The sequence below is a fragment of the Trachymyrmex cornetzi genome, unplaced genomic scaffold (assembly GCF_001594075.2).
Source record: "Trachymyrmex cornetzi isolate Tcor2-1 unplaced genomic scaffold, Tcor1.1 scaffold188, whole genome shotgun sequence".
Taxonomy (NCBI): Eukaryota; Metazoa; Arthropoda; class Insecta; order Hymenoptera; family Formicidae; genus Trachymyrmex; species Trachymyrmex cornetzi.
Genome location: NW_017296505.1, coordinates 195,174 through 259,723, shown reverse-complemented (window position 1 = coordinate 259,723; position 64,550 = coordinate 195,174). Strand labels below are relative to the sequence as shown.

The 64,550-nt window shown below is 29.2% G+C and overlaps 1 protein-coding gene across 8 annotated transcripts; it reads right to left on the bottom strand.

Annotated features, from left to right (window-relative positions):
* Positions 1-6,556: 6,556 nt before the first annotated feature.
* On the bottom strand, positions 6,557-42,061 carry MESK2 (misexpression suppressor of KSR 2). Of its 8 annotated transcripts, none has more exons than XM_018504909.1 (10): positions 41,718-42,060; positions 34,724-35,104; positions 31,042-31,095; positions 15,935-16,134; positions 15,652-15,772; positions 13,807-14,095; positions 11,415-11,684; positions 10,877-10,961; positions 8,351-8,395; positions 6,557-7,171 (listed from the first exon to the last, which is right to left on the bottom strand). In XM_018504909.1, the coding sequence occupies exons 2-10, from the start codon at positions 34,936-34,938 to the stop codon at positions 7,026-7,028; spliced, it is 1,425 nt and encodes a 474-aa protein (XP_018360411.1). In that variant the 5' UTR covers positions 34,939-35,104; positions 41,718-42,060; the 3' UTR covers positions 6,557-7,025. The 8 variants fall into 8 exon arrangements, 7 of the variants coding, with proteins under 7 accessions (XP_018360411.1, XP_018360413.1, XP_018360414.1 ...); XR_001940013.1 differs by having other exon boundaries at positions 7,093-7,171; positions 8,273-8,395; positions 41,718-42,061; XM_018504911.1 differs by lacking the exon at positions 8,351-8,395.
* Positions 42,062-64,550: the final 22,489 nt, after the last annotated feature.

Below are 64,550 nucleotides of genomic sequence, written 5' to 3'. Positions count from 1 at the left end.
GATTGTTAAAAAAATTTTAATTCAATTAATCTAATTCTAATAGTGTTCCAAATACGACAAATTGTAGAAAAGTAGATTATTTAACTTACATTTTTTATATTTCTGCTATGAAATATGTTGAAAAACAGCAACGCTATCACGATTTTTTTATTTACATAAATAACGAGACTCCTACTGCATTTCATGTCACAAATGTAACGCAGCAGCGTTGAAATACCTTGTAGTTTGTAAATAATCCGTAAGAAAGTGTGTGAATAAAATAACTGATTTTTTAGGCGAGGTAGTGCGATCTAGGAGCCGGTGCGATATCGGCAACCTTACCCTACTATTCGTTCAAACTACGCGAAAGCGTACGTCATTACAATTCTCTCTCCATTTTGAAACTTTTCCCTTTTACATATTTAAATGTCCCACGATCATCATACAATTCTTTAACAGCATAGTTGAAGATTGAATTAGAATTGAAAAACAAAATAAATTTGCGAAGTAATGAGACCACAAGTACTTTTAGAATTATATAAACATTTAATTGTATTTTGAAATTTATATTACCATAATTTTTTAGTATGCAATAGAATGTAATTTATTTTTAAAACAATCATGTTCTAAATATATGATAAGTTCGCCCATTAGTTGCAAATATGTTCAAACATAACAAATATTATACGTATTTATTTTATAATATATTGAAGTTTGATCTATGAAGTTACAAATTAAGAAAAATAGCTATGTTGACACTTTGCATCGTAGGACGCGTACATAATGTATTGTTGTCATACATACATATAGTTACCTTGGTACCATTGACGCGCCGAAAACAAATAGGTCGTGGCACGATCCATTTAGTATTTCGTCGTGTCATTCTCCTTTAAAATTCGATTGCAACAAATATAAAAAGAAATCAAATCGCCTTCGAATCACTTATTATAATTATTAATTACTATACATATATTACATCATAATACATTTAATTAGGAAATATTGTAGTTTTAATTTTATACTTTAAATATTTGTTGATTGTCATCATAAATTCACTGTTTTATCATAGTGATCTATTAAAATTGTTATATTTGAGCCTTGTTTATTATGTTAATTTGCGAAATCATCGTGGATGTCAAGAAATTGAATCGTAGCATCATACTTTCTTCACATTATTTTTTTATCGCAGTACAAAGTACACATTGTGTTACATCGTTATAGTTTAGAGAAAAGAAACATTAAGAAAATAATTCTGTGTAAATAGCTTTGATTTTCTTTACTATAATTCAAAATTTATTTTCAAAGTTTTTAATTACTATTAAAAAATTATAGAAATAACTATGTGATATATGAAAAAATTATAGAAATAATTATGTGATATATTTATTTGAAATTTACTTTAAAATACGTAAAAAAAGAAATAAAAAAGAAAATATTTCAATAATATGTAAGCAGATTATCGAAATGATAAAGATCAATAATGGATGAAAAATCAGTAAATTATTGCACATATGAATGCAATCTGTGCGATATAATAACTTGAATCACTTAGGCCCGTTTTCACAATATATGGTTACCTAAAGATTAAAGGTTACCAACAGATTCATCAATGAAATTCATTCATGAATTTCTTGGTTACCTTTAATCTTTAGGTATTCATATATTGTGAAATCGAGCCTTAGAATACGAAAGTTACTGATTCAAATTTACTAATATCAACTAATATTTATCATTTTCTATTCTAGCTATTTATAAATCGCTATTAAAGTAGGCCACTATAATTATAAATAAATAAATAAATAAATAAATAAATAAATAAATAAATAAATAAATAAATATAAAATATATTCTATATTTTTACTTTTTATAACAAGCTAGATTACTTGCGTGTTTGTTTTACATAAAATTAAATCTATTTTGTAAAAAAATCAGTTTTACTATAATATAAACAAAACAATATGTTATGTTTTATATTATTTTACAATAATACTAAAATGTTTTACATAAAACATCTTATTTCTACAAAGTATCTACTCGTAATAGAAAATAATTTTCTGTATGATTTATTAATCTCAAAGCTTTGTAACAAAGAAAATAAACGGATTTATTGTATTGCATTATCACAGTAAAAGTAATTAAAACTTAAATCACATGTTTCCATTAAATGTATCACATTTTCTATATCTATGCTAAAGTAATCAGACAGCTGAATAAAGCGTTTCACACGTGTCTTATATCGTCTTCTTAAGATAACTAACAAACTGTCTTTGTTCAGAATTGCGTATTAACGATTAAAATAATGTTGCTTTTGCATCGCAAATATGCACGTGCAATTTGATGAAAATAGTATCCGGAGCAGTGCTGATATAGACAGATTAAAACGTCATATTATTCTGAGAGGTTATAAGTGCGGAAGAGCGAAAATGTTTTAATTAAGCTGGTTTCTTGATTTTTAACGAAGCGCCATTACCCTGAGAATTGATAACAGTAGTCTTCATAAAAATGCAGATGTCTTCATCATGCTGTTAATTTCTTTTCATTCCTTTTCGAATCATTAATTTCCCTGTAGCAATGATTCCCAAGTAGGAAGTCGCAATTAATATTTGTCTTCAATCTTTTTCCGTATATAAATATCATAGAAAATTCAAATAATTTGTTAGGTTGCCGCAATATTTTGCATCTTAAGGAGTTTGCTCACCTTAATGGAAATGTTACGATTTGCATGAAAGTTCAATATTAAATTCTTAGAAGCATAACACATTCACAGTTAAAATTTTAAGGAATTTATCTACATAGTTTGTAAGAAATCTAAAGCTAAAGGCCGTGATTTTTATGTATGTTCTTATGAGTAAGAATAAGACAGATATATAGCCATGATGACTATTTCGTTGTAACTTTGTAAATAATGCTACCATCTGAATAAAAAACTTTTCATTATAAACTTTGTATATCAATAAATAGTTGGTAAAAGCACGATTAACGTTCGCTGCACGATTTCTGTGTGACAACCAATAATAGATCAAAAAACTATTGCTGTCCTTTGTCAAAACTGTTGGATTTCATTTGTCTCATGATTTTGTCTTATTTTTTTTCTATGCATAAATAGAGTCGTTTCCCTTACCGTACGCCCATCGCAAAAGGTGAGCAAACTCCTTAATGAAAGCTGAAAAATTCATTTTTTATAACAGTCTAATCCCCAATTTCTTCACTTTTAGATAAGTTGCGGATAACCTTATCCAGGAGATATCTCCATTGTATTCGATGAGATATCTCTTGGATAAAGTTATCTAGAGGTGAAGAAATTGGGCATAAATGGTCTAAAGTAAAATATTTAAACAAATATTGCACAAATAAAGTAAACGCTTTCAAATACGTTAATTATATAATATAATCTTATCTTAAAATGTATAAAAAGTTTTGTAAGAGATTCGAATAATTTTAAAATTTGAAAAATCTATAATTTTCTGATTTAATTTTGATATGTTTTGTTATTGATATAAAATGCTATGTGTTGAAATAGACGTATTACAAGGGAGGAATTAAACGATTATTTATTTTCTTTGTATTCGTTTATTATAAATAACAAGATGCATATATATTCGGTGCGCACGTGTCATTTAACTTGTATAATATATTTATATATATATATCTATACATGTAATCAAGCTCTGGCTAAGTTTATTTCGCTTATTCCCTGTACTATATCTCGTTTATATTGAGTGAATAATATACCTCGCTGCAATCTGTTCGTGATACCGCTTGGAAAATTCGAGAACGAACTTTGCGCGTCGTGCGACAAAGGAAAATCGTGTTATCTTCTCACGAGGTAGAAGTGGGTACTGAAAATCGATTTGCTCTCGATCGCGCGTACTGAATGATTCTTTTAAACCCTTCGAAACCAGCGGCATTACCGCATCTTCTTTCAAATAACATTGATGCATTAATTAAAATGTAGATATAAATTTGACAGAATTTTTCATTGTTAAAAAATGTTTAAAAATTTACCATACTGATATGCGTCTCACGAGTAACATGAGCGAATATTTCGATTAAGATTTATCAGTCGACGAACAATTTAATGATATCTCGTATTGCTTGACCGATATGTCTAATTATAAATTCAGCAATTCGTCGATGAGTTTAACGTAATTCGTTGTCTTGAGCGTCCAGATAATTCATGCCAATAATTGCCATGTCCATAAAGAAATTCTATCTGGAAACGAAGGGATTAACGGCGGAGCATCGGTAGTCCTTAAAAGTTACATTATATGTATATTCATATAGCATTCGCGTTAGCAACGTTTAATGCGTGTGTTCCTTCAATTGTCTCATAATTTATTCCCACAATCCTAATGCTCTCCTAAGCTTTCGACTATCGTTGCCTTAATTTGCGATAATCTAAACGCGTGTGTAACTTATTTTACATATTTTTATAAACTTTCTTTTACACATGAAAAGGTTAAACCTTCTGTCCCACGAGATGTCCGCTATTTCGACTTCCTTCGTCATTCTCACATATCATTTTATCATTCTTACCTGCCGTGAAATCAGAGAAATCTGTGAATCGTTCAAATTATCAAATTTTCTTTTCAAAAGAGATCTATTTGAAGTAACGTTACATGTGAAAATTGATTTTGTTAGACTGTGTTCGGAAATTTCATCCGAGTGTTCGAACGTGTCATTTTATTCTTATTTTACGTCTAATAATCGATAAAGGTAGAATGGCACACTAGGGCACTCGATTGAAATTTCTGAAAATCCGAACGCAGCTTTATTGTTATCAAATTTTGTATTATTTATTCTTCTTTATTTGAATCATAATTGAGACCCGGAGGTAGAATAGGTTGCATATATTCGATTAATTTAGTTGCATTATGTGTGTGTATGTGTGTCCATATATTGAACTATTAAGATTAATTAAAAAAAAATATACCTTTATATGATATATAAACGTATATCTTTTTTAAATCAATCAAATAAGTTTATGAATACAACGCTTCGAGAGAAGACGCGCGAAAAATAGGGAATTTCGGGGGACTTATTTGAATCATATATGTAAAAAATTAAAGGCGATTTAACTTCGAAAATCTACACATCTTATAGCAGGCACATCTTATCATATCACGCTAGAGGCTTGAACGAGCCTCGTAAAACCACACAGAGATACTGAAACTGACGTTTGTTGTATTCCCTATTTTTTGTAACGACTAATTACGTATTTTTCTCTCGTTCTGTATTCGTACATATATGCATTCGTTCGCATGCGTTTATTTCTTCCTCATACAGGCAGTCTCTTTTGTTATTAATTAAAGAAAGGATGCAAACGGTGCGTCAGCGCAATAAACAAATTCTTATCTTGTTTAAAGGGACAGAAATTGTTGGTTATCATAGAAATATCCTTCTTCAAGGACTTGCAATGGGGATATTGAATTTCGAAGCTATCGTCTTTTGTGATGAGATTGTTGCAAAGTTGCAAATAATTTTTAAATTTTAAAAGATGTAGACTAATTCATCGAAAATATCCATACAATATTATCAACATTATAGTTATCTCATCGATTTAATACATATTTATTACCATTTTATTTTAAAATCGTAAATTAATCAATTTATGTAAAATAACGAAAAGAGATATTGTAAATATAAAAAGTAAGATTATATGTTTGCTCGAGATTTACTATCTGATTCTTTATAAATTCTTGTAAGTGAAAAACTGAAAAAATCGTAATGGCATATTTAAATAAAACTTTTGACATTGCAAAATCTAACTGAAAAATAAGATTCTATCACAATTTTCATTATGTATATAAAACAAGATTGTCTTCTATAAATAGACTGTATCAACATATAGAAAGAAGATATGTTTCTATCAGTGAAATATTTAATGATTTTAAAATATTTTCAATTGTATATACTATGGCAAATATAGAATTTATACGGAATATCAAAAACGGAATTTATTTGATATCATTTCATAAAAAGTTTTTGCAATTAGTTAAAGATTTTTATTAATTCTTTACAAAATGATTTACTTTTAGTTTTTAGGAAAGAAGATTTCTTTCACTACGATGTACTTACCATACGGTTTTAAACTCTTACGCATGATGAGAACATCGTAACAAAGACATCCTTTTGTGCCATTTTACATTTTGCTATTATACATTTTAGTCTTACGCGTGATTTATTGTAATTTTTCAATATTATCAATTGCCTATACAGCAATTAGTGTTTTTTTCTGAAATTAGCTCTCATGATCTCATATATTCTCTTCGTATATTACACGATGTCGAAGGAAATCACTCTTTCATTTTTAGTAAAACGTATTATTATTGTGTGTCACTTATTTGTGAAGTCATAATTATGACTGTTAATATATTAACATATACTTACGTACATATAAAGTTGTATATCAAACTGTTGGATATTCAAAAGTTAAGTGACAATCTTAAAATATTTACAAGATATTTGCGAAATTAAAAAATACAATCTTTTCATTAAAATAAATGTTAAATAATAACCATAAACATATTTTAGTACGAAAAGAAATTTAAAAAATTAAAGAAATTTATTTTTGCGATAAAGAATGAATTCTTAAAAGACGCTTTGCACCATTCATTGAACCGTTTAGAAAGAAAAAATTAAAATTTATTATTTATATATGTATATCCAATAACGCAGCAGTAACATATTGTTCTCTCATTTATCCTTAATACTGTTCCTAACAACATTGCATGTCGAGCAAGTAGAATATCGATAAAAGATCTGATATCTGTTAGTAGTAAATTCTATCTTTAAAGCTCTTAACTTCATAGTCATTTAGAATTAAACATTTATTTCGAACGCGTGTGGTCGATTCAGCGCAAATCGCGATTAAAGTAAATGTGGTGCCGATGAAAAAGCTTCGGAAAGGAATCAACAATTAGTGCCGCGAAGGATCGTTGCCCGACGAAACCTTTCTAAATTATTGAATCGCTTCACCGTTCGATTATGCTCGTTTGATTACGTAACGAAAATTGAGAGTGGTGGTAGAATTCGGCGGTTAACATTTAACAGACGACTGCCTCTGATATCGGATTCTCCGTGATGTGTATGGTCGCGGTAGGCCAGTCGATCTTCTTGCTGCAAACGTGATTTAGTCCTTCCAATGAAGCCAGTCTGTAATCGGCCATTTTTAACGGCGACAGCGGGGCCACTGTAAACGAAAATACCGGAAGATAGTACCTTCGATTTCGTTCCGTTAATTTTACCTCGCCCGAAGAGGCTGTAACGCGCATATTATTACAATATTCGTTTATTTGAATTTTGTTACGCAAACGTAGAAAATGACTGAACGAAGGATATAAATAAAAGAAAGCGCACATGCAAAGTAAAAAGAAACTTAAAGGTGTATTGTTGGTGGAATGTTGTGTGCGTATAGCGAGACGTTGTGGATTGACAAGGACTGTTTACTATTCTATATTGCCCAAGTGCGAGATTTTGTTATGTCTTTTAATTGTTTTTTTTTTCCGAAAAACAATTTTGCAAAAAAAATGTTCAGGGTATATATTATGGAGTAAGTCGGAATGGATTCCGACCGGAATTAGGTATTCAACTATTCCCTACATTTCTATTGTTTTTTTTTTTTTTCTAGGGAAAACGGAATAATTCCAATCGAAACTCCATTCCGACTTGTTCCACGATAGGTATCCAGACATGAGTGTGTGTTGTTGCAAAATGAGTTAATTTTTCTTTTATTTATGTAAAATGAATACTTCAATTTGGATCACCTGTATCAGAGTGTAGCGCAACAGGTCGGTTTCTGTTAATATCGCAAGATAGTACCTTGCTATTGATTACACAGAACTATGGAACAGAAGAACTCAATCGGTAAAACCAATTTATCATAAAATATTTCACCGGGCATGTGATAATACTCATTGTCTGTCATAACATTTGTTCCTCTGAAATTCTTTATATATAGTATATAGTCGCACTTTTGCCATTATAAAATTTATGAATGTTCGTGAAATAAAATAAGTATAGAGAAGGAATGTTACAGATGTAAAATAAGTATATAGAAATAAAATAACGATATATCTACACTGATATATGTAGAAAAGTTTGATACGAGTTCGATTAGAAATTTTCATCATTTCTTGTTATCATCAGCATAGACAAGATTGATACGGTATTAGGACAATTATTAGAATAATTAATTAAAGTTAATCTATTTTGAGAATCTTCGGGGTCCAGGACATATAATTCTTTGTTAGTACCTTTCATACCTCCGAAAAAAGTTTGAATTCCGACTTACATAACATATAGACGTGGCCTAATTGACCAACTGCGCGCTCGACTCTCCTTGCGGCCTTCAATTCCTAATTACAATTACCTTCGGGTGTTGTCGGCTTCACGGGCTTCCGCGGGGATCTCACCACTAAAACGTATAAAAACGAACACTCCTTAAAAATCATGAACGGAATATTGCTATAAGGCGCACTGAATTCGCAACTGCTATTTTTAAAGCATTTTTCGTGCGAAACATTGATAGGCCAATTGTTTTTAATAATTACGAGTGGAATATAGCAAAATAATAGTGCAACAATTGATTTGCTCAAAGTATTGCTGCAATACTGTGGTTGTTGTAATACAGCAAAGGTTAATTTAGGCTGCTTTCCTTTTAGGAGACATAGTCGACACAAACGTTATTGTATCTTTCTTACAATTCAATCAATAACAAAGATAAAACGAAACCTGTCAACTATGTCACTTAAAAAAGAAATCATCTTAATATGTCTATTGTCTTTTAATTCAGGTTCATAAATCGATATCGAATGAAGTGGATAACTAACTTTAATTACCAACGCGTAAATAATTCACCTAAATAATAAATTAATATACTTTCTTCTTACAATCAATTTTTAGGCATTCGAAAAATTACATCGTCGATTTTTCTAATCTCTCGTAAATTAATATGCATCATTTTAAAATAAGAATAACTATTGAGTCTGAGTTTAAATTTAAGTCATTTTTAGACAATAGACACACAAATTGAATGCTTATTAGATTTAATTCTATAATACTATATCTTATATTACAAGCATATCGTCTTCAACGCAGATCGTAGCATTTGGAATTATCGGAAAAAAGGAAACAGCAAATAAGCCGGAACTAATTATGCTACTGTTCAGCTGAAATTGTTGTAATATATACGTACCACTCGATCGATCCGAGACGCGTGGGAAATAAAGGCGCAAGTCGATGAACATGTATAATACTTTTTTTCTTATTTTGTCTCTTTTTCTTTTTCTCTAATATAGCTCAAAATATTAGTGTGATGGCAAAATTCACAGACGAATTCAATGCAATCTTTTTTTAAAGTCACTTTTTATTTATCAGTCGAGCCAGTGGCTTTTTAACGATCATAGAGGTACATGTTCGAACACGTATTTGAACCTCGGTGTAATCAGGTAGCTTTCACTATTAATTAACACAGAGGTAAAGCAGTTTATTTGTCAAGTTTGTCGTAGTACATTTAATTAGCATTGTCGTGATAATTGAAAACACACATTATTAACCCTGTTACACCCGAATTCAATTACGTTTAAGTATTTTGCGCCACTTGTACAACATGGAAATATTTGTATAATAACCACAATTGCAACAACAGTTAACGACGATGATAGAAATAACAGATTCTTTATTCTCAGCAATTTGACTGTCATTCGCAGTTGTTTGTTATATAAATTATTATAATTCCGTAATTATTGTAGTAATTAGTAAAGAGGATCAAACTAAAGAGCGAAGTTCCTGATACAGAAGTCATTATGTGAAATTATATAATCAAGTCTACATATTCTATTTTGTATCGATTTGTGAGAAAGCATAGTGTTTTGTGATTAGTTTTTGTGATTATAAAGCTAAACATAAATAAAATAATAAATCAGGTTTAATTAAAAGGAACATTATTTAATTATTAAATTATGTGTAAATATATGTTTCTAATGTTTTCATAAATATATATGTAAGCACAATAGATTTTTAGTAGAAAGGTACACTCCATGACATATGGAATATGTGCGCAAAATATTATTGAACAAAGAAAATTTGATACTTCAAAATTCTAAACCCTTAACTTATAACAGCAGCTATCTTACACAGTGTATCTCGATTTAATATATATTTACTTAGAGTAAACATACTGTTAGATATTGCAATGAATTTTTTCTAATATTTTCGAACAACTTGAGTAATCTGTAAGCATGATTTTATCGTTTAAATATAATAATAAAATAAAAAAATCATAATATATATATATATATATTATATCTGACGTAATCTACGTATAATATCTATCATTAAAAGAAGTATAGTCGGCTAAGGACATATTCATTCGAAGTATATTTATATACGTAAAGTATTTTTTGCAATAGGCCAAACTTTAATCGTAACAGGGTGTAGCAGTCGGTAAAGTGAACTTAATGCTATACATGACCGCAATCAAAATTTCTCGCTCTTTTATTTCGACATCTAGTCCTGCGAAAAATGATGTGATCACTTGCAAAGCCTTTGAAGTTATTCTTTTTCTTGCACATAATTATTTACAATCACCTGACGAACAGATTGAGCGCAATTTTTTCTTTTGCTCCTTATTAGATGCATGTTATTAATTACAAAAAAATAGATTTTCTACGTTTATTTCTAACGAAGCATCGTCATTCTGACATAATTATTTTAGATGATTGGCAGTAATTACTGACATCGTACACTTCCGCTTGCAAGCGATCACGAGATACCCTTTTATGAAATTCGACGACGCGTGCGCGTTTACTTGTTACCAGTAAAGATTAATGAAAATTGTTGATTGCGTAATATGGTGATTAATTTCTGAAACGTGGTTCACGAAACGCTCACTTACCGTATCCTTCGCCTTGAAGAAATAATCGGAATGCCTCGCTTACTTTACCCGGTTGTTCTTCCAATACCATACCGCAATCCGATATCTAGAAGAACCAACATAACTGATCACTTTTTGAAATAAGTTTATTCTGACATAGAAAGTCTCGCTTATTATTAAATTTTGAGATATACAATCATAATTCCACAATATATTATATCTGTATTTAATAAGAAAGAGGGAGACGTTTGTTTCATTGGACGGTTGATATCATTGTAATATATATTATATTAAGCACTAATTGTATAAGCAACTATATATAAACACAATTTAATGTAATTTAATTTCTTAGAAAATATATTTAGAATATATGGTTAGAATTTGGCCTTTCATTTTTAAAGAAAAATAATTATTTATTCATAATTTTATTAAATTTTCTTTTTTCTCTCTCTTTCTCTTTTCTGATTTCTAATAATACCTTGTAAGATATAAGATATTGTAAGATATTGATTATTTTAATATTACGCGCTTCATAAAACTACGTAATCAAAAAACTTACTTTCATCCAAGAACTGTTTGTCGGATCCAAACGTCCATTTAACGTTACGGTATCGTCAACATGAGGACTTAAAGCACCCGTGATGTTCATCACCGGCACACTAAGCGTCAATCCTTCCTTCTTGCGCGTTGGGTCCAGTTCCCTTGTTATGTTCAAATCCGTGCGACGAACATAACTGTCGATAAATAATGCAAGATTCGTTGGATTCACACGACGCTCAAAATAGTTCTTGTATACTTGAACCAGATCGTGATTCCGTTCTTCGGTCCCCTGCATAAAATTAAATCAATTTAATTTTAATATATATGCTACATCGCTACATATTACAGATTAATTTCAAAATTATTTCATATCTTTGAATTTATCTTGTTATTTATAAAATTATATAACCAGTAAACATTTAGTAGAAAATGGTTTTTTAATTTCAATGTAATCTTTTTCTAAAAGCAGCAGTTAATAGTATTTATTACAAATAATTATCCTTCTAATCATAATAAAAAATTCTCTACAAAAATACTAGTTTATTTCTTGAAAAGACGGATTTCTTTATATACTACTGTATTGTAATAATTATTAGTATTATTACTTCTTACTGTTGTATGAATGATTATTTATATGATTTACATCGGGCAATATAAATTTTAAATATTGCTTCTATAAAATAAATTACATCATAAATTTGTTACAATACTCAAAATGTAAAGTTTGTTACGCTAATAAGAAAAACATATGCAAGTTGCACGCGACTTTATCATCAAAAATAATCTATGCTTCTATCTTGGTTATTATATCTGTCGATCAAACAATTTCGAAGCTCAACAAACTCATCGTACGTTTACAATCTGATTTCTTCGTAACGCGTTGACAATCAAATCATCCATAAATCCTATTAAATATCAAATGGAAAGAAAAACAACGAAACTATATAAAACTAGGAAATAGCGATGACATTCTTTTAGCTTGGTTTAAAAATTATATTTTCTAGTTTTTCCAAATAACAATGTTGAAAATCTCATACTGACTCAAATATTAGCACAATGTGTATGTACATACATATTGTGTCGATTTATATATTATTTCATTAATTTTTAATCAACTTTTAATTATGTATCGTGTTATACATAATTTTTTAATCTCTTTATGTTATATCGTTCCTCAACAAAAATAAAGAAGTGATATATTAAAGATATGGTACGTATATTGTAAAAAGAATAATTTACATAACATAATATACTTAAAATAAAGCGCATTTTATTTCTGTGCATATTAATATCAATGTCATGAGTAAATTTTATTCTACATTATAATTCAATTATCTTTTTTGTCAAAAATTATGAAAAACTTTTATGAAAGATTCAAGCATGAATAAAATATCTTCTTACTACGTACGTAAGTTATGAACATTATTTTTTTTTATCGATATTTGCTGTTACTTTTATACTTGTTTCTTCAAAGGTTAGAGGTCGTCTTTGACGAACGCAATAATCTTTACGTTGTATAATAAAGCAAACTGTCAGTGTAATCCCTAGTTTCCATGGAGATGTTCTAACGAACCTTTGAAAGATTAAACTTCGTCGTCGATAATTCATCTTGCGTTCGCGCATGAGCGCTAACTCGGTTGACATTATTTTGCGCCTCATGTAAGCCCGCAGTTTATTAGCTTCACAGAGCATACCTAATCTTGTTCAGAATACGATTACCTCCCATAAAAGACGTTAGAGGACAGATAGATGGTGTTTGCATTATCAGGATAATTAAATAATTTAATTACTTTTTATTCTAAATAAAGTGATGTGCTAATAATTATATAGATTAAAGCTTACTTTATAATTTAATTCATAACATTTGCATAACTTTTGCAAAAAATTTTATTATATTAATTATCTAGAAAATAAAATAATTTTATTATTCATATGTTTAAAATTCTTCAGTCTCTTACTTTATATGCTTCATCTTTTTTATTAATATTATATGTTGTCCCCGTTACAAAACATATAATGTGACGCTGAAGAGTTAATGTGAAAAAATCTTTTATAGTGATATATGTATATGAATGTATATGTAATAGATTAAATTATAATGTAAATTTCAATACAAAATCATATCTATATCTTTATTCATGATTGCGTATCTATATGAAAATATTGCAGAAATCGTAGTTATAAATGTGAATACATTTAATGATAATAAATTAAATTTTCTCGATGACAAATTATAATTAATTTATTAAAAAATTATCTACTCCCTTTGTTAATTTTCTCTCTGTTATAACAATAGTGTAATATCTTTCCAAATCATATTTTTACGTTTTAGACACGACTATTATCTAATACACGCTGAGTCATATATCTTATTTACAAATTTAAATTTAGAACGTTGTTTGTGTATTTACCCTGCCAAAATGATGCCACATCAAATAGTCAAGAACACCCTGGGTCATACCCTGCGATCTCAGGTGGCGTACATTCAACTTTTGATAACCCCACTCGATCCATCCTGCCTGCGTGGATACGCAGTTTATCAGGCACAGTGCATTTACTTTCTCCGGATGGGCGAGTGCAAATCTTGCCAGTATATTGGCACCAGCCCCGACTCCGAAACCAATTACAGATTTTATGCCAAAGTGGCCAAGAACGAAGAGCAGCTGTTCGGCCAGCTCTTCCATGGACGGATAAGTAAAACTGAAACATATTATAAATTAATTATCATGGTTTTATGAAACAAATAAATATTATATGACTATAATATAAACGGTAAGAGAATCGACAACCGATATATTAGTATTTATCAAAGTTTATACGGTCTTTAGAAGATTTGGCACGCGAACAAAACAAATTGATAGAACTTTCGCATGCAAATCTGCATTGCAGTTTAAATTATTCTTTAACTTGATATTTAATTAAGAGAGAGAGAGAGAGAGAGAGAGAGAGAGACTCCGAAATATTTCTTTAATATAAGACTTAATGTTTAAGATTTTCATAATTAATTATAACAAAAAGACATTTTTCTATAAAAAAGTTATGTATTTTGCGAATAATGTTCGTGTTTAACTCCATTGTTAGAATACCAACGTTTTGTGAATATTGCAGTTCACTTTATCAGGATGCAAAAAGCAGCCTAAGTATAAGGATGCTCCTCGTTTTGATTAAACAAACTGCATTACTTATAAAACATTAGCATTCTAACGTTTTATAAACATTACAGTTCGCTAATGAATGTAGACACGAAGATAATCCGCGAAACGTTTAACTTTTTCATAGAAAATACCGTTCAAGTTTTAAAAGTATTAAAATAATTTTCTAATCCAACATTAAGCTATTTAAGATTTACGACCCTTCAATTGACATTACAGAATAATTATTTATTTGCTGTAGTTTAAATTTTAACCTTTATAATAAAACTTAATTTTATTTCTCTAAATGGCTCTATGATCTTATTTTACATATTAGTACGTTTAATATTTTCATTTACTTGTACAAACATAACAATGACGTTAGAAAAAAATTTTATTATTATTTGTAAAAATGTGCATGTTTTAATTTTACCGATTTTGTATCTCTAAAATAACAGATTAGACATAGAAAGAGAAGAATTATGTAACAATCGATAAGCTTGAATCCTTACAAATGCATAAGTTGCAATATTACAATAAAGTAATATATAAGCGTTCATATGCCGAAGAGTACGGTTTTTATTGAATCGCAAAATTTTGTAGATTTATAAACAAAATAAAGTGCTCTGTTTTCTGTTTTTGCACTAGACTGCACTTGAACTCGGTCTTTCGCGTTCGACAAATATCAAACGTATATCTATCTCACTTTAAATTCCAAAAGTGTACGCTAGTTCAGTCACAGAAAACAAACCCAAGCTATCATTGGAATATATTAAATAGAAATTGTGATTGAAAACTAATTAGGTCGCTGATTTATGCAAATTGACTTGATGTACTGAGAAATAAAACATGTATATATATATGTATATAACACGTATACACATACATGTACATATATATATATGTATATATATCTATATAAATAATTGAAGCTCAGAAATATCTATTTATTTAACTCATTAACTACTAATTAATTTGTTCTTTCACAACTTCGAACTTTAGTATGATAAAGAGAACTAATACTTTAACAAATCTTAACACAGTCAAAAGTGCCAATGCTTTATTTAAAAAAATTAATTATTAACTATATTTTTCTCTTATTCACTATTTATAATGTCGACTCACTCTTCGGGTAGTGTCGGTGAGCCTTCCTCTTGTCCGGGTGCGTTTACATGATATACGCAAAAGTTTTCGAGTAGAACACGCATATCGATGTAATTAAAGAACGCCTGGAAGCTCGAGATGTCTATAAAAATAATTTGTATTAGAAATCATACTATAATATATGCTCTATATCTTTTATAAGAGTAGAAATAATTAATTAAAAATTTTCATAACACGAGTAACTAATTAAATTAAAATATTATATAGTTTTACATTTAAAACGTTTTAGATATAAATTACTTACAGTTAAGGCCTAGATCGTGATAAGTAAGGATAGCTGGTTTCGCTCGATTTCCTTGCACCGCTACCAGCAAACTTCCCTTGTCGGTCTCCACCCTTTCTTCCCGTACAGAGCTGTCATCTCTGGAGAGATATCGCAGTGCCGGAAATTGCAACTGAATGTTTTTTAGCTCGATGTCATCCATGCTATCGGACGGCATCGTGCTGCGCATGAAAATATGAGTTAATTATTAACTTTGTGACCAAAAAGATGAAGAGATTTTCTATTAAATCATTAAATTGTAATAATAATTTCAATAAACGTATAAATCAATAGATTATACTATGATTCGAATTTTACAAAATATGAGAAGTGCATTTTTTTTTTAACATGTTATAAATGTATTTATGGGATGTTCGTCAGTGAAACATAGTTGTAAACAAGTAACTATTTTTCTATGACTTATAACATACAGATATTGTCTATTCAAATTATTGTTCAGAATATTTTCATTGTTCTTTATAACAGATCGCAATACACAATATTATTTATAAGTACGTTGTTGTAAAAAAAGATAACAGGAACAAAGTAAAATATATAGTATTTTTTTGGTTAATTCCTGGCGTAAGTAATTGAGTCTCTTGAAACTAATACCCGGTGCTTTTAATTTTGTGGATGAAAGGATTTACAAAAGATATATAGATATATCATTTGTTCTGATGCCAAAAATTATGCGTTGAAGTAACTGATATGTTTCTCATATTAATCTTCTTATAATAATGTTTTTCTTATAATAATGTTTATACTTAACTTATACAGAGAAAAATATTTCAAAAGATTCTTGTTATATTTATTAAAAATAGATTAATTTTTTGATATATATTTAATAATTTCGTAATAAAACGATATAAAAAAATATTAATTTTGTTTGAAATACAAGATTTACAAAAAATATATTCACAAAAAAAGATAAAAAATATATCGTGTGAAATATATAAAGTATAAAAAGTTCGTCAATTTTTCATTTCGTTTTGAATGCTCGATTGCTATTTAAATCACGTCGACTGTAATTCTTGAAAACGATGGCACAGTTATTTCGCGGAACACTATGCAGGATTCTTTTTCTCGTGCAATACTCAAAACCATTTGTTAGTCTAGATATTAAGCGACTTTTTTTATCGTATTGATCTATATGCCACGCCCAGTTGGTTAAAGTAAAGATGAAGAGATTTTACAAAAGTGCTTTTAGCCATTTTATTAATACTCATACGTCACGAATTTTTATTATTACAGATTATCATGACAATCGAATTTGTCGGATTCAAGTTAATTATTTCTGATTCGGCAGCTCGGAAAATTAGAGGAAGCATTTTATTCGGCCGGCAAGCTAATTAAAAAGTAATCTCTGTTCAAAAGATTTAAGCGCGAGTTGAAATTATCTTGCTATACATACAATTTATTTTTAAATTGGCGGTAACAGTAGGCTTTAAAATAATGACCTTTATAATACAGAATTCATAACATTAACGTCCATTAAATTATACATTACACGCTTGAATTACCATCTTGACAAATGTTTCAGTATATGATCTACAACTATTATAGTGGTTAGTAGATAATAATTATCAGCTAATCTCAACACCGTGATATGATATTGAAATTTAGTTAAAACGATTTGTTCGAAAAATTTGCTTCATCTCTTGCGTACCATATTATATATATTTTTATGATGATTTTTTTCAAATATTGCTTAATTAAGTGTAATAAAAAAAAACAATAATTGCTTAAGTTAATATCTCTCCAAAATTATTCAAGAATGAACATTTTATGGTGTTCTTATTATATTATTTTATTATTTAATAAAAGAAGTATTTTAATAATGTGAATATTTTATAATATAATTCAATAATACAATATATATATTTGTTATGATAATATATTAATAATCAAATATATATAAAATGAGGCTCGAAAGAATCTATCAGTAAAAAATAAAAAAGCCCATCACAGCCTACCATCTGTTGTTCGGATGTACAGAAAACATTTTATTCTCGTGTGAATGTAACAAAACGAATCAAATATAAACGTTTCAATCCTTCAATTTGGATCCTTATTAATATAAAATATAAATCTAAATTACATAATTAATTCAAATTCCAAACTGGTGGTTCCCGACAATTTAGCGTTCTTCTTTATCCAAATGCCAAATTAACAATGTAAAGAATAGCCAAAAGATTATCAAATATATTAACTCATACAATAATAATATAAAAATTTACATAAAATAAAAACGGAATCAAATACGTTGCGTCAAAAAGTAGAATCACATCGCTCATCAATTATCAGATTTACTATGTAGTCATTCAAATAAAAAAACGAACACACACACACAATTAGAAAATTATTAAAATAATTAATCTGAATTTTAATTTTATTAACTTACATGTAAGCGTTTCTTGCAATTAGACGTAAAGGTCTTGTGGTATCGACAGTTAGAAATGAAATGATAGTCAAAGTAATAAAGTCACGTAGTTATTGAAATAAAAATAAAAATAAAAATAAAAATAAGAACAAAGGAGAGAAAACAACGTCACGTTTCCGCAAACAAATCTAAATATAGTGGGTCTAAAGAATACATATCATTCTGTAAATTCGACCTCTGTTTCTGTTGCTTTATATGAATCATTTCCGAAATCAATCTTTTATTGAGCACCCTTTCCTCGTCTAATATCTTTACATTTTCCCAATCAAAATCATGCTGATGACTAATTCTGTGTTCTGTTATTACGGAATGCTGTGAAGTGTTCCAATTTATGTGATTTCTATGTTCATTTATGCGTGTCTTCAAACATCTACCTGTTTGGCCCACATATGATGCTTCACAATCTCGACAAATAATTTTATATACAACATCTGTATGAGGTAGCTTGGAACGAATATCTTTATGACCACTGATGAACTCTCTAAGATTATTAATCCCCCTATATGTCATTCGTATTAAGGAGTCTTTTTCAAAAAATTTTTTGATTTTTTCTGATAAAAATGGTATAAAGAGGATTGTAAAAAATCTGTGATTGATTTTATCTCCTTTATTATCCGTTATCTTATTTTTAGGTGTGTTACACTGGTCATTCCATTGTTTAAATTTTTTTGACAACTTATTTTTTATTTCTGAGAATATGAGTTTCAATGGATATCCATTGTTTAAAAGAATTTTAATTATTGATTCAAAATTCTCTTGATGGTAAATAGATTTTTACTAATATATCAATAATCAATAAAATATAAATTATATGCAACGTTGTGGCTGTCAGCTTAAAGTTCGTACGAATTTCGTTCGTAAATGTTTAGTTCGAGATAAGCAATATCCCTATATTATTCTAAACGTACAATAGCAGCAACCACTTTAATCGCCTGAAGAGTTACATTGACGTCCAATTAGTCGTGAATTCGCTTAATGCTTGAAAGACCTATTTCGGTCCCAGAGGATTCATGGCGCCAACCCAATTTCAGTAGGACGAATGTAAAATGTCAGGAACCTCGTTTGACCTTTTCACACGGTCATGCGCACGTACGTATGTTAGGAAGACAGGTAATTTTTTAAGAAAAACGTCATCGTAAATATTGCTGATCCCACAAGGGATGCACTCTTTTACATCCTTGAGTTGTTAAAAGTTCGCTGTTTCCTATTAACCGAAATTCCTTTGTTCTATATAATCAGCGTAAGCGCGGCGTATAATATATTACGTCATTTACCCAAAGTGTAGGAGGTGCGTTTTTACGCGTCGCTTTTCCACGTGCCGACCTGAACATGCGCGACCCGCCACAACATTCGCGCGCGTTATTAAATTCCTTAGTTAATCGCTGCCTATAAGATAGATTGAACGCGCGTGTTTTCGTACAATGGCACTTGAACTGATGCCGTAGTTAAATTATTTTCTGAGTCACTATTGCGTTACGGTAATTTATCATAACATCAGCTTACACTCCAAAAATGCCAAGATTTAGTTTTAATTTATTTATATTATAAGAGTGAAGAAGGAAAACAATTATAAGAAGATCTTAAAAAAATGTTTATATATATATATGTACATACATATATCAACAAGTAAAATAGAAGAAAAACATAATTTTCTTTTATTTATTGTATTATGTCTTAATCATATATAATGTTAAACGAAAAGTTATATAAATATAATAAGTAATTATAAGGTTCCGTATGTGTAAAAAAATATGACAATTAAAAAGGGCATAGAACCAATATTTAAACAAACAAATTTAATTTAATTAAATTAGAGTCATAAAGTTAACAAACGTTTCGACTCCGATCGGGTCATTTTCAATGTTACAAAGGTAAATTATAAATAAAAGCACAACTATACAATGTTAAATAAATGAAAAGACCATAACTATAACAATTCGTTAAATTGTCAACAAATTCTTGCCTTTACTATATAAAAAATATCCTTAATCTTTAATTACAGTTACAACATCTTAAATAAAAATGAATATGATTAAATAATAACATTTCATAAAAAATCGCAAGCGTGTAATCTTGTTGTTGAAATAAAAAGTGTAAGTTGTCTATTTAATATTTTAATCTAAGTTGCGAATGAAATCGTATCTGAGAAAGAATAATTCAATTATATAAATATATTTGTAAATTACAAGATATTTTAATTATATAATTACTAATATTAATCATCATAAGATATTGTATATATATATGTATATATATATCAGTAACAACATAATTAAGATATTCTGTAAGTTAACAATATATTTGTCTAATATTTTATATAACTTTTTGTTAAGACAATATAATGAATGAAAAGAAATTATGTTTATCTTTTATTTTCTATTTTACTTTGTAATAGGAAGTGTAAAATAACAGTGAAAGGATATTTGCTTGTTTCCACGAATAGTTATAAAGTAAAAGAAATTGCTTCTACGGATTTACGACGCGTTTCGCAGACGGCGTCGCAATGACTAGCGTTGGTGATCGATAAAAGCGAACATGTCATCACAAATGCACCATGAAATCGATTAGAAAGCTCTTCGGAGCTTTCTATTCACAGAGATTTCGATTTGAATTGATTTCCAATTATTGGAATGATGAACGATATTATGGTAGTTTCCATAAAGTCGATTTTACTTTAAAACAATGCGTTCGGTGCGTAATATAACATTTCAGAATAAACGAAGTATAAAACAGAAATATATAGAAAGTCTAAAATTATTGAAGTAATAATAAAAATTAAATGTTTCTATATAAATCTATAATTCCTTTTATTTTAAATAATCCGAAAAGGTTAAACAAATGTACTCAAATAGCCAATATATTTTTTAAGCATTAATAGTTTGTATTTTACTTATCGATTAGATATTAGATCCTAATTCGTAACACATCAAAAATTGTAATTGCGACAAGAATTATTGTAAGTATAATAAGGCTTAAAATATGTATAAGCAATTCGTTACCATGATAGAAAATTTTCTTATGTTTCTATATGTATACGTTAATTAACCTTCCGATATCAGCATTATGTTTCAATTTAATCTATGCAAAAGTCCATAAATTGGAAAATCTATGAAGAAGATAAAGAAGAATAGAATACAAATTGTGTCAAGCTCTACTTTGAGATAAATAATCACAAATCACGATATCTTAACGTTATTCAATATCAACCATTGTTTTTTGCTAATTTTTTGGCTACATCGAATACTTTGACAGAAGGAACATTGTTCTTTAAAAAAATATTTGAATAGTAAGTAGAAACACAATGCTGATTACAAAATCTGCCGAAATAGAGTTTGTTAAATATAATAAGGGATATATATATGGACGGATAAATATAAAATTTGATCGAGGTATATTTTTTTAGCATACCTACATAAATAAAAATACACTAAAAATATGAATACGTACTATTCTTCCTCATCGTATTTCGTCGGTTTATAAACATCGAACATTGCAAAGAAACTTTGTTTTTCCATTTACGGAATTGGATGTTCTCCTCTGTATTTCTTTAGACAGCCCGATTAAATCAATGTACCACTTGAAAATCAGAAAGTTATTTTGCGAATGAAAATAAAGTTGTGCTTAATCGTCTGGCAATACTGCGTTAAATGTAATCTAGATAATTCTTAAAGAATATAAATATAAACATCAAAAGAAGAAGCAGAAATTACGATTGAAAGTATAACAATAGGTTAAAACTGTTGACAGATATGTAAACTAAATAACACAAATAAAAGAGAGCCTTTTATACAATCTTAGTACTTTATAATATTTTTCCGTATGTGTGAATTTATTTATCAATTCTTCAAACTGCTCGCCTTACGACTAAAAGTATACTATGATTTAGTTTAGAAGAAACATTTAAGTTTAAAAGTATACGAGACGACTTTCTTTAAAATTAAGTTTTAAATGTTACAAAAAGTGAACAACGTGTAAGATTAGCAAACTTTATTATATTTTAGACCTGTAAGTATTATAAATAAATATTTACTTGAGAGAGGAATATAATATTCTCCCCCTAGTTATTTTGGAACAAAACGTTGATTTTGTTTAACGCGACATTTAATAGCGAAATATTACATAGTTTAAGACTCTTGAAACAAAAAAGTTACTTTGTGTATATATGTTTAAAATAAAAATGCTATTATATTTTATTATAAGAGCTAATTATTATTAAAATATGTAAACTTTTTAAACTTTTTAATGCTATATTTAACGATATTAAAAATTTTGTGTAAAAATAGGTAACTTTTTTCCATATTTTATTTTACTCATCTTCCTTGAATGTTAATTTTCTTAAATATTATACGAATAAAGTTTCTTCTTATTAATCTTTAGGCTGCCGGCATTTTTTCGTTAAAATAATGATTTCTTTTCCCGAAATTTTTTTTATTTAAGTAACATATACATGGCGCAGAATATCGAAATTTGTGTAAAGCCACAAAAGTGGCTTTCCCGGCAGTTTAAAGGTTACATAATATTTATTATTTATTTAAATAATTAATATATATTTTTAATGTATTTTTCGTTTACTTCAAATAAGAGTTGAAAAAAAATAGGTGGTTTCTTGTTGTATGGTAAATCATTACAGTTCTTATCTACCAGAAAGTATTGCTATTTTTTTTAAAGCAGTGACGTTTTGCTCTTTGTTTTTAAAATCAGGATTCTATTCTTCCTTTTCATATTGCTTTTTCCCTCGACTTACAACTGCAATACGAATTATGTTTGTGTTTATGGGCTACTTTGCTTTATATGCCATAAAGTTTATCACATTCTTTTATTATACTTATGAGAAGGTTCTACAATTTTATCATTCTTTGCAGACAAAAAAATACATTATCACATTTCCACATATATAACAAGTATGTTCCTACAATTAGTAAAATTATATTTTTTAAATATTTTCTATATTACAATCAGTTATTTGTAAGTTTACTCTTAAGTTTATGAATAGTTTAAGCGTAAAAATGTGCGTTGAAAGAAATTCTTTGATAGAATCGATAAATATTAAATCAAACTATTAAAATATTTACTGGTGAGAGAAGGAATTTTTTTATATTCTAGAAGTTTATAAAAGCGCTTGACATTTTAATTATAATTATTTGAAACTATGCGCTCTCTGTTGTTATTGCGTAACTATTAATTAATTTTGTCATTACATTCGTATATGTTTTATAATTTATTTTAATTAATAAAAACGCTCTTTTCTCTCGGTAAAAACAGATGTAGAAAACTTCAGTTCTCATTTCTAACAAAGGTCACTGGATAATTTTATTTCATGTTCTGTAATAATAATGCATGCAGAGTAAAGTAGTAGTAATGCTTATATAACGAGTTATCACAACGGCATAGAGATTCGCCATTAATAGTATCAGATGCCGTTTGAATTTTCAAGTACAGTTAATTTGCCTGCATGAGAGGTTTCCCGTATCTCCGGCACGTCACTCAACTGTTTCCGGCCAGAGTTAAGTCTGACCCTGTTCTTCTTCCTACTCTATCGTATAATTAAAGCATAATGCCTTATATGTATATTAATGTAATTAATATTATTAATATTATTAGTAATATAATAATAGTGTGTAAGTTAGAATGCTTTAAAAAAAAATTTATTTCAGTAAACTATACAGCCGAGCAATAATTATATGAATGCATTAAGTGATGCCACTTGCGTTTGTACAAAATGTTACAAAATGTTGTTTTATACAATATAAAAAAAATTGTATTCTTACAAAGTTTGTATACCGAACAAAGTAGCGCAGTTAATGAATAATTTATAAAAAAAATGTTATGTTATTATAGTTTACTATATTAATACGTTGGTTGTAATGGTAATTGAGCATGAGTTCGTATTGAACAAAATATATATATGTATAACAATGTTTACTAATAATTTTTTTATTATTATCTAATTATATATTTTAAATAATAAAACAAAAAATATTCAATGAAATACGAAGATCTCATTTTTTATGTTTTATCATAAATAAGTCATGACTTTCGGAAAGTATTATGCACTATTATGTATAAAATACACATCTGATTAGAATGTATAATTAAATTTAATTAAATTATGTATCAATTTTACGAAAAACAGTACATATGTTTTATCATTTTTTAATCAAAATTTCATTGGATTAAAGTTAAAAAAGGTATTTCTTATTATTTGTACAAAATAAAAAATTGTATTATAATCAAAAAATTGGAAAGAATACGGGCGTTAGTAGTCAGGCGCAGAAGACATCGCGCAAATAATACACTTATGAAGCTTGAAACTTCTTTATTCTACAAACGCGCTTACATGTTTCGGCTCATTTTTGAGCCTTCCTCAGAGCAAACACAAACTAACATATATAAAGTAAAAGTTATCCTGTCATGGTGAGCTGCCCAACATCAAGCTTCATAAGTGTATTATTTGCGCGACGTCTTCTGCGCCTGACTCCTAACGCCCGTATTCTTTCCAATTCTTTGATTTATAAGGAGTCTTGGTTAGTTTGATTTACATTATAATGTTATATGTTATAAGTTACCAGAATTATAATGGTTAAATAAGACATTGTATTATAAATTAATTTTAAGTTAGCAGAAAATTTAAAGCGATGGAAACATCTTTTTGCTATGTATATATTATATTGATGGACAAAAAAAATTTTGAACAAGTAACTTATCAAAGTAGGAGTTTCTTATAACTTTTCTTATAATTTTTTATGTTTTGAATCCGAATCTGTAAGTGAAAAATGTTCTTATTAAAAATGAAGAAAAATAGGAAAAATTAAAATTGAAATTTCTCAAAAAACGCGATTTTACTGTCTTCGAAAATTTGTAAATGATAAACTCAACATGCTAGAGACTTTGAGCAAGATTTACATCATTTTTTTATTTATAATATAAAAAAATTATTATACATATTAGTTATGGAAATTTCAATAATATTAATAATCTATAGGAGGAGTAAATCATACTTTATAAAATTATACTTTTGTCATACTTTTGTCATAGAAAATCGAACAAAAGCAGATATCTCGAACTGAGAAGTTGTACCATATATCTACAGAATTCGCGGGACAAAGGACTGGCTGATCCTGGTTTAAACTGAAATCCTACTTTCAGGTTTCTAGGAATAGCTCACGTTGAATGGTTGAATATTCGACTGGCTCGTTGAAAGCACTCACCCAAATGGAAAAAGAGCAATGAAATATCTCTGAAAGTTGGATTTTGTTCGTACGTTTTACGAATTTAAACATAAAAAAAATCCGTCATATTTAAATTAATCGTGACGTATGGAAGCAAACGTAAAATACGAATCGAAGAATATACAATAACTTATTAAATATAAAGCTGCTAGCAAAATGAAATTGAATATAAATTTTAAAGTAATATAAGAAATTGATATAACAATATGCACACACAATTGGATTTTTTCGTTATAATTTATTATAATTTTAAATTATTAGTTTTTTTATCATCTTTTCTTAACATTTTATACTTTACTTACTTCTGCATTATACATATAATGGTCAGTTATTTTTCTTCTTATTGAAAGTATGACTGCGTTTGGACCTTCACGTGTAAACTTTATTCTATCTTTATAACTTATTACATGCGGAAGGAAGATAAAATAAAGCTTATCGCGCGCAATCGCCCAAATCGAACGTAGTCAGGTCTGTTCTTTATCGATGAACTCTCTGAACTGATGCATGCTGATGCAATAAGTTGAAACAAAACAAATGGATTGTTTCACTTCAGTTCATTACATCGTGTGCACTAGTGCAAAGAGTTCTTCGATAAAGAATAAACTTAGTGCGTCATATCACTTGAATCGTTGAATTGTTTCTGTACACTTGTTATCAAGGTTATGTTTAAAAAATGTGTGACTAATTTATCTAGTTTTTAATATTATGAGAATTTTTGCAAATTGTAAATTTTTTTTATATTCACTAAAAGTTTGTTTTCTGTCTAATGTTTTTTTAAACATAGTTAAAAAATTGTATAACAATATTTATTCAATTAAAATAAACTTTTATAATTATTTAATTAATTTAAAATTATACATATATTTGCTTGGCACAGTTGAAAATAAATCTTTATGTAAAATTTTTAAGAAATAACAAATAACGACGATATTATTAAAAGTGACGAATCAACTAAATGTATAGCTGAATAACGTCATGAAATAGCCCTAGATATGTCACTATTTGATATTCCGTTACCCTTTTTATTGATCGATTGACCGAAGTACGCAGATGGATTTTTTTCTGATTGCAATTGCCTGTTGTAAGACGAAACCTCATGATAAAGATCAACTTACTGTCTTCCACTATACTGATCCGTTGTGAGCCAAGGCAAGCAAATAAATCTCTATTTACCGCAAACACAAGCGTAATGCAGAACACGCTGTAAACAGAGCCGTACCCAAGCATCGACTATTTCAGCTAGACAGACGTCTAGCAAGGAATGAACTAACTATTATTAATAACATTCGTACGTTTAATTAAAAATCACCCTTCGCAATCCACAATAGCAAATACTTTAGAAGATATAGTACTTATATACATATATACATATATAGGTAGTATTTTAGATTGCATATACAAATAATTTTCAAATTAAATTCTATATGTTAATGCTTCAGCTGAATCACATTAATTATTCATTCCATGCATCATTTGTAGTGAAAATTTGATCTATTTACCTTTGATCTTCAGTTTCATATATAAAATGCTGTTGTTTAATTTCTGTCTATCTCTATATAGCTATGCAAATATGTGTATATGTGTATATTAAGTTAATTTGTATTAAAAGATTAGAATAGAAAATAAAAACTTGCGGAGCACTCGAATGTCAATTGATATGTCATATTTATTAGAAAGTAAAGCTCTTTTAAACTTGGTACCAAAGGATCGAGATGGAACAGGCATAATGCCAAGTTATGTTGAGTGAATTTCTAGCGAAAGTAGAGCAAATACCGACATGTACGATGTATGCGGTCATATCACAAGGAATTGTTACATTTTGATCTTCTTTTCAGAATAATTTATTATTGTCTTAAGTAATTAATAATACAAACGTTGAATCGATATAAGTGGAAATTAATTTTCAGTAAAAGATAAACAAAATTAACGGCGAAAAAAAAACGTGATAATTAACAAAGGCTTTCTACGAAATTGACAAAGAATTTTATCAGTGACTCAGATTATGCCTCGATCGATATTTGTCGGTTTTCTCCATGACGTAAAAAAGCAGTGACCTATTAAAGAGAAATTTACACGCTTCATCTTATGTCTATATAAGGTGGTGCTCGTAAATTGTGAAATTGGCTTGTGCAAGAGAAAAAAATTGTGCAAAATGAATTATATTTAATTACAAGTAGGTTTTTTTATATTTTCCATATATATTTTCTTTTAAAACTTTTTTTATGCTCATTTTATATGTAAATATTGTTATCAGTGGTTATTATGAGCGATATGGGACAATTTTTATAAAAATATTTTTAATAATATTATTATAATATAAAATTTATTAAGGTTATACATGTTAGTGAGAATATTTAAATTAACATGACCAGAAATGTAATAATAAGACTTGTAATACATATATTATATATATTTTGATTAATATAAAAATATATTGGAGTTTAAAAGTAGATTGAAAAGTTATATTTAAAAAATTTCATATGGTATTGATCAGAGCTAAATGTATCGAACCTTCTCACAGATAACTGTTTTAATTATATTTTTATGTATAGTAAATAAATAAAATTAATCTTTCTTTTATTTGTTAAATTTATAATAAAACTAAATTTATATCATGAAGTAATATTTTGTTAGATAACACATTTATATATAACACTATTTTTAAATACTATTTATTACAAAAAAAGTTGTACATTTTTTAAATATTATAAAATCCACGTACACGCGTAGATATTGTACTCGAAAAGATTTGAACAAGCCGTATCAATGCAACTAAAGGTATTCTAGCTTTTGTTTTTCTAAAAGTGTCTTGTTTGCGCGCACTCAAGATTAAAATAGATGGGACACGTAAACTTTTAAGAATGATTGTTTTTAAAGCGACATGCACACATGACATCACCGAACAATAGAGCGTCCGTATCATGATCTTAATAGTTCTTAATTAATCTTAATTTCGGCGTTAATTACTTTGTTATGAGAACCTATCGAGAGAAGCATGTGGCTTCGTCCTTTCTCCCAAAATATAGAGCATCTTTGCTCGAAGACTAATATGAAAGAGGAGAAGTCGACGGAGTAGAATTACGTCGTTAACCTCAGAGAGCTCCTAAGCTGGCTATTACGTGGAATGTTACCGTGCTACTAAACTTCCTCCAATTTGTTCATTTAATACATTGACACATTTTCAAATAAGACTTTCCTATAATTTTAAACGTTAGCATCAACGTTATCATTTGCGTTATAATATTATAGTTAGCATTATTGGTTTATATAAGCATCTTATAATAATGCAAAATAGAAAATTAAAACTTAATGCGTTCAAAATTAAATGCACATTAAAATAAATTCGAAGAAGAAATACATTTGAATAAAAGGAACAATAATATTTATTTGAGTTTGTCATTTAATATTTCTATGTATATTAATTCTTTTTCTTAAAGCATTTTTATTATTAGATATATATTTATACACTGAGAAAAGAAACTGCAATTACCATAATTGAACTACAACTTATAACCATTTATATATAATAATATTTTGTTTTTATATATAATAATATTTTGATGAAATTATGAATATAATTAGTATTACATTAAAACATTTTATCAGTAATTACGATAATGGTACAGATTTTAATTCGTAATTATTTTACTCCACAATTGTAGTCGTAAATATCAAACACACTTTTCTTTTAGTATAAGTTAATATTTAGATGTCGGTTGAGTATCTTTTATACATATGTTCCAAATGATAAAAACTATGAAAAAACTCTTTGATTATATATGCTGATGTGTAGAAATGTAATTAGCAATAATGGAATGCGTTAGCCAAGACTCGCATTTACTGTCTCATTGAGTTCTGTGATTGGCTAACTCCGCCTACGTTAATTGTTTGAAGCAATTATGTAACGGAAGTGTTACGTTGTTGACCGTTCTGTAGTTTGTTTTATTTCTATTATATCCGATAGATCGTTAAAAATATATCGTTAACGATATATCGTTAAAAATTATACATTTCCTATTTGATATTATAATATTTTGAGACTGTATGTGTGAAATGATTATTATTATTTAATAGCGTTAACTCCATTAGCTTTTTCACTTCTTCAATAAGAATATAAATGAGTAGAAGCTAGAACCTCGGAAAGAAAACTTGGTTTAACTTATAAAGTAAGAACTTTTTGTCGAGTTCTATTGTGACGAAACAAGTACACGATTCATAATTTAAAGAAATATTGTCAAAATTTGATAATCCTATATAGCCTAGAGCGAAACTTGATCTCAACTTTACATTTACATTCAAATCAGGAAGCCATCAAGAGTGAAACGATTTTAAGAATCATGAAGTAGTTCGATTAATAGCTTAAACGTCGAAAGTTTAGAAACTGCCTTAAATAATTAAACTTCATTGCTAAACTTCAATATAGGTCACCGCTCTAAATAGAAGCTGGATGTCATATTAAATCACGCTGTTAAACCAATATCGTATAATAGAAGAACAATATATGACTACTACGTCGCACATTATACTGCGGCTTTGTTTCTTGCCAGCTTAGGATAATGTATCGTGTCGTTTCTTCTATGTAACGTCCAGTTCAATTTTCATGGTAAAATCTAAAAGCCATCTTCAATTTTGTTGTGCTTTTACAATTGCTTCTACATATATGTATATACAGTTTAATCAATTGTAAATTTCATATGTATGTTTGCTGATGACCTTTACAAATTATTACGCAGTTGTGCTACTAAAACGCGCGTACATAACGCTTTTAATAATACGATGTGGTTAGCGTTGCGCACATTGAGATCAATGTCAATTGTCCATGGCAGTTGAAAAACTCTAACGAATATCCACAATGACCGTTTCATTGTAATATTGAGTCGTTCTAATATTTCAAAACACATATTGTACATACTACGTTCTAAATCATCTTTTCGCAAATAATCATCAAATGTTAGATTTCGTATGTTTATTTTGGATATTGTATTGTAAGAAGTAGATGAATATGTTTTTTTTTTTTTTTAAGTTAGTTTCTCTATTAGAGTCTTTATCATATCTTTTTTCGAAATTATGTTATAATCAAAAAATATTTCTCACACTAAATGGTATGTTAATATAATAATGATTTTATACTTTTTACCACTTCTCCTTGTTTCGTGTTAAATAAGTCAAATTTTGTGCAGTTAGAATAAAACTCAGAATAGATAAATATGACCAAAGTAATATAAAAGTGTCGCTTATACTCTCTTTGTGTCGGCATGTTAATGTAATCTATCTACTATCCTATCAGCCCTACTACGCAACTATGTATCTACGCATCAGCATAAATTGCAGCTACGGTTGCGATACGCGTTAAGAGGGATTTGTATAATAATACTAATAACGCGACAGTCTTTCAATTTTTCTCTCTTACCAAAACTTACCCCAATAGAGCAGATTCCTCGGCAGTGGCTGCTGTTGGCATCCTGTTTCTCTCCCTAGAACAAAATGGCGGCGAATAATCACACACGCCTAGCCCTAGCGGCAAGTCACGCCTCTACTCCCGTTATACAACACAAATATTTTACAACGTAAAAAAATTATTGACAATAAGCAAACAACAATATAGTCATATTTGTGGCAATTTGCGGGAAGTTGCTTCGACCAGCATTCTATTTTGGTCATTAAAACCAGCTTCTCTTTGTTCTACCACGGTATAATTTCCGGTATTTAACACACCGCCAATTTGAATGTAAAATTACCATTTAAAATTATCATTTTCTACGGGCAATTAAACCGGGCCGAGCAACTTCATGCTCGAATGCGTATTTGAATAAATAAACTTTAAAAGAAATCGGGCTAAACTTCAGTTTAAAGGATATCATTCCAATTAAGGCAAAATTAATAACCATGATTAATAAATAATACATATAATATTTTCTCTCAATATAATATTTCAATATTTCACACTGAATTTTTTAACTAAAATATTTCAATATGTGTGTTATGTATATCTATAAGTTATTGTATTATTATTTTTATTTTTATAACAATACATCTAAGATATAATTATGTATTAAGTAACTCTCTCTAATATTTTGTATCTTTACATTTAAGTTGTTTATAAAAATATTTTATTGAATATGTATAAATTAAATTATTATCCAGATAAATAAAATGAATATAATAAAATATATATAAAAATACATTTTTTAAAATTATAGTAATAATATTATACTACAAAATTTGTAAATAACTTAATGGTGTAAGAATTAGACAATTACAATGTAAATATACGATAAGAATACGAAGTTAAAGTTTGAAGTCAAAATTCTATTGCAAAGATGAAAACACCAATTTATAATTATTGAATTTTTAAATTAACTAAAATAATTATAAACTTCCATGGTCATTTGACAACAAGAGAAGCCGGTTCCGCAACACACGCGTTTCCGTCGCACGCCGCGAAGCGATACGGACGGTCACAACTCGAGCGTTGCAAGGACAAAGGAAGACGGCCACTCGCGTGCATGTAACAGAAAGAGTGATAACAACAATACAACAATAAACCAAGCGATGATAATTACAGTGATTGCACTCACGCGTAGATAAAAAGATGCGAGAAGCTGGTGCTGTCGATGCATGCGTGCGAAGCTCAAAGCGTGAGGGAAATGAACGATTTCTTCAGGTGCTATAGACGTGACTTACCTTTGGTTTTCTTGTTTTTTACATGAGTTGATTAACAGCACCATTAATGTCCGATCCTGAAGTTTGTCCGTACTTACTAATCTACTAATTTAAAAGTGCAAGAACGAGGTGTCGGTTTGTCCAACTTGTTTACATCGAATAAACATACTTTAAGTAAAATATTTTATGGTGTTTTACAAAGTCATCTCTAGTATTTAATTTCTTTGTATCGATTCAACTAAGTTTTTCGCGAATATCTCTAGATTTTTAAGCGTTCTTTATTAGAAAATTTTGAGGTGTATGAAATGTATATTTGAGATGTGCTCTGTTTGCATAATTATTTACTTCAGAAAAGAAAAATTGTATATAATTATAATAGACGTCGCTAAAGCTGCCGGGCAATATATAGCATGCACGCAAAAATTATAGAAGTCCTTCTGTCATATCCCGAATTACACCATATATAGTTAATTTAGCTTTCAAAGATGTTTAATTTTGACAGATGTGCACTGACAAAATGAGTACCTTTTAGGCATTATCAAAGCAAAAATCAATATTAATAATATTAAAGATAGATTGCAAGCGCTAGTATAGCTACATGACATTGATGAATAGTATTTTATGCTTTTTTGCGCAAGAATATTTTTGCGATTATTTTTCGACGCGGTTGATGCTTTTATTGCTAAAGGCGATTATTTTGTTATAAATTCCTCCAGTGCTTTTATAAAAAGTTGTTTATTAAAAACAAACATGTTACTTAATTAAATATAACTACACGAACATCCACAAATATCATAGAGGATATATAAACGTATTAAAGAATAAACCTTGAAAAATGTATAGGAATAAAAGAATAAAATTATTATAAAAAAAATAATATTCAAAAACATTTTTGAAATATATATTACTTTTATGTATGTAAGATTATAAGTTTCAAAAGATTACAATTGTGAAAATAGAAGTAAGAAATCATCTTGAAGTAAAACTGTAGGTCCTATTCTAGAAGGTTAATGTTCTGGAATAATGGAAATAATATGACCTTATTTTTCAAGTGAGTAACGATTCGAGCAAGCTACATTTTACACATTTATAGAAGACATATACGTTGAAGCCATCGTAAAATTGTAATTTGATATTACTTTTTATTCATGAAATTTTAAAAGTCTTTAAGATGTCTTTATTTTCATTAAAATTTTCGTACCATATGTATATGTCTTACTTTTCATTACATAGAGTATATGTAGTGTTTTGTAAAATATTATTACTTTTGTTAAAGCATCCTCATGTGTTACTCAATAATTTAATTATTTTTGGTACATCTCTTTTGCATTTGAAATCTACTATAATAAAGATGTTTTCAGCTCGCCTGTAGCCATGCAACCAAAGTTATAAAATTATATCAATAAAGCTACGATCAATCTTATGAAATTTGTTCACCATAATAGTTAATAAAAGCACTATAAACTCATGCTTCGATGTCTTCGACCTCGAAATGCTCGTCGCCCACAAACTCTTTAACGACTCCGCACTAACTGTTAAGTTGCTTATTGCATCAGTTTCGTCTTTGAGCTCTCAGTATTACAGTGTTTATTGTACATTAGCGTGAACTAGATAAATCTTCTTTACATTGTTTAAAATAGTTTTTAATTGTATTATGATTCTTTAATTCATAAAATTATAATGTCTTTTCGATAGATATTAGAAGTAGATTAGCTACAACATAAAAAATGTAACTTTTTAATAAAAATTTACAAAATAAATTTTACACAATTCACAATTTATAATAGAACAATATTAAATAAAGAGTTACTGATAATTATACTGCAATCTTTTTTTAATTATTTAATGGGAAGTTGCTTATAATATTTAGTATGTTCCTAACTCTAAATTTTTATTTTTTATCATTTATAAATAACATCTAATTTGTTTCATAATATCTAATATAATCCATTAAATTATGAAATAATTATTAATTATAGTAAAAATTATATTTTATCAGACTAATTGTAAAGGTTAATGATATAATAAAATAGTTCAAGCAAATATGTTAAATTCACAAATCAGTTTTTATTTCAAGAAGTGTAGATATATAAAATATAAAAAATTGTACATTTTATTTTTATTTAAAGAATTAGAAGTGCTCAACTTTCTGTTTTAAAAGTACTTGTAAATCATGGAATTATATATATTCCTTACAAATTTTATATATAGATAAATATGTAAAAACAGTGTCAAACAAGTACAGCCAATCAACAAGTAGAGCCTTTGGGTTAACGTATAATATATACCATAACCGCAATAAAAAAAGTCGTAGTGAATTATCAATACTTGAAAGAGCGACGAGAAGGTTTAGAGGTCGAGGAACAGTAAAACGATGTATCCGCGACTGTACCTCTATCTGTCGATCCCGTACCCGGAAAATGTCTTTTAAAGCATTACCTTGGGACAATCGAGACGCTTTCGCGACGATCCTCGATCAGCGGGTCCTTTTTTCGCATCTCAGTCTTCGGTGAGGTGAAGCTAAAAGCCTTCTTCACGGAGTCGAGAACGCTCTGGCCGGTAGTCTGTGTCTGGTCCACGATGGTCGTGCTTTTGTAAACGTCTTCGCCCAGGTCGCCTAAGGACCTGTACGAAGCGCCAGTACCTGCCGGCATGGCGTAACCTTTTGTCCTGCTTCGTTCGCAATACTGTCTCTCACTTGACACCTAATAAATCGTCGTGCTGGTTGGAGATGATTTTCACCGTCTAGGTAGGCTGAGGTCCTCTCAGCGAAGACTTGCCTTGAAGGTGCCAAGAGCTGAGGCGTTGCTGCAGTTGCCGCTGATGATGATAGCGTGCCCGAAGCCGATATTACCAATATCGCACGTCAACAAGGCAAACGAACGGCAAAAGAACAAATGAAAGAAAAAACAAAGATAAGGAAATCCTGTGACAGCGATTGCAGCGCATTTCGAGGCATCGGTGATAGTTTAATCGTAAATTACATTGATTTCCTCAAAAACATTAAAAAAGCACCAACAACTGTGGTCAATTACCATTGATTTTTTACTTTCATTAATTAAATATAAGAAATTTTGTTAAATATAAGATTTAACCAATGTCAGTTAATAATTATCTTCAATAAGTAAGAAGTATGTATTTGTTTTTTCTCATTTTTATCAGAACATCTAAGATAGCGTTTATTACTCCATAAGAGTTATTAAAAGTTTTCTTTATTAAGTTTTATAAAGTCGAGGAACTAGACAAATGTATATATTACACAGAGAAAAAGATTTCTTTGAATGTAATAAATTTGATTGTATCCAAATAAATTTGTTATTTGGAATGGTCCAAACAAATCAATGTTTGAATCAATAAGTGTAATTGTTTAAATTTGAAACAATGTATATCTTTGTCTTAAATATATTATTTATTTCAACAGATAATATCTATCTTCAATATTCGCGTGATCAACTGTACGGCACAAAAATAATTGATGTAGCACTTAGCATTCGTTTAATCCTGTTGTTAGACGTAGTATAAGCCATTGTTTCTATATTTTTGGTAAAAAAATGTAATAATTATTTTAAGAAAGCAATTATTTGCATGGAATAACCTAACCTCTATGAATATATTTTGTCATTTTGAAATAAATAATTTGTTTCATTGCTTGTATTCATTGTAATCAAATAATATATTATTTAATTGAAAGATATTACTTCAAATAATAATGTTATTTCTGTCAAGTAATAGAGATTTCCCAAATGAAACAACAAAATTTTTATTCAAACAAATAATATTTCGTACAAGCATATGTTGTTTCAATAAAACAAATTTTAGTCAAATAAATAAGAATATTAAATCCAAAGAAATCTTTTTCTCTGTGTGGTTACTGTTTTGTAATAGAGAAGCTAATTTCATTTCTAGTTATATCTCAGGTTCGTGATGCACGTAAATTTTTTTTAAATATTTAATAAGAATTCTACTAATTTTATATGAAATTAATTTACTTGTGGATTTTGTCGTGAAAAGTATTTATTTTCTCTTTTGTTGAAACAGAATAAATTAAACCTGAGTATAATACTTTAATAACATTCTAATAATATTCTAATTGATCTTCACATTAACAATTGCATACAACTACAGTAAAGTATCTGTTTTTTCTTTTATTGAAACATAGAATAAATTAATTGCAAGCATAATACTTCAATAGTACATTCTAATTAATTGTTACATTAGCAATTGCAAATGAATACGATAAACTTTTATTAACTATTAAAGCAGATAATTACAGAATTTATATTATTCAATATTTTAAAAGAAGTTTTCTAACGTCTTATCGTTTGTATCGCTATTTTTATTAACGTTTTCAATATAGCCAATTAAATTTTCCTAGTTACTTTTTTCTCTCTCCCTTCTTTTTTTATTTACTTAATACGTTATTTTATACTTTACTAGCCTTTATTTTATGTAATTATTTGTTATTCTTACAAAAATGTCCTAAACATATTTTACAGTAATTGCATATAAAACGTGAAAAAAGAATTAATTACTACAAAAGTATTACTACATAAAAATGAGAAAAGGAGAAGAGAAAGTGAGAGAGAGAGAGAGAGAGAGAGAGAGAGAGAGAGAGCGAGCGAGAAAAGAGAGCTATATTAGATTGAATAGTTTTTAGTACTGCAAATTTGTGAAATATACAAACTTTTTTCAGCACGTATTTAATATAGTCTCTATAGTGTAAACAGTTTTATTGAATTCCAATTTAAATTCGAAATCCAAATTGTGCAAATGTAAAGAAAAGATATAAACGTATTTCTCTGCATTCTGTTGTTAGTTTGGAGGTCTGGATATAAAACTGTGTTTTATTTATGAATGCACATACAGAAGTTCAAACGTTCCTGTCATTCTCATTAAATATACGTGCAAGCTGCTATTTCCGTATTCTATATTATTGCCAAATCAAATATTTACCAAATCAATGCAGATTTAATCTGCATTTTATTATTACATATGTTTTGCTACATATGCAATAATAAACAAATGTATGTTTTAACTCATAAATGTAAGAGAAATACAATTTTTTAAAAAGTTTTGATATCCATTAAAGTATATTTTTAATACTAGCAGCAGAAGAGAACTAAAAACTAATACTCTTAACTAGAAAAACTTTCTTTGTTTCTAAAAAAACTTCTTTTACACAATTGTTACTGTTTACTGATTTAATATTAAAAAAATATTTACGAGGCCATTCATCAAATTGTTGACAAAAATAGATCAGTTAAAAAATAATTACGACACAAAAGTTTGATAATGTAACTTCCGTTGTAGCTGATATTGTTTCAATATTTCATTGTTCTATATTTTTGGAGGGTTTGCTAAATCAAGTCATGCATATTTAATTTGCATTTTATTATCGCATGTTGTAATATATATAAAATAATAAATAAATGTACATATTACTTAATAAATGTGACAGAAACGCAAATTTTTTAAAAGTGTTAGCATCCATTAAAATTTATTTTAAAAAATTGTATTAAAATATTGTATTCAAAAAAAGTATTAAAAAATTTATATTTTTAACACTAGCTATAGAAGAGAAAAACTTGTTAGCTCATTTAGAAAAACTTTTTATAAAAAAAAAACGTATTTATCCAATTGTTGTTGCTTAATAATTTAACAAGAAAATATTTGAGACTTCAAGTTATGTTAGTTGAAAAAATAGATCTCAATTAAGAAATAAATAGAACACAGAGGAAATTAATAGTGTGACTTTTGTTTTTTAATTAAACAAATTAGGTTGTACGATTTAGATTAAAAATGTTATTAAACCGATGCCTCGTTTTCGCTAAAATGTGAAAAATAAAGTAAGGTATGTGTCATGGAACGATTGTCGACATGCACAAAATTCATCGAGTTCGTCTGTCGAAAGAATCATGCATGGCGACATGCCAACTGTGAAGTATCTATTTATGCATGTTTGTGGAATACTGTTGATAAATAGGAAACGTGCGAACAAGAAACAGTAAGTATCTTCTAATCAACTATCTTTATTAGCAAATCAAGCGTGTGCGACATAATCAACGAATAAAGTAAAAGTCTGCACTATATAATTCGGGAAGTTTTTTCTGAATTTCATTAATTGATATTATTTTGCGCGCGAGGCTAATACGAAATGTGACGTAAATTCGTGACAGAAATAGAGAATGTATGCAAGAAAGATTTGCATAATAAACAAATCAGTATGGATTGATTTGCGATTGACGTCACTTCGTCAATCCATCGATCAAAAAAGATACGCACTTTCTATATTTTCTCCTAATAATAATGCTTATCAACATTGTCAAGAATAATTGATGAACACATCCAATTTATTGTACGCGCAGATATCAAATTTTTAAATACAGGTGCCGTTTCATGATATGATACACTTGATCGACGAATCACAAATAATTAGTTAAATAATATACTTAAAAGTTTTGTTCTCGTGAGAAATGAGCAAAACTTTCAAATATACTTTGAGCCGTAAATCAGTCGTCGATAGATTGTAAAAATTGGAGCCATAACTCGTTTTATTAAAAAAAAAAATTAACTCGTTTGAACGGTAAAAAGAATATGAACACTGTAGCCAATTTAAAAACGTACATGATATTTTTCTTGTCAATTAAGATTTCCGTCGGTCAAGAAAATTTATTTCAAAATGCTACGAGATTATATGTTATGACCGTTATTACTGAGCGTCAAGAATGACAACTGTGCATTAAAATAAAACACACGGAGAACCTTCGAGAATAAAAAATGACATAGTTTTATAATAAGACATTGCAAACGAATTATTATTTAAGGAAAATTAGATATTAGATAACTAATTGTTAAAATAAAGGATTTATCTAAATTTAAAAAATGACATTTAATTGCATTAATGATTATTCAAATTGAAACTGGTCATATCGATTTTAAATCTCTATATGGCGTTAAATAAAATAATTCATGAGAGGTATAAAAGAAAGAGAAAAGGTAAAAGGTGAATGCTATAAATAATCCGCGAGAAATATGAAAGATAGGTAAGGGGGAGAATCTTCTATTTCAAGTACCCCACTCTCCAAGGCAAACGCATGTCATTTTGAAGCCAATCTTTTCAAATATCGATGATGCTAAGTGCAGCTGGATCAGCTACGGGTTTGGCTTGCTTACGTCTTAGCGCCTTACGCTGGCAGACAGGAAATCGATCTGGCCAGAACTTTTCCGAGCAAAATATGTATGCATATCGGGTGATCATGCGGTGATCACCAATTCGCAGATAGACTTCTGCGCGCGTGTTGTAAGCGAGTCCCCGGAGAGTCGCGTATTGATTTTTCGCATGGATACTCGCGTGTAACGTCGGGGTTAACCCCGTTTCTCGACATCTAATTTTTCGTCCGAGGCTAGCCGTCTTGACGTCCACTGAATCGTGCGACTGATTTACGACATTAAGGTTTTTAGTAGCTGAATTACGGCAGACATCAGTTTGTTTTCAGAATAATCAAACGTAGATTTAAATCATTTTCAAGTGTATCATTGATCCATAATTAATGACTGATCTAGCGATTAAGGGTTGCAATTGTCAAGATTATGTATTATTATCAATCGTTTGAAATAAGACGTCATTATATTAATACCAGCTATGAACAGAAAATCTTATTATATTTAGAAACATATGTTACATAGTGATGTACGAATATCAATGTGAGTTGAATTATTTTTTATATAATTATAGTAAAATCTTATATATATAATATAATTGAGTATATAATATCATATATATATAATAGTTTAAGTTATATATATATATATATATATATAATGAGTATATATATAAAAATTTGAGTTAAACATTTTTGACGCATCTGCTATTGGCTTTGCCTAACAGTTCTGTCTAACAAATTAACAGATTTCGAATTGTTGCAGTACCTAAATAAATTACACAAAGAAGCATTCATTTTTGGGTATACATTTTTTGTTCATATTTCAGTCTCTTAGGGTGGACTTGTTAAACTTTTTGTTCTGAAAGTTTATATTAATTGATAAGGTAATAATTGAATCACTGATCTAACTGTTTCCCTTATTGATTATATTTCAATGAACGATGTAAAGTAAAGCTTTATAGCACATATAAATTCTTAGCAAAAATTTCTGCATGTATTTTTATGCTCCACTTTAATATAACGTTTTCAAAATTAATATTGCGTTATATTATATAGTCATAGCTGGTTTTAACACATTGCTCTGAAAATAAAGATTACAGTCTCGATGTGACGAGAAATCTTATCGCCACTGACAGTTTACTCTCGTACTTCGAGACTATTTTTTCCGTTGTGCGACGCACGTAGCATTGATCCTGCATATGCTTCAAGTATCGTAGAAGCAGCTGTAAGCCGTTACGTCTGCGATTAGGGTGCGGGTAAGATAATCGTTGGAAGCTGGTAGGAAATGAAACGCGATGGTTTTTGTCTGCTTCTCTTGTAAAGAAGAAGGAAAAGTTTTTCTGAAAGTTTTCTTTAATAAAAGTTATTTAAGTCTTTTCAAAAAATCGACGTAAAATTACTAATTTCTTTTTAATTATTGGCTTGGAACATTATAAAATAGAATGTTGTGAGACGTAAATTATTTAAAATAATTAAAAGTTATTAGTTAATTAGTTACAGTTATTAACTGTGACATCTAATACCGAAAATAATTATTCTGTGAAAGTTATCGTTATGTAAGTATATTCTATACAGACATTCAGTTCCTAGGAAATCTAGGAGCAGATATGATTTTGTCTGCGTGTTTTCGTTTACACATTTCTTCCAAGTCTATAAGTTAAAATAGTTTTTATCAAATGTTTAAATTTTTTAAATGCAAGGAGAGAAAGTCAGTAAAAAATATAGTAGTGTAACAGGGGGGGATCAATTTCTATAAGTTGCAGTACGTAACGGTAAGCGAGCAGGTATGTTTAATCGAGAGTTAACTGTCACTGGCTATTTTATTTTTGCGACGTCTTTCCTGGGAACGATCGATTGTCCAGTCTAACCCCATTTCTCGCCCCAATGAGACCGATTCGTCTAGAAGGCGACGTTACAGCGAGATCTTTTGCGCGATGTCGTACACGCGCGATCGATCTAGCGCGCCAGGTTCGACCTTCGCAGCGTCGCATGACACAACGTCACCGACCGCGGTTCACCGCTGCAACCTCCGTTGACGACGATGATGACGATGTCCGCGTGCAAACGCGAGATACGCGATGCGCGCGCGTGCAAGCAATAACTAACACCAACACGATTTCACGAGCGCGCACATCGAACATACTCCATTCGAATCATACGGACGTAGTACTGATCGATAGGTCGAAGCGGTCGAGAAATTCCCGAAGGGATGGCAGACAAAGGGCAGGAGGGTGTAGACAGGTGAAGAGGACAGCTGATCTGGGACTCACCTCTTCCTGCGTGAGTTCCGCTGCGGGGTCCGCGTACTGAAGAAGAGTTGCAGCTTTCGCGCGGTCTTTAAACGTTTACTATGAAAACCCTAATGGGTTCGTTTGCTCCTCGATCGCGGTAAGGTCACCTTGTTTTAAAGGAAACGCGCGTAATTGGAAGCAATCGCGCCCTATACGGATTTGATAGCCGATCGCCTGCTCGATACACGTTTTTCGATGTGACGTTACGAGATGTGCGAAGACGGAGCACCGTGATGGGACTGTCGTTAAAGATCACACGGTGTTCCTAACGACGTCGTACGATTACTAAGTGCACGGCTCCTTCAACTACTGACTGGTCAATGGGAATGCGCGTTGCTCCATGCGCGGTAAACTCCGGATCGAACCGGTTATGGACAGACTGCCGACATCTGGTCATGAAAAGGCACACTTGGCCTGTCATTCGTATTCAGAATTCCCGTTGCGCATGCGGAGACTTGAAAAATGACCTTGAAGCTCAGCCGGTCGATTATCAGACGAACTTCGTGAGACTTCCCCTGAAGAAGGGAAGAGCGATCAGTCCTTCTATCGACACAGTAGAAAACCATAATATCTAACGTTGGCATGAGCAATGTCAGTACATGTTTATGCCAGGAGATGGAATTTATACATAATATTTCTGTAATAATGCCCTTGCTGTACATTAGAATCCTTTTGAATCTTCCAAAGACTCAAAGACCTAACCAATTGCGTTCTTGCAAGGATTAAATTCAAACGATGATTAAGAAGGTTTGTTTTCTGTTCCTGCACTAGAACTGAACTGAACTGAACTGAACTAGTGCAATCCAGAACTGACGAGTGTAAGCGTACATAAGGAATAAACAACGCAAGATAAAAATGACGTCTCATATCGTTTAGATGAAAAAATTTGATTTGTGTGATGAAGATGAAATTATTAATGCAATTCCATCATTAAAAATATTCTTAATTGAAGATAATGATAGTATAAAATATTTTGTATGTAAGCTTACTATCATTTATATATTTTTATCATTTTATTAATTGTAAATTCTCGCACTATTTCTACAAGATCTGTTTTCTGTAGCCGAACTAGCGTACACTAGTTCTTGCACTGCTTGCACTGACTCCAGATCTAGTGCAGCCAGTTCAATGAACTCGTGCATGTTGCACTAGAACAAAAAACAATGATGCTGATGCCATTTTGAAAACAGAAAAAGCTTTAGTATACATTTTTTGAACTAATGCAATCAGTGCAGGAACAGAAAACAAACCTAATTACAATTAATCCAGTATTTAAATATTTATATAAGTTAATAAAATTGTATATATAACATTAATTATATACATATATTATATAAATTCATATAATTGGACGATCTTCACCCGCAATCTTGTATCAGATATCTTGCACTGATTTGCTAAAAGAGAGATTGAAGAATTTATAAATTAATAAAGAGAATATAGAAAGTAAGACATGTACTATAAACATTATCATATATATATATATATATATGTGTGTGTGTATGTTTGCATGATAATGTTTATAGTATGTGTTTTACTCTCTATATTCTTTATTAATTAAATTCTTAAGATTTTTTAAAGCATATATCGGTGCAAGACATTTCCAGTTTGGTGCAAGATTTTTCCAGTTGAAGATTGTTTAATTATACAAATTTATACATTTTTAAAATATGTTAACAAATCGCATTTATAGGAAAATTGGAATAAGTTGTAATCTAATAATAAATAAAAAAAATAATAGATATAGCATATACTTTTCTACGGAGATATATTCGTATTAATATACACATACAGACTAATTTGATATTTGTAATGTCAAATATATGTATTTCTAGAAATTCAAATAATTCTTAATCAATCAATTATGTACTGTCGCTTCTCTTCTTCTGAATTTTTTGACTGGCTCTCGTTCTTCAATTAGCCCACAAGAACCGAAGAGCTGTCTAAGCGACTGTCTCTCGTAATCGAGCAGAGCTGAGTAGCAGAAGAATGGAACAACGAATCGGAAGTACTCTCGAGGGGATTTAAGAGACGCTACGTTTTATGGAATTTACTCGGAGGCGAGCGAGAAAGATTAAATGCGAGGTGGAGAAAGCTATGATGAGATCTCTACGGATGGAATCGGTGCTCCAGAATTGCGGAACGTGCGTTGGGAAGAGCGGGGATTTAAAATCGCGAATCTCTTTATTATTTCCGTCTCTCTTGATGACACCGCGGAATAAATGAGAAAGTCTTCTACGTCCATCTTAGCGGTTAGATAATCCACCATTTTAGATTACTATTATATTGTGAGTCCGCCTTATTTATACTCGGTTAAAAGAATTTAAAGAGTCAATTAACAGTAGACCGAGACTGGTATCACAATTTTTGATTTATGATTTTTAGAAAAAATATAAAATGAATATAAAATTTTGAGACACTATTTATGTTAACATATCTACATCCCTTAGATATTAAAAAAAATATTCTTGAATACATCATACATCTTACAAATAAGTTATTTAATTTTAATTGAAACTGCAAAAATACATCTGACAATTAGCCCAGTGTATTCAGAATTGATTATTACACGTTTTAGGATTGGCAGTAACATATTTTTCATGAATAAAACATACAAAAAATATACTTTTTATTTTAATGTTCAATCTATATTTTAGAGAATAATAATAATTACACTATTGATATAAATAAAATAGTTATTTTAATCATAAAATACGTAATTTACTTTTGTATTACAGTTTCTATACGAAAAATGAAAAAAACGTATATGTTTCTGTAATGTATCATATTTTATAAAAAAAAAAGGATCGCGATCTAACGAGATGATTGTTAGCTAATCCCAGTTCATTTTGAACAACCTATTTCACATGGTCGTTTTTAGTAAAATAAATTGTATTCGCAAATTTTATTGCCTGAACAATAACTAATTAATTGCAGCAAAAATTTTCTAAATCACCTTTTTTTATGATTACAAAGGTATCACGATTGATAACGCTAAAAACTTGTAAAAAAAGGGAGATAAGAAAGTTTATTCACTAATTTCGTTTTCTTAAGTTATTCTAAATAATATATTTAATGCTTTTTTTTGGTACAAAGCCTTTTACATAAAATATTAATATTATATCGATAATCTACAATAAAAAAAAGAGATATTAATGCCATGTTTTTATTGATTGAATTATAAGCATTTTGACAATCAATCCCGTACGACAACCGGTCTTGGTCTCCCAATCGCGCAAGATAATTCAAAGAATAGTGCATTGAATTTTATTCATAAAATTGTTTTTTATTAAGTATCGAAACGTATTGATTTGCCATAAATGCATAAGTCGCACATAATGCGACATTAGACTGTTCGAGAAGAAATATTACCGATACGGATAGAAAGAGGGTGCAAAATATCTTGAGAAAGATTTGACGTACTTTTTCACATCCGTTTATTACCAATGCAATGTACCGAACTCGAACGATCATTCTAAACTACCTCTCGTTCTCCTCTCTTTATACACAACCTTTAAACGTTACTATTAAACTTCTGGATCTTCTCTCCATGGGATGATATGTATTTCGGCGAGTACATTTATCATAAAAATGTATATTTATGTATACTTCCGTTAGCCCGTCGCTCGGCTATACATACCTACATATATATTGTTACTGTACGTCACCTCCGCAGATTCTCGTTGGACTTAGCGCCGCCCCGTATATATACGTCCGCAAAAGGTGCTTTATAATGCGCGCGGAACGTAGTGGACATATTTTCCCCGTCTATGTCCTCTTGGTATGTTATATTCCATCTTGACAGAAGAAACCGGTCCTTTGTAAAAAAAAAAAAAATCTGGGGAGGGGGCGCTATTTAGTCTGTCAACTGGCATGACGAATCGCCGAGAGGAGAGCCGGCTTTAGAGCTACATATATGGAACATACCGTTATGCGTCGTTATAATATTTAGATGCAAACGAAAAAAAACGTTTTGTATCTCACATATAAATTACATATTTGACAATTTTCTTGCTAATGCTATATAAAAAAATTTAATTTTTGTTAAGATAATAAAGAAAAGATTGGAATAAGGAAAAATATAGGAGAGTTACTGAATGCAGACAACTTAATACATCTTTTAAATGAAATTTTTGATTTAATATTAATTTGCACACAATTAAACGTTGGAAATTGTAGCTTGACGTTTTAGGTATCTGTTATTAATAATACAAACACAAAAAATAAAATTTAATGTTTAATATGGAGATTAGACTATGGTATATTTATCTGAACAAACAAGCTGATGCTATTTGTCGTCATTTTGACATTAAAAATGTCATTTTGACGTCAAAATTTATTATACATATTTTTGTCACTAAATGCTTCTTATATAACATAGTATATTATTGTAATAATATAAAATAATAATAAGGATACGATTTAAGCGACCAGTACACATTCAGCAATCCTATATTTTAGATTTAATACAATTAGACTGAAATTACAATAATATGAGCTTGCAATAAAAATATTTACATAATCGCGATCGTAAGGCAATATCTCTGGTCGCCATTATAGACCACTCATGGGATTTTCACCCCAGAGAAACAGGTGCAACCAGTCTGGGATACAACGTGCAACGTGTTACGATGCTTTCCCCATGGGCGCGCTTCGATAAATTCGCCCACAGGATCTTCCTTACGGGACACGAGAGGCGTGCTGGTACTCCATATACTGAAGTTCGTTTAAAGGGAAACGAAATTTTCGTTGAAAATATAGCATTGCGAGGAATGTTATATTCTCATAGACATAATTATGATTTCATACACGGAATATTTAGTTAATAATATTGAAATATAGATTAATACCTTTTAATTATTTTAATTATACAAATATTTGTTATATGTGCTTAATGATATCTCCAGGAGTTTTTAACAAATGTTGTAAATATTTTCTAGTTCTAATTTATTACTTTCGCAAACGATTATTTTAGATCGATGCTCAGATTAGAGAGAATATTGTTCTTCTTTCATATATTACATTAGGATATTGTACAATTTGATATTACAGTTTAACTTTATGCACATAATATTATAAAACTTAACGCTATTATGATATATTTCAAAACATAATTCCATTATATTTTTTAATGGAAGGTAATAATATAACATTTTTTTGGAACAGCCATTAAATATAAATAGATAAATTATTGTACATTATATCGCTTTAAATGCACTTATAGATATTACTTTTAAGCTTATCTGCTATATAATATTGATATTGTTAATTTGTTTCAATTATGCATTTTGAAATTGCACAAATGTTTTTCTTGACAATTTGGATATTTATCTTAAGTTATTACGATATTTTTTGAATAAAATAATATCGTCAAGAGAAACATTGCGAAATATAAAAATTTAAATAGTTGCGGCAAAACGTTGCAGTATCTAACTGTACTATCGGTCACGGTGTCGTTTTACTGCGAACTTTCGTGGAAATTTAATATTAATACGCAATTTCGCTCTCTGTTTTTTTCTCTCTTGTAGATACGGACGCGTAGGTACGCACACTCACGTGTATATACGTACATACACGTGTCTCTTAAGATCTAATATTTATACAGGTATAACAGGGAGATACAAATGACGATAACGTGCTCCTTTCTCGCCTTCTTAAAGTGTGCAAGATATAGTAAGCTTGAAACTTTCCCAAGTTCTTTTGATTTATATTTATATCATACCAAAAACTATAGCTTTTTCCTATTATGTAGCTTTATCAATTAATGATCAGAATTAATACATTACCACTCCTGTTTCTCTTCGATCCGTTATACAGTATATAAGTACGTTTTTATAAATAATGTTTTAATTAATAAATATTTTATGATTTTGAGTTTTTTTTTAGAATCGATTGAAGAACACATTAACAAATGTAACCATTAAATTTTTAATTTAAATATTGATTATTACAATTATTACTAGACTGCGGAAGTTTATGCAAAATACTTAACAGAATGTTTTGCATAAAATGCATATTTTGCAATTTTGTAAATTTACAGATGGCAATCTCAATCTTTTTAATTCACCTTTTAATAACTCTTTAACGAACGATGAACTGCTAAAACTGTCCGATAGTTAATATTCAGTTAAGTATTTTGCATAAAGTTCCGCAGTCTAATTATTACAGCTATTGTATAAAACATAAATCGGGAGTTATAACACAACTTTCTCCTCTAATAATGTTAATTTTATTTTTAGACTAAATATATCTTGATATAAAACTTGACAAAATGCGATGGTTTTCAGTTTAGTAGGAATTTTTGCCTCTATTTTTACTTATATTTTACTTCTTTTTTTCTCTATATTATAATTGCGTTCTTTATCAGAATAAATTATTCAATTTAATTTTATTTTTATATGTAGCTTTAATTAAATTTCAATTATAATAAAAAGAAAAGAGCATATATCGAATATATAATAATAAAAAAATCATATGTAATATTTATATATAAGATAATTATTTTATATAATTTGTATTAATAGATCATTGTATTAAAAAAAATTGTCATCTATATGACATAATTAGTAATGCTGAAGTTTTTATAAATAATTACAGTTTTGAGTTCTTAAATATTGTATGTAGTATATCATTATACGTAAATTGCATGCAACTGCGCACCACGAGGTAATCTTTTACTCTAAAAAATCGCTAAAGTAATTTGTTTAGAACATCCCTATAGATAGGTGCTTATATGTCATGGCCGTGGAATAATGTATGAGTGCATTGAATTATCTTCAACCATATTGCTGCTACATCACGTTAAAAATTCATAAATGATAATGTATTCTGCATTTTATGCATTACACGGAAGGAAAAAGAGATTAACAGGAAATTGTCTATATCAATGAAATGTGTTCGTTATTTATTAAATAAGAATTTGTTTATGTAGATGATGTAGATTAGTTTAACGTTAAGACGAGATTATTTTTACCATTTTATTTCATTAATGCGTTTCTACAAAATGCATTCTCAGATAATTAATTTTTAATATAATTTTTTTAAGTGTCAAACTCATTTTTGTAATAATATATGTATAAATACCTCATCTTTTTGACATATAATGAATAAGATAATAATCGAGAAAATATTGTAAATTCGCGAATAAAATATAGAATAAGCTTTAATGTATATCAGTATTGATTTCTATTAAATTTTTAAAAACCTTTTTATTTTTATTTTTAGAGATTCAGCGATTATATGTGTAATACAATTAAATTATAATTAAATATATTATATTTGCTATTACTGGATTTTCTTCCATTTCCTGATAAATATTGTATAAAATACGAAAATATAAGATAAAAAGTGAAATATATAATTGATCGAGGTGCTTTCATTCCTTTAATTTCTAGATAATAAGATTCCTTTTATTCCTTTAATTCCTAGATAATTTTAATTAAATCTTTTATAATTACATAATTATATCAAAATTTTCTCTCTTATTATATGATTATGAGCATGAGTATTATTTTAAATTTAACGTTTAATTAAAACAGGTAGTTTTCTGGTGTTTGCATTTAATAGATAATTAATATAGATTATAGATAAATACGTTTTAAAAAAATAGCTAGAAAACTTAGGTATACATATATATACTGCATTAATCTTTGAATTGAATGCGTCCGTGTATTGAAAATGTTAACGAATGGTTGCGTATGGGTGGTTACTTTGTAGGAAATAATACATTTTACGCGCATTTCGTAAATCTTTCGAAGTGGGCACGCCTTGTGGCTGTTTCTTGTAATTTGTTTGACAAGTAAAATGCACCTACACAATAAGATATTTGTTTTATCAGCGCGCATTTGAGCGTAAAAAGTCGTGCGAGCGACTATGAGGGCTGTGTACTGTGCTGTGTGTTCCATGATAGATACTAATGGAGATAAATGTTTCTTACACGGCTTCTTCTTTCACGTTACTTATGACTACGCGTTATCGTTTTGTGTTTTTAACAGGAATGTCTGACCACGAAAATTTCCAACAATTTATAATAAATTGCATGGGAAGTCATATAAAGGAAGGGTTTAACAGTGTCTTTTAATATTTTTGCATTTTATGTAACAAATCTGCAAATTTCTCATAGAGAACTTTATACAAAAGTGCCGACTGAGAAGAAATCGATAAGTCACTTTTTTCCGCTGTACTATCAGACCGATAGATATATTATAATTTAGATACTAATTCATTTAAGGTTCTCAGCACATTAACACCCTTATAATATGATATCGAATTGAAGATTGAGAATTTGCTTTAACTCAATTTAATTTAACTTGTGATATTATTGCAGTAGTTTAATTGCGTTTGATAAAGTCCGGAAAAATTTCGGCGCGCAGTTTGAATAACTACAAAAATATGGTATATATGCATATACATATACAGGGTGTCTGGAAATTACTGCTAAATGTTTTGTGCATGGGTAGAGCAGACTATACTGAGTCGAAAAGTTCTGTACCAATTTGCGGTGTCAGCAATAGTTAACGAGATGTTAATTACTAAAAATTGCAAAATAATGGTTTTGAATAATTTTTTACTCAAATACTATCAACTTTACAAAAAAACTGCAAAAAACAAAAATCATTAATTTTCTTCTCATAAAGTTCTGAGAATTTTTTATTAACTTTTAAGTACTGCATTTTCTTATTTTTACCAACATGAGAAAATACGGTATTAAAAAATTCTAAAAAAATTCTGAAAAAATTCTCAGAACTTTATGAGAAGAAAATAAATGATTTTTGTCTCTCGCAGTTTTTCTGTAAAGTTGATAGTATTTGAGTAAAAAATTATTCAAAACCAATATTTTGCAATTTTTAGTAATTAATATCTCGTTAACTATTATTGACACTGCAAAATGGTACAGGACTTTTCGACTCAATATAGTCTGCTCTACCCACGCACGAAACATTTGACGGTAATTTTCAGACACCCTGTATAGGATATAGATAATTCACTGTGAATTATTTAGGCATTGAGAAGATCTAGCTATGACCGTTATAGGCTTGAATATGCTTATACTTAGTATTTAATTTTATGTCGGTCTTAATAAAATCTTATTATTGTTAGATACTAATCATAAAAAAATTTAAAAATTAGGAAATAATTAATTTCAATATAGTGAATCCGATATGGCGGAAAATTTTATAAAATTCTCAATACATAGTGCATATTAAATTTTTGTGCAACTTTATGTATTACAGTTTTAGAAATTGTTGATTATGAATTTCATAACAATATTTGATGTTAGAATTATAAATTTTTAAATAGCATTTTAAATATTAAAAAAGTTTTACAAAATTTTTAATAAAATATAATGCGTTTGAAAACTAAAAGAAAATGTACAAGCTACATCATAAAATTTTACTTATTTTTTGATTATGTGCAAATTGTTTAATTCTTTTAAAATAAGAATTTAAATGTTTGATTAGTTACTTAAAAATAGTTAAGCGTAATATTAAAATTTAATTCTGACGAATAAATTTTACTTTTAATTGGAAATATAGATCACTTATTTAAAAAATTATATTATTTACTCCATTCGATATTAAAACTTATAAAAAATGTTATTAAATCTTTTTTATAAATTTTAGTATAATTTTAATATAATTGAATGGAGTAAATTAAATATATATAATTTTCGTTTAATTTTTTTGTATAATTTTAATAAATTACGAAATATAGTCATTACCACGTCCGTACATTTATAATGAATTTAATTTAATTTTTTTGCTGTATTATAAACTCATATAAATTTACACAACCCTTGTGAAGCTGGCCCCCCAATATTATAAAATCGAATATTTTCTTTTTGCATTCGTTTGCTCATCGTTTGCTCACAATTGCTCCGTCGGAATTTTGTTTGCTCACCCTTAGTTCAAAAGTTATACGAAATTTAAATTAATAAAAAATTGAATATTTTTTTTTACATTCGTTTACTCATCGTTTGCTTACGAATGCCCCGTCGGAATTTTCGTTTGTGTGTGTGCTCACCCTTAGTTCAAAAGTTATCTACTACTGAAAAAAGTATTAGAAATCCGAAATATTTATTTTTTATTTAAAAAATAACTTTGAAACTCTTGTATTTTTACTGTATATTGTGTTGTAGCGTGAAGTTGGCACCCCAAAGTTTAAATTCCGTATAACTTTCGAACTAAGGGTGATCAAACAAAAATTCCGACGGAGCATTTGTGAGCAAACAATGAGCAAACGAATGCAAAAAAATATTTAATTTTTTATTTTTGGGGGGCTAGTGTGAAATTGACCCCCCCCCCCAAAGTTTAAATTTCGTGTAACTTTTGAACTAAGGGTGAGCAAACGAAAATTCCGACAGAGCATTTGTGAGCAAACGATGAGCAAACGAATGCAAAAAAAATATTCGATTTTTTAATATTGGGGGGCTAGCGTGAAGTTGGCCCCCCAAAATTTAAATTTCGTATAACTTTTGAACTAAGGATGAACAAACGAAAATTCCGACGGAGCATTCATGAGCAAACGATGAGCAAACGAATGCAAAAAGAAAATATTCAATTTTTTAATATTGGGGGGCTAGCTTCACACGGGTATTTACACAATCGAGAATTTAAAAACTGAAAAAGAAAAAAATTTTTTTTTAAACTAAATTTAAAATAAATAATAGTTGAATATTCGTTTATATATTTTACGTTCATTATTTTATACAACACATATTTATGAAGTATTATATATTTTATGAAGTATTTGACTGTTTCAACGAATTGGCTGAGATACATGGCTCTGACACTTGTCTTCCCAATATACTATAGGTCGTTGTGCACATATATACACAAGGTCACCGCATTATCACTTCCGCGACGATACTGCAGCAAGCAAATAGTGCATTGAATCGTTCTAAATATGTATAATCGCTTTCCTTGAAGTTCAATTGCGATAAATACTAGAAGAAATGTAGTCCGATTATTCTCCATGCAATTATTACAATTTGTGATTATAACTGAGTGCTTAATTAACTTCCACAATAATAACCTATCAAGATGATATTCATTGAATCAGATATTTCACGCTATTTATTTATTTAAAATAAACATCGATATGCGATAGAAAATTGGAGTTGTAAATTATTTTATTGTAATATTTATGGGTGATATTTTTTTAAACATGAATTACGCTTGAATTTGAATATATTTTGTAACGCACTTTATTAAATTTTTTTAATTGAGAGAGCAAAGTAATATTAGATTCGTTGGATTGAGTGATTTAAAGTAATGGAAATTGGTGATATAATCAGCATTTGTTAATAATGTATGTACATGATTTACGGAATTTATATATAAATATCAAGTATGCAATGCTAAATTTTGATTGTGTATTTTTGAACGGTCCATTGCGTTTTAATTAACCATTAACTCGACTTTATTAATCGCATCGTATCACATGATATCAGAGTGAAGTTTTCGATGCTATTTTCCAATTTATTTATCATTAAACAGAATTTTGCGGATACAGAATTTCGATCGACTTCTGTCTGAGGGACATCACGATATGTTTAATTAGTAACTACTGTCGTAATTAACCTCATGTTTTAATATTTATATATCGCACATAAATATGACATTTATACATTGATAATTTGTTAAAACCTGTCATTGCCCGTTCGAAGTTTGTTCATTACGTTAATTTGCGTAATGCGAATGTCAAGCGGATTGTAGATTTTTATGCAGTCACTTTTTATTTTTCCGCTACTTTTTTCTATAGCATGGTTGCGTTCAGCAGAAGTTAGCGCTACATTAGCGCATCAGGTTGCACTTTCAACCTTTTGAAAATGTTATTGAACGCTCCTAAAATTATAATAAGCGTAGTATGTTGCGAAATAAATAAATTATAAAATATAATAATAGCTTTTTAAACTAATTCAAATATAAAAAATACTACATATATTTTTATCATAATTACTGTCGTTGTATTTACCTTTTCGACAATTATTTTCAAATTCTAATCATAATCAAAATATCGTTCTAATTTATACTGTTTTGATAACATAACTTAAACCGCTAAATAGCAAATGTAGTCTTTTAAATTTTTTGATAAATTCCTACAAATTTGCAACATGTATGGTATACGTTTGGTATTTTTTTTAATAAGCTGAAAATACGTTATCCATCATAAATAGCTTATTAGTGAATTTTTCATTATTATATAATGTCAACTATATAAAGGTTATAGTAACTACATTATAATTTATATTGTTTTAATATATATATTTAGTACTGATTTCTGCTTAACGACAATTTTTAATATGTTGGAAAGAATTATGATTGCTTAGCAACAAGGTTGAAAATAAACCGCTAGCAATCATTCAATAGAAAATCTTACAACAGTTTCAAAGCTGTTTTTTATGCTGAACGCAGCCAATAATAAAATACGTGTTGCATACGATTAATATCAAGAGTGTTGTGCAAAATGTCGTGCTTGTTATATTTTAATGGTTACTACGCAATTAACAATGTTTTCGCGAACAAGAACAAGATGAACAAACAAAAGTACTTAAAAAAAAGGTCTCGGAAAGGATAACAGCGTATCAATGATGTGAATAATTTGTTATTGAATTTTATTTACTTGTGGACTCAATCATTGATAATTATTTTATATATGTAATAATTATTTCTTGAAATGTTAATTATTTTGACCATAATTATAATTCGGATATATTTATATTTTAGAACTTAATATAGTTTGCATTGTGTAATTGAGTTTGAAAATTAATAACAGATGACAGATCAACACGATTGTGGGCGCAGTTATAGCAAAAATTTTATGTGATTCCAATAAATAATTTTCATCAATTACCCCAAAATTATTATAATCTTTAATATTTTTATACTTATTTCATATTCTGATTAATTTTTGGAATAGACCATCAAAATATTATAGAGGAAAGAGGAATAAGATAACAAAGTGATTGAGATAACTGCTAACTTTTTTGAGTTAATAACAGATGATAAGATACTGAACTCATTAAAAGCTTTATATATTAATAAATTTTCTCTCGTAAAGTTTCAATTTGGAATATCGAAAAATATTTTTGTAAAATTTTATATTTTGTATTGTACTATTTCTAAAGGTCGATTTAATTATCTACATATTCATATTTTAGAATTCACTCACTATTATAAATATGAAAATCCGTTTACTAATCGAAAGTTGTTTGTAACATAGTTTCCATACTATAATTTTTAGTTTCCATTTTTTCCTACGTGTATTTTGTCTAAAAATAGAGTAACAAAATATCTTCTGTTATTAAAAGATATCGTATTGTAGTATCACAAATCAATAAGTTTTCTAATTTTATTGATGTTTCCTGTGATATTTCAAATTCTTATAAATTATACAGATAAACTTTATTTATTGTCCGAACATTTCTGGATTTATATCTATTTTTGTGAAGATTTTCGTTGTATTTAGGTTATAATAATATTATATTGCACATTTTATTTTTACAACAAAGTCAAATAAAACTGGGACAACCTGCTTGAAACGATATCGCTTTTTTTTACACAGATTAACATTCTATAGTCATGATGAATTTTGTATCAATATCATTTGAATTCTTTTCTGAAAATTGATGAATTTGTTCATGAGACGTCATTGCTTATGCTTCTCTGCACGGTAGAGCAAGGCAAACCAGTACTGCGATGGAATTACGATGGCTTTTAAAAGGACGTGCATTCGCATAAATAATTCATTGGGTACGATTCTCTCTCTTGCTAGACTTCACGCTAACCGCGACGGTGGCGTCATGCGCGTAGTAAATCCTTCTCAGGCGAAGTTCGGAATTTGTACGCACAATTATGCAAATATATCGGTATTCTCGGTCCGGGGCTCGCCTACGTGTTAGGCAACCAACCTGCCTAAACCTTCGCGAAAGCTTTGCATTTCCGCGAAAGGGACTGTTGTTATAACGACCGACTCGATTTCGAGCAAGCTTGACAAATCGAGCGTTTGCCGTTTTAAAAGAGAATAAGTAATCATTTGCATTCAAACTTTTTCGAAAGTTTGAAGACGCGATCAGATAAAAGAAACAAAACAGGTTCTTCATGAAGATTTTATAGACAGTAAGAGAAAATAATTAATACAATAAGTAATTAATTTTTTTAACATTAACATTTTAATATTTTATTCTTTAGTAAAGTTTGTGTCATTTGATATAATATTGAAGTTAAGGGATTAATTTTATCAAGTTTCAAGAAAAAAAAGTAGTCTAAATCTAAAAGGCTTCTACATAATAAATTGAAAACTATGAGCAATGTTTTATACGTGTTTTTATTTATCATTTTAACGAAAAATATTTAAGTATAATTTGTGTATTATATATATACTATATATTTACTTAAAAAAAATAAAAACGAAAAAAAAAACAGAAACTTAGGACAAATAAATTTTAGTAATAAAAGAAATATAAATTTTATGCTTTAAATTTATACTTAGTAAATTATAATTAAGTAAATATTATGCTCGAAATTTCCAGAAATTACATGGTGTGAAAAAGATAAATAAAAATTTAGCAGAATAAAATTTTGCAAAATTATAAATTTTAGCATAGAATAGAATGATAATTTCAACAAAGATTTGTATATATTGAATATTATTGAATTATTAACGTCAACATACCTTAGGTGTATTTATTGTTTAAATATTCTATTACTATATATATGTTCCCACCAAATAGGCACGAAAAAATCTTACAACAAAAATATAGCTGCTGCTTCACGAAAAGGATATCATATTTCCATATTACGTAAAATATTGTTAAATCAACCATTATCGAATAAAAAAATCGAATAAAAAAACGATTATACTTCTCTAGTATATAGTCAGAGAGTTGTTTGCAATACGACGCAAAGCTACGAACTTAACGGTTTCACTCGGGCTTCCTGTTCACAGTAAATATTTAATGGCGAAACCGATGGGATTTGCTGATCAATGTAAACCCTCTTCCGCTCGCCCAGCTTCTGAAGCAAGAGCCACGTGGCATCTTTTGCTCCTTTTGCTATTCCGCGGGGGTAGTGGCGGGCGAGTTCAGGAAAGCGAGTTCACCTACCAATTTATTTTCGTTCAAATGGAAAGAACCTCGCCAAGGGTCGCCGACGGTTTTTCGAGGTTGGAAACGAGAGACGGAGGTTTATAGTTCGCGAAGAAAGCCGTTACCGTCTTGGCTTCTTTTGATATTTCGGCCCACTTAGCTTCCATTCAAATTTATTGCTGTTTTGACGGAAATATCTTTGATATTCGATAATCGGTGAAATTAGATTCCATAATATTAAATTTCAAAAGACTTTATAAAATATTGTATTGAGGAGTGGAAATAGATTGCTAAAGTACAACTTGCAAAATAAAATTGATTATGGAATTTAAACATGATTATTTCTATACAATAATAGAAAGATATGCTTCTCTCTGAGTTAGTTTTCAAAATAATTTAAAATAGGAAAGAGTTTATGGAAGAATTATCTTTAATTGCCTATTCGTATGATATGATTAATATACTTCCAATATAATAATATCTAGTATTTTTTCAATATGATTATTTTTTTAGTCAGATTTTAAAATGATGTAATTAGAAATTACAATATTTGTATTAATTAATAAGAATGCTGTAATCGACATTACTTATATAATTATAACAATATAAATATAAATGCTATTTCATATTAAATATGAATTTCTTCATGGTTCGTGTCCAAGCGGATTGCGGAAAACGCTCTCGGACGTGCATTGTTGGCGAAGTTTCTATAAAATCACTCGGTCGGAATGCGTTCGATGCGGTGATCAAAAATGCCGAGACGATCAAGGATATATATTTTCTGAGGGGACTAGGCGTTATATCTTTCGTCTGGACCACACGTGCTGAAAGAATATATTGAGCGCCGCCGTCGCAGTCGCGGCTCGTAACTGCAGTCGCCTCTTGACTCTGCATCCGTGCTGCATCTCTGCGCAGACACTGATCCGAACAAATGGCACGCGCGTGCATGCGTTGAGGAATACCGAGCGAGGAATTCTCTGCGAAGATGCACGTGAACAACGTCCAGAACGAGACCCGGGTACCGACACGTTTTTATTCCTTTTCGGGCATGCCGTTTCATTAGAGGCGAATCGTGCAACATGTTTTCATTTTGCACGAGTCGGTCGAGCTTCTGTTTTATTTCGATTGTTTTAGTTTCTTTGTTTACTACGTCTATTTCAATTGCTCTATTTAATGGAAATACCACGAATAAAATTTAAGAATTTTTAACTCTCAAGTTTTAGATATGTATTATTTATTTGTGACACGAGGAAATTATTATTTTTAATACTGTAACTCTTAATATCAATGTTACCTAACAACGTAAACGTTGAGATAGTGAACATAATTACACACTTTTGCTTAAATAACGAACAATGTGTAATTTAAACTTGTAAATTTGAAACTCGAATGGTGAAGAGTGCATACACATTTAAAATTACAAATAATGAGCTATCTTATGTTTTCAAACAAAAATAAACTTGTTACATATAATCACAAGGTTATGTCCCGAGTTTTCCTTTCACTTAAATTGGCTGTGCTTCTTTTCTTTTATTTTTTTATAATTTTAAAATCTTTAATGCGCAAAAATAGAAATTATAAGTTTAAATAAATCTAAAACTATTTTGAAATTTATAAATTAATATCTTTTTCGATATGTTCTTTTCATTTGCAATCAGACTTTTACAATTTTAATTTTCTTGAATAAACTTTTATTTCATTTGACCTAATAATCTTTTACATTCTTTTTAAATAAATAAAACATTTATATACATACGTAGTTTAATATATTATATTTTGATTGATAGTAAATTTTAATACGTAATATAATTTGTAAATTCTTCATTCATTGGAATACATCAAGAATTTAATATAATTTGGAAGTTATATAATAAATACAACAAGTCATACTTTTCTGTTGCAAAAATCATTATAGAAAAATTAACATTTCTTTGTAAATTGCATAGTAATTCAGTTCACATATATGTACATTCGTAATATACTGTGTATTATAAATTATATGCTATTGTGTTTATCGCGTGATTAGTTAATTTATTAGTCGAGCTGAGTGACAGCTTAGTATTAAATAATTATTAATTTTCGGCCGACTAAATCCGTTAATCGGTAAACTACTAAAACGGCACGGTTTAATAGTTAATCCGAATACGCTTCTGTCAATCTACCGAAAATCGTAGCGCATTTGCGATAAGTGAGAAAATTTTATTGATAATCTCTCTAATCAAGTGTTATGAAAAAAAAAATTAGTTTAAAAAAGTATTAATTTAGCATTTGAAAAATTGGATAAAATAATTAGTTGTTAGCAATTTGTATATTGAGTGTCATCATTTATGGTAGATATTTGGCGACTAAAAAATGGCTATATGATTTTACTTAAAAGGATAAAATTTTATATATTTAAATTAAAACCTTTTAATTAAATTTAATTTAATTAAAATAATATATAATGAATTTCATATCTAATAAATATATACCCTCGGAAAAATTATTTGAGTAATTTATTCTGTATGCTCAATATATTTTAAATAACTTCTTTATTCGTTTAATTAGAAAATTTTCTAAATTTATATATTAATTTTTCGCTTTAATTTCTGTTTTCCATATTAAAATAATAACAGTGAAGAGCAACAACACTAAATATTTATTTGAGTATCTCTTAATGTCAAACTCTTGGTCAAACTATATGTTATATATGTACAATATTTTGATAGATGTTAACATATCTACAGATTTATTGTTAGAATTTATTAGCATTTAAAATAGTTTAAAAAATAATATATAATTTCAAGTTTAAAATAGTCTTGGGAATATTAATTTGTCTAATTTGTCTAATTTATTAATGTACCTGTGACATGTTGTGTTGGTAGCAATCGAGGGCTGCAGAACAAAAATTCCTCCATCTTCACACTTCATCCCGGTCTTGTAATAAATCGCAATCTCACTCTCTTCGTTGGTCGAGCTCGGAAAGGCAGAAGTGGTAGACATAGAAATACCATCTCCAGGCAAGTGATAATCCTCTTGCGGGCACCAAATCTTTGGTCTGGCATACTCCGATATCCTTTTAATCATCCTTCTTTTCACTTTATCCGTTTCACTTTCTTACGTTTTTTTCTCCCCCACGTTTTCTTTTCCACAAATGTTTCGAGTTAAAAATTAAAATTTCGATTGCAACGTCGATCTGCGTTTAAAATCGCATTGGTGATCGATAGCTCACCTATGCTTTGTCACATCCGAGTAACCGATATAAACTGTGGCCACGATTGAATGCTCACCTTTTATATAGACTTGCCAACTAAATACATTGCTTGGTTAGTAAATGACACAATTACATTAGCGAGAGGGCCTGCCGGCAATGGTGTAATAATTTCGTTACGCCAAGTTGAGCAGACAAATAAGCGATAACCTCCCTTTGTCATTATCTGGTCTCGACCCACCTTGTGAAACGAGTTTGAAAAGAATGACAGGATACACGGCGGAAAAACAGAAGAAGTGTAGAAAGAGGAAGCTTCCAGGAAACACGCGTTATCCAAGCCTTTGTAATGCACTAAGCTCGATTCACGACACTGTGCAAAGGGAAATTCTCGATTCAAGGAAAAATCCCCTCTCGTGTTGCACCCTGGTAAAGCGAACTGCGATCACGGATTGCCAGTGAAAGGAAAATCGCGAGGATGCTCTTCTACTTCTCCTAGTTCTCGGCGTTTACTACTAGTAGCGCGTAGTACGCGCTATTAGTAAGTAAAATTGTCCGAAGGCTTTTCTTATCGTTGCGCGTGAAGTAATGAATAAATAGTTGCAAATGATTAGCTTTTTTTAAAAGTCATGGAATTTTACTGCTTCATTTTGAAGCTTTATTTGAAACCTTGAGAATTATTTTTCATAAATGGAACATTTTATAATTTTTATAACTTTTATTATTGCTTTATATACTGCATGAAAAATAATAAATTACGCAGGCAACATAAAATTTGATATTTAATCTGAATATTTGATTATGGTATTCTTATTATGGTATTGTGACCCTCTGAAATCAAATCCAATGTCCAAATTGCTCTATGGCATAATTTTTTTTATTTAAAATAGTTTGATTTTCAGTACATTTTGGAGCTATTTGATCTAGTTTCTAATATGCAAGCTGAGATAAAGGAGAGAAAATAAGTTCAACATAGTATTCAAACTTATAAAAGTAATATGCAAACTGGTAGGTTAAAAATATCGAAGAATTGAGCTATTTTTCGTCGATAAAAAAAATTATATAGAGCATTTTAAATATCAGATTCGATTTCAGAGTGTCAAAATATATAAGAATACTATGATTTATTTTTGAATAAAAAAATTTTTTTGTGTCTCTATTATTAGTCGTGATATTCTGTTTTCATGAAAGAAAACATTCTCCTTTACATTTCGTGCTTAACAATATTTATATTTTTACATTTTATATGCGATTTGCGCATATAAAATACAATGTGATAATTTTTATACATTTTTCAGGTTTTTTATTGTAAAAAATGTAGAAATTATCTTTTTCTTTAAAAACTTTTTGTTTATAAAAATAGTAGTATGTATTACATGTATAGTATTTACGTAAATTTTGGATAATTCTTTGAATTCTTTTTACGCACACAAGCACGTACATCATTGAAGAAAGTCACATCTGCATGACAAGTTTGTGCCTTTGCTTTTCTTATTCGCTGCCCTTATCCAGCTTTAAGATAAGCCTTCTTCGAATATACTTTTCGTACTACGACTTCGTAAACTGTTCCTCCGAGAATCCATCGCGGCGGCATTATCGGTAGCGTTATTCTCCCTCGGCACGAACGCGCAGCTTTGGCTTTTTTTCCCATGTTGAATTCAAAGGAAGATACCTAACAGAAGCAGAAATATGAACACCCACGCACCTCAGTTTCGATGTTATACACGTGGGAATTGCAAATTCTAGCGGGCGGAATAGACGAGACGCGTTTCTCGTCTACAAGAGCGTGGCCGAACGCATCAAAGTAACCAATTGAAATGCTCGCTGCGTTTCCTCACGATCCTTACGACGCTTCTCTCGTGCTACACGCAAAGATATAGTAGTCGGGGCGAGCATAAAGTACGCGACGATATATGCCGCGAGGTGGGTGCGAATTTATGCCCTTATTTCAGCAATGCTACCACTCGTCTCGAACCACTGCGAGTGGTTCTACCAGTGAAAATGCTGGCGAGAATTCATCGTTAAACGCCGGATACTAGTAGAAACTTTATGGCATACCATACATAAACGCAACAGCTACATTGATTATAGCAATATTGAGGTATAACTCTGCTTTTATGTTTGAATTTTCGATTCATCTATAAATTCGTAAATGTGTGAATAGAAAAGCAACAGAATTATTAATAAACAATTTGTTTAATTGATTTTTGTCTATATTTATGTAAAACTTATATTCGTATATAAGTTACGTTTTATATTAATTAATATCCGATTATCTATATAATTTCGATTCAAAATTAAAAAATGAGAGTTAAGAGATGATTTACTGTTTCGTAGATTATTTACCGTAGGCATATAAATTAGTGTTGTTATATGAGAACAATTTAATTTATGTAGAAGGGAAATAAATAAAAGAGAAGGAAATAATCACACAAGATAGTGATATTCGAAGCTATTCTGTTTTAATGAAACCAAACGATTTATCATCGTCAATTTTCATTTAAATCTCTGACCACACTCGTAATTTACAACTGCAGCTGTGAAATGTCACAGATAGGTGCCACAAATAAATAAATCACTGGTGAACCGCGGATGAATTGAAAACTGTGACATGTGGTAGCAGCACAGATTATGGATATCCCTATTGCTAGCATCAATAAGAGTATTAAAAAAAATTTTTATAATATTTTAACTATGTACGTATAAAGGATTGCACTCAATCTTTTTAGCTAATATTCAATTATTAATAAAAAAAAATAAAAGAATGCTAAGTACATACTCAATAAAATAATTTATGAAGAAAAAATAAAAATAATTTATGAAAAAAAGATGAAAATACAAAAAGAAAATAATTTGATAAAGTTGTTGCTGAACCACTCTAAAAAATATACAAAGGCATTGATGATGTTATAACTGTGATGCAGAATAAAGTAGATAATAGGCTGAGAGATTTTGTAAGAATTATATAATTTGTTTCACATTTATTACTAAATTTTCGCAGCATTTTATAATTTGCAAAGATAAAATCAACTCTTTCTTGGACGTGCGGTCGCCTCGAATGCAAAGCGCAGAACACACAGGGATGCACGAGATGTGCCAGCACGTACAAACTCCTGCGAACCCAGGCCGACCGACCTGGGTACGTATCTAATTATGTGTATCCCTTCGCGTAAATATGCGAGTGTTTGCGTAGACAAACGTGGTACTCGAGTTAACGCGACGCGAAGCGGGCAGGGTGGCGGTGTGTTGGAAATTCATGAGGTTTCAAGAGAACCTGGGGATAGGAAACAGCGAGAACGCGTGCACGAGAGAAGAGAAGGATATAGAGAGAAGTCAGAACGAGTGGACGGAGAGAGAATGAGAGTATAAAGTCTTCTAGAGTTCTAGACTTCTAGAGGAAACATCGCGTGAAGAAAGCTACATATGCGTATTAGATTTTCTCTCCTAAATATCTTCTGTACAGTAGTGGTGTATATATATTGTCTTAGTTTAATTAAGTTAAGGAAACGCGAGTACACACACAAAAGAAAGAGAGAAAGTGAGAGACAGAATCCAAATAAAGAAATGGTTTAGAAAGGAAGAAAAGACAGAGAAGTAAATAATTGAAACAAGTGTTTATTTTGCATTATTATTTTGAATTTTTTCACCATTTTTTAGATTATTGAATTTCTATGTATCTGAAGAAAAAAGTAAGGGTATTAGAAGATCATAGCAAGAAGATATTGCAGTTTTCGAAATATGAGAATTAAAGACGATTTTGAAAACTATTGATCTGCTCTCGGTTATAATGTACTTCTACAATACATAGAATTGTTCTTAAAAATTAATTCGCGGCTCTTCAGGGACGTGATGAGAAATTCAGGAGGGCTGAGCTGCTGCGATTGAACTAAATCTCTCTGACGGCTCTGAAAGTCATCCTCTGTGTAAGATTACATATAGATTATTTTCACTTATACGCCGTGTGCTGCTATTAATTGTTACATAATGCAATTAAATTTATAACTAATTACAACTAATTTAATATTGACAATACATAATTCTTTAAATTTAATATTAATAAATATTAAATAAGCATTATCTTTTATTTTATTTTTTGATTACGTATCTTAAGATTTAAAAACGTAACATCAAAAAAAGTAAAAATTGAAAAAAATTTTAAACTAAATGTAAAATAAAAATATAAATTTTTTGTTTTATTTTATCTTAATATATGTAGAGTTGTAGAATTTTATTATAAATACTCTGATTAAGGCTAAAATTCTTTTGTATTTAAATAGTAAGTCGCATATGTCTTATATTTTTTAAAATAACTACTAATATTTCTTAGTAAGGTATATGCTCGATTTCTCAGTCGTCACCGCATTAGATTTTTAAAACGTTTTCTGAATGCTTATTATGCTGAATATTATCCTTGCTTAAGTAAGTATTTGTGTAGTTATTATTCATCAACTGAGCTACATGCGATTGCCGACGTTAAACACGATTTAGCACTCAAGCCTTGACTGGCTGTAAGCTATATTAGAGAACGACTAAAGTT

Bases quoted from the DNA above. Each gene is read 5' to 3' on its own strand.
- MESK2 (XM_018504909.1), bottom strand. From the start codon at position 34,938: ATGCCGGCAGGTACTGGCGCTTCGTACAGGTCCTTAGGCGACCTGGGC. The intron at 14,096-15,651 runs GTGAGTCGACAT...AATATGTTTCAG, and splicing joins TCACCGACACTACCCGAAGA to TTTTACTTATCCGTCCATGG. The intron at 7,172-8,350 runs GTAATTGTAATT...TTTCGTTTACAG, and splicing joins GAAGCCGACAACACCCGAAG to TGGCCCCGCTGTCGCCGTTA.